Source organism: Gastrolobium bilobum, unplaced genomic scaffold (genome assembly GCF_033153095.1).
Source record: "Gastrolobium bilobum isolate Gb01-03AN ecotype WA unplaced genomic scaffold, APGP_CSIRO_Gbil_v1 utg6105, whole genome shotgun sequence".
Lineage (NCBI taxonomy): Eukaryota > Viridiplantae > Streptophyta > Magnoliopsida > Fabales > Fabaceae > Gastrolobium > Gastrolobium bilobum.
In genome coordinates this window covers 666,107-727,787 of record NW_026899702.1, presented here as the reverse complement: position 1 = coordinate 727,787, position 61,681 = coordinate 666,107, and the positions used below count along the sequence as shown (strand labels likewise).

The window sequence follows — 61,681 nt, the reverse complement described above, 5'->3', positions numbered from 1 at the left end:
CAATAAATTGGAATTCTTCGTGGATTGGAATTGGCTTGGAAGGAAGGATTTCGTAATATTGAATTGGAAAGTGATTCCTCTAGTGCAATCACTTTGCTATCCAGCTCTGGTATAACAGTCCGTGAGAGTCATCTTGTCTCCCGCATACGGACATGGTTTAAAAAAGATTGGATCATTAAGCTTTGTCATACTTACAGAGAAGGCAACATGTGTGCGGACTGATTGGCCAATTTCATTTTGGACAAAGGGGAGGAAGTGGATGCTATGCTTTTTCGTGTGCCTCCAAGTGACATTTTATTTTTGCATATGTTTCTTCTGTTGGTAGGCCTCGTACCTTGTTATTTTCTTAGTTTTTGTGTGTTTTCTGGGCTTAGGCCCTATTATGTACCATAAAAAAAATTAATTAAAGGCTAAAATGCAAGTTATTTCCTCTAACTATATATAGTATCATTAGTATGGGTCAGGTTTGAAAAACTTTCATATTTTATGACTCACCAACTCAACACTTTTTTTTCGAAGATATTCCATTCGCTTTATTATTTTGTGACTAGCTCAATTTGAAAAGAGTCTTGAAATTAAAGGTTTAAACTCAACACTTTGAATTCACCAAAAACAGAGGTTTCACCTTTTTAAAATTTGTTTTGAAAAATCATTTTTTGATTTTTGGAAAAGAAAAAATCTATTTGAAAATGTCTATTTTGTAAAATAAAATTTAAAAATATTAACTATTTTTTGAGAATCAAATTTAGAGAACATATCTTAGTTATTTTTATTTTGTATTTTGACTTTAAATTTTTAAAATTAAGAATAATATAGAAAATGCACATTTCATTAATTATTCTACAAAACAATTTTAAAATGAGAAAAAAATTAGAACAAACTCAAACATACAATCAGTAACGTGCAATCCTACAATTTTTTTCCGGCCTAATCTTACACAAAATCTTAAAATACTCATCTGAAATCGTGTTTCCAAGCGAAACTCAACCGAAAAAGGGGCGTTCGTTAATCACTCAATATTTCATACAAACCGATGCCATGTTAATCAATCTACAATTCTAGATTGTAATTCTTTTTGACATGTGACAATGAGACATGAAATTCTATATAGATAAAATTTTGTTGATGAGATGTGACTAATTTTTTTTTTTTTAGTTTAGGTAATGGGTTAATAGGTCTTGAGTTTATTGATTTGGATTGGGTCATGATTGAGGAAAGATCCAAGTAAGTAGAAGAAAATTAATATATTGGATTGGATCGATTTTCATCTACCAATTCAAAAATCGATCCCATCTAATTAAAATTTGCGATTTTTTTTTCGGTTTTCGGTTTATTTGATTATCGATTTTTCGATTCGGTCACCATGGTTTGAATAAGTTTGGATCGGTTGATGAACACATTATCCTCAAGTGTAAATTTGCGAACATAAAGCCAAACAAAGGTTCAATTAAAAAAAAAAAAAATTGTAATAATTTCAACTGTTTATTATTTAGGCACAGAGTAATAACATATACATGTATTAATTTGTACGAGCATAACCCTTCCGTACTAAAAACAACTTGGCATTACGAAGGCCAAGTGTTCATAGAAGCCCTTCCTTGAAATAAACAAAATGCAGAGGACGGAACTTCTATTTATTCAAATAGCTCCCAATTTTGAGTAATCACAGTTGACGACTGAATTGGGGTTGGTGACTTCAAGCTTCCAACTTCTGATCCAAATGCATCCCATTTGGTGATCACAGAGACTGCATTGTTAGCAGAATTGCTAAATGCATTATAATTTCTTGCCTTTAGGTTGTCAATTGTCTCTACATAACTCTGTACCCGATGAACCTGTGTACAAGGACTTGTATATGAGCTATCATTATTAATTTGGAATCTGCATTCAAGAAAGAAAAAAAATGGGAAGAAATAAGTTGAGCAATGGCATTTGAGATTTTAATTCCTTATATAATACTTTTTGAGAAATAATTATCTCATGTTGTATGAGATAATTATAATTATTTCATGCAACAGAGACAAAGTAGTGAGATCCACTATTTTTCATTTTTATTTTTTTGAAAAAGTAGTAGATCCTACTATCATGTCTCTATTGCATGATATAATTATCTCATGCAACATGAGATAAATAGATCCCATACTTTTTAGTATTTTCCTGTTTTTTTTTTGGGTTTTCGTTTTATCCTTTAACATAACACAACAAACTTTCCTACTCTCACAACATTTTGTGGGGCCCACACTTTTTAAAACAAAAAAATAAATAAAAAATTAAGGCACGCAAAACGAATCTCTATAACATTACACAATCACTTTTCCTACAACATAACTCTTATAAAACCCTTTTTTTTTTTTTTGTGAGGATGGAGGCCACATAGTTTTGTCAATACAGACTGTCTTTTGCTTATTACAATGTTTGCAATTGACTCTGTAAGAATCTGTAAGGAACTCTACATTACACCAAAATTGGGGTTTTGATTTTCAATTTTCCATATAGGCACGTACATCTCATATCACTAAATGCTGGTTACTAGTTTTTTTTTGTTAATAAGAAATTTGAGTCATTTGAGAATCATTGTCAGGAATGAGTAGTCAACCTCTTTGGACCATGACCATCTACTAACCAAAATATCACAAGTAGCTATTGCTAACCTCTACTCTTCTCTGTGCTTTGGCTTCTCCATCAGCTACAATGGAGTCCAGTTTAAGCAGTTGAACCATTAGCAATTCTGTCAAGATAACAAATTCTTTGTCTTCAACCTTAGAACCACCACTAACAATCTTCTCCAAAGCAACCACCTAACAATTTTCAAATATTAGGCAGCCTTATGTTAGATATAATACACACATATAATGCCTTCGTCCAATAACTTATAGGAGAATTGGTTAGTGATACCTTATTTTCAGAATTTCATAAAAGAGTTGCATGATAACGAATACCACCTTTTGATATAGCTTGTCAACTTCTGTTTTGACACTGGAGATTGCTTCGCAGGCCTTTAAGATATCTTCACTCCTCTGCATCTCAAGCTTCCTCTCTTTGCAGGCTGGATCCTCTAACAATATAACTTTAGACATGTCTTTCACTCCCACCATATGCAAGCATTCTTCATCCTCCTTCTCTTTTCCTCTAAATAGTAACCTTTGTTCCTTAGGCTCTAGGCCAGTCTCGGATGCAAGGACCCCTTTGAGATGCCCTTCCATTGATCCAAACAGACCAGCTAGGCATCAATTTCAGAATCTAACGGGTAATATTGGAACAGCATAACTATTCCAATGCCAATACTCAAATGCCCCAAGTAATGCAACGCATGTATGTACTAGAAAAAATAAATAAACAATGCAATATATAAAAAAATCACTCCACGCCATTAGAGCTTTACTATGCAAAAAGATCGTTTCTCGGATTCGAACCCGTGTCAGTTTAGTCAATGCCAGATAAAGATCAACAAGCAAGGAAAAGAAGGGGGATTGATAAATTATTATCAAAAGGAATGGCAATTGCAATTTTCTCGATAACAATTATTATAACCGAAGTACTCATTCCAACATTATCTAACTGTCCATAAAAGAGATTGGCCATATTGATACTTCTCATCAGATAAAACCCCAAAAAAGTGTACTTCTGATGATTTTAAAACAGACTTAGTTATAGGCGTTACCCTTTCATACAATATAGCCAAGGAGGTAAATACATGTAGAATTGTGGAAAAGGAGTAAATGAAGAAAGAAAGAAAGGAGGGAGTCCCCCAAAATGCAAATGATTCTATGCTTACCAAAAGTGGATTGTGCAGGAACAGTAACCTCATGGTGATTAGAACCATGAGAGACCTTGATTTTGATCATAGGACTAGAAGAGGACTCAAGAGGTTGTCTCTTCTGAACAAGCATACCACCAGGTCTAAGCTCCCAATCTATACTTCCCTTGTTCACATCATTAGATGCACTTTTTGAAGCTGATCTTTTCATTGTCAACAGTAAAATTGGTAAAACATAGCAATAGGATAAAGAGAAAGAAGGTGGAGCTGATTGAGAGAGATGCAAAGAGAAGTATCAGAATAACAAAAGAAAACGCTGGAGTAAGCAAACAAAAGTGGTTTCTTTCAGCCTTTCAGGACAAGGACCCCTCATCTGTCCTTTACATAAACACTGATTGCTCGGTTACAACTAAAAAAAGTAAAGTTGGTACAAAAGTATACCGTACAAAGCCTACTAGAAACACATGTTTTGAGAAATATGTGACCTTGGGCATTCTCACCTTTTGAGCTAGCTTTTGGGGTGGTAACCTCAAGGTTCTTAACAAAAGAACAGTTGTGGTACCTCAGACTTTTCACGCATTAAGTAAACCCAAGTTACACGAGTGCAATCATCAATAAAAGAAACAAACCATCTATTTTCAGAAGCATGAGGGACTTTAGAAGGACCCCAAACATTAGAATGAATAAATCAAAATGATCAACACTCTTAGTACTACTAGAAGGAAAAGACACACGATGATGCTTAGCAAACTCACAAACATCACAATGAAAAGACTCAATAGGCTTAGAAAAAAACAATGAAGGAAATAAAGACTTGAGTAAACCAAATGGAGGATGTCCCAAGCGCTTATGATGAAGCCAAATCAAAGAATCAGCAGTTGATTGACCATGAGACATCAAGATGTGATCTGTTACTTTACTTGCGGGAGATTGTGACACCAGATAGTACAGCCCACCTTGCTCTTTAGCACTACCAATCATCTTTCCCGTGGCGAGATCCTGAAAAACACAATGGGTAGGGAAGAAGGTTGCAGTACAATTCAAATCTTTTGTAATTTTATGAATAGAAAGAAGATTCGTGGAGAGTTTAGGAACATGAAGAGCATCTTTAAGATGTAAGGATTGCTGTAAGTTTATGTCACCAGAACCCGCAACTGATGTATGTGAGCCATCAGCTATGACTATTGTATGAGTTCCAATGGTAGGATGATAAGAAGTAAAGGAGTCAGCACAACAAGCCATATGATCAGTAGCACCAGAATCAACAACCCAAGAATGTTTAAAATCATTACATGAAGAAAGGAAAGAATGAGTTTTGGAGTTCATACCAGTCATAGCCAAAGCATTAGTATCAGATCGCTTACTCAAATAATGAAGGATGGTTCGGAGCCGTTCCAACTCATCTGGACGAAATGCAGGTTGGGTCTCATTAGGTGCAAGGGTTATTTCAGAGGAAGTAAAATGCGCTTGACCACGCATCCTTGCTATCTTTTCTAAGACAGTTTGCTTTCCATGGAGGCAAAAGCATAAATCCTTGATATGACCTGTTCTTTTACAATAAGAACACCATCGATCATCTCTCATAGATCGATCATCTCTCTTAGGTCTAGAAGATATACCATCATAAAACTTTGTAAAGGAACTCCTTTGAGAAGAGGCCATACTGCACAAAAAATGGTCAAAGAAAAGCTCCAAGAAGCCAAAAAATACGGAAAAAATATCAAACGATGTCCGATCTGAGAAAACAACACAGATCCAGAAAGAAGACAAGGAGACGAGAAGAACTGCACTGGTCCGCCGCCGAGACCACCCCCACGCGCCGCCACGCGCCGGTGGAGTGGTTTGCGAGTGGGCTTCACGCGCCGATGAAGGAGAGGCGCGTGTGGGCGCGTGCGGTGGTCTTCCGGGCTGAGATTTCTGGGGCGGCGTCTTCCGGCGAGCGCGGTTCTATCTGGGGCTGGTCGGAGTTGAAAAACCGCCGGGAAAAGGTCCAAACGCGATGAAACAGATTCTGTCTTGTTTGAAAAAAAAAACGCGATGAACAGTAACAGAGGTGATGAACAGTAACAGTAACAGTAACATAGCCAAAGCATTAGTATCAGATCGCTTACTCAAATAATGAAGGATGGTTCGGAGCCGTTCCAACTCATCTGGACGAAATGCAGGTTGGGTCTCATTAGGTGCAAGGGTTATTTCAGAGGAAGTAAAATGCGCTTGACCACGCATCCTTGCTATCTTTTCTAAGACAGTTTGCTTTCCATGGAGGCAAAAGCATAAATCCTTGATATGACCTGTTCTTTTACAATAAGAACACCATCGATCATCTCTCTTAGATCGATCATCTCTCTTAGGTCTAGAAGATATACCATCATAAAACTTTGTAAAGGAACTCCTTTGAGAAGAGGCCATACTGCACAAAAAATGGTCAAAGAAAAGCTCCAAGAAGCCAAAAAATACGGAAAAAATATCAAACGATGTCCGATCTGAGAAAACAACACAGATCCAGAAAGAAGACAAGGAGACGAAAAGAACTGCACTGGTCCGCCGCCGAGACCACCCCCACGCGCCGCCACGCGCCGGTGGAGTGGTTTGCGAGTGGGCTTCACGCGCCGATGAAGGAGAGGCGCGTGTGGGCGCGTGCGGTGGTCTTCCGGGCTGAGATTTCTGGGGCGGCGTCTTCCGGCGAGCGCGGTTCTATCTGGGGCTGGTCGGAGTTGAAAAACCGCCGGGAAAAGGTCCAAACGCGATGAAACAGATTCTGTCTTGTTTGAAAAAAAATGCGATGAACAGTAACAGAGGTGATGAACAGTAACATAGGTGATGAATAGTAACAACGATATGATTTTTAACGTGACTGAAGGTGTTTGATGAGGAAAAACAGAGGTCTTCTCGGTCCAAGAGGTCCCCGGAAAAAAAAATTCCGGTGGCAGCGAGAGACGAAAAGAATAAAAGGTTTTGTTCTAAAGACAATAGGTGCGGAAGCAGAGCCCTCAGGATCGAGAGCTCTGCTACCAAGTTAAAGAACCTTGGGATACACCACCCTAAAAGCTAGCTCAAAGGGTGAGAGTGCCTAAGGCCTTATAAAGGCCACATTAGTTGCTCTTCAACCAATGTGGGACTATATATCTCAACAACATGCAAGAATCATTTCAACGTAGTCCTACTTAGATTTCATACCATGTGTCCAGATTTCCCGCTGTTGAATCATACCTTAGAATAGTAGGGGTGCCCTTTTTTTTGTTTTAGTTTTTTTTTTCTTATCAGCTGGTGGTGATCGCATTGGAGCTGGGAGAGACATTTTGAAAAACTAGCACTCTTTCAAATTCAACCAAACTAGAAGGGAACTATAAAAGTCTTAGCATAACATCACTCCACAATTTTGTTACTAAGTCTATTTAAAACGAACTTTCCGTGAAAATCAATTGGCATGGCAACATTATTGTTACACGCCAATTCACCTATTCTGATGGAACCAAACTTGGGAGGAACATCATGCAGACGTGAACTTGTAAGTGTTGAGATATATAGTCCCACATTGGTTGGCAACTAAACTAATGTGGAGTTTATAAGGCCTTGGGCACTCCCACCCTTTGAGCTAGCTTTTGGGGTGGTGTATCCCAAGGGTTCTTTACTGATGGTATCAGAGCGTTCGAAATCTCACTGCCTCTCACTTTCTTTGTAGTGGAATTTCCACATGTAGGTGAGCTTATATGTTGTCCACCCTTCAAGCCCAGTGGGCTCTCGTGTAAGGGGGCGTGTTGAGATATATAGTCTCACATTAGTTGGATGATCAACTAATGTTGAGTTTATAAGGCCTTGGGCACTCCCACCCCAAAATAAACTTTGGTTACTATACCTAAAACCTGTATCGTATTCCCTTGTGGATGCAAGACCCATCACCTACTACTTTCAAGTGAGGCATTTATGCCATATCTACACAATGCCAAATTAGTTAACTAAAGTCATAGTTACATATAAGGCCACAGTAATTCTAAAAGTCAACTCGGTGGTTACTGGATAACTATCAAAAAGCAGCAGCAGTAAAGTTACTTGCTAAGGGCTCATAATCAGGTCATTCCACTTTGATCATGATATAAGTAGGCTTTATATCAACAAATTAATTTTTTCATTTACTATTTTGACTCATTCCATACAGTGGCGGACTCAGGAATTTTTTCTGTAGGGGGCTAAAAATTAAACATTTGTTCTCTCTTCAAACATAATATATGGGAGGCCAAAATACGAATAATTAAATATTTGTGCCTGTTTGAATCCTCTCTTTTTAAGCTAAAAGCTACTTGTAAGCATAAACTAGACCAAACATATTTTGAGAAAAGTTCTTATAATAAAAAACTCTTTTTTTATAATGAAGAAAAATGCTGAAAGCTAAAAGTTCCCAGGAGGAATTTTTTTTAAGCTCTTATCTGTTTTTCTTGAATTATGTGTTTTTTTTTTTTAAATAAAGAGTTATAAAGATAGATATAGAGATAATTTTCTTAAAATATGTGTTTTTAAGTAACTTTTAAACTACATTTTTTTTGTAATTACCAGACAACTTTTAACTTTTTCTAAGCTCTTTTTTTTAGCTTTAACTTATAAGTAGCTTCTAACTTAAAAATAAGAGGATCCAAACATGCTCTTAGAGTAATTTGTAAAAAAAAAATTGTAGACAGATCTTTCCTCATAATTTAATACTAATTCCATATGCCAACAAGAATTTGAAGTGCACTCTTTCTTATTGTATTTTTGTTTTGTTCATTTTGTTAACTTTCATTGAGGGAGAAAAAATGCATTCAGAGTTGGAGGAGTTTCAATAGATATTGGACCTGAGAATATAAAGAAGCTCTATAAATTCTGCGTGGAAGAAAACTACTTCACATTAGTGGAGAGGAAAAATGGAGGTTTCTGGCATTATACTTATGTTAAAAAAAATTCTTCAAATTTTGGGGGGGCGGCCGCCCACCCTAGCCTCCCTGGGTCCGCCCTTGATTCCATAGATGCAAACGCATGTTGATAACAGAATATAAATAGAACTAGCTAGATACAGAATTCAATAATTTTTTAAAGCAACCAATTAATGAAGCATTGAAGATTTCTCTATAGCATTGTTTGTAAGAAATTTCGTAAAATAGGATTATATGACATTAGAACACCAAAAAGTTTAGGCTTACTTGTTGAAGACATGATTCACATGATTCTTGATTTCTTGAAGGCTTTCTTGCTCTTGTTTGATCTGATGCTCCTGCAAGATTGGAAAGACTAGGATCTTCATCTGCAATTCACACTACTCCCTTATTACAACCGTCGATGGGGCAAGTGTGGAGTAACGGTTTTCTAACACGTTGTGAATGTAGAGGGGACCTAACCAAACTTATTAACCCTAGTCCCTTCCCATCATGGGCCTATGAGTTAGACCTACACTGTTACCCACACTAATCAATTTACAGATATCTAAGTTCAAACAAAAGGATCACTTAATTAAATGGACTTTATACTGCACCCCCATATGGATCATGACTTAGTCTGTTTTTTATAAAAACAAAAAAAAATTACAATTGATTGAAGCCCACAATTATTATAAAAATTTCTAACATTGTTTTCATGAATTGTGGAACCATAGCCTTGATTAGCGATTCTAAAACATTGATAAGGGTATTTTAAAGTAACCACATTTTCTTTAAGTGGATAAAAATATAATCACTTTTAAATTTTAGTATGTTAAACTCAAAATTTGCTTTAAATTAAATTAACAATTATTATATTTTTACCTTCTTACTTTGAAAACAAATTCACTTCAAAATTTCCTTGTTTCTGGGCATATCTTCTATATGCCGCCTGCATATTTTCCGTGCAGCACATGCATGCAATTTACAAACAAGTGATTCACTAGCAGTTATAACAAACGTGTTATGCCAAAACTTTCAAAACTCAATAAAAGAAGTGTTCATAGTTTTTTTTTTAGTACAAACGAGGGGCAAAGCCCCAAACAAAAAAACTAAGAAACTAAGGCCCTGGCATCCAGGGACAGTAAGGGCCCCAAGCCAATGGGGGCTTCCTGGAAGATAACTAGATCCTCTATGGTACCACTGTTGTAGCTCGCCAGCCAATCAGTGCACCGGTTTCGGCCACGACTTTCATGAACAAAAGTGAGATGCCACTCTTCCTCCTTCCATTCTCGAATGCTTCTAATTAGCTGAACCATGGATACAGGCTCCCTGGGGTCATTAATCGAAGCAATTGATATAGTCGAGTCGATCTCTACAATTAAACTCTTCTCACCCTCATTCCAGGCAATTTGCAAGCCTTTCCTAATGGCCCAAAGCTCAGCCATCAACGGGGAGAAACTCCCAATGTGATAAGAGAATCCTCTTATCCACCTACCATTGTCATCCCTCACTAGTCCTCCACAAGAAGCGACTCTGAGGTTGGTTTTAACAGCACCATCAACGTTCAGTTTCCATCATCCAGGAGCAGGGGGCTCCAATGGGCCTGCCCACTTAATCTAGAAGGGTCTCCACGCTGAGAAGAGGTAGTCCTCATCGAGATAAACTCGCAAATGTAACTGGAAATAATAAGGATCAGATTGCTGGGTCTTCGAAAGTTAGGGTCATGGATCTCGTTATTTCCCCAAATCCATATGTGCCAGATTGAAGAAATAAAAATATCAAGCCACCTGAACGCTTGCATGTGGCCCCACCCTTCAAACAAACTCCTTCTAATCCACTCCTTAAGATTCAACCCAAAGAACTCAGCAGGAGGATCTGTCACAAACCAAGCTTTCCACATCTGAGCAGCCATTCTACAATCCCTTAGAACATGAAGACTATCTTCAGTCTTATTAGCACAGATATGGCAGTGTTTGTCCCCTCCCCACATTGAAGTCCTTTCCTTTGTAAGGATTCTTCCATGGATGACCAGCCAAGCAAAAGACTTTAGTCTAGGAGGCCCAATCCAATTCCACACCTTATTCCACACCTGATCAATAGCTAGAAACCCAAATCCCATGATAGAATTGTAGGAATTTTCACAATCTTCCCTCTCTCAGTGTTCTTTTCCCATAGTAAAGAATCTGGGCCTCTCCTCTCCAAAGGGGGGAGAATAGCTCTAATCTTTTGAATAACTTCCTCCTGTAGATACTGCCGAAGGAGCTCCAAGTTCCAACTCCCTCTGCTACCATCCATCATTTCCAAGCAATTAAAACGTAGCAGGCTACTGTCTACTGGGTAAACTGCAAGTTCCTTCAAAGGTCCTTCGAGATCTCCCCAGTCATCATCCCAGAAAGAGACTTCAGTACCATTGCCAACATCCCATTGCAGATTCCTCAGGAAATAAGTCCAGATCTTACACAGCCCTTTCCACAGATTTGAGTCATAGCCTTTCATTATGGTTTCTCTCCTCCAATCAGCATTGCGGCCATACTTTCCTTCTAGCACTTTCACCCAAAGTTCCCCTTTATTATTCAAAATCTTCCAAGCAGTCTTGTGTAGGAAAGCCTTATTATGAGCTTGGAGATTTATAATCCCAAGACCACCTAAGTTTCTAGGCTTACAGAGACTCTCCCAAGAGACCAAGTGAGCTCTCTTATGCTGGTTGGAGTCACCCCAGATGAAAGCTCTTTGAAGCTTATCAATGTCCTTGCAAATGGTTAGCGGAAGAGTACCATGCTGCATATGGTAAGACGAAATTGAACTGAGAACAGACTTTGCTAATGTTATTCTCCCGGCGAATTTCCAACCAGCCAGGCGGTTTCTAACTCTCTGTAAAACACCTTCATAGTTACGCCTCCTCCCCCTCCCATGATAAAGGGTAGCCCCCAGATACTTACCCAAGGAATCTGTCATCTTAAAACCACTAGCTTGAAGGATGGACTGCCTTGTATTCTCGGGAGTATTCCTCAAGAAGTAAATAGAGGTTTTGTCTAAGCTTACCTCATGCCTAGACATATTACAGAATTCTTGCAAACATTCCATTACTACCTCCAGCTACTCCAAGCTACCTTCCCCAAAAAGAACTAGGTCGTCTGCAAACATAAGGTGCAAAATACCCGGCCCTTTCCTCCCTGCTTTCATAGGTTTTCATCTCCTCATCCTTATCTTTTCAGCAATTAGATGAGACAGTTTGTCCATACACAAGACAAACAGGTACGGGGATAAGGGGTCTCCCTGTCTCACTCTTCTAGTAGGGTTAAAACAACTGGACTTTCTACCATTCCAGAGAATTTGAAATTGAGAAGAGGAAATACAAGCTTGGATTAAAGAGGAAAGATTTTCTGGAATTCTTATCTCCAGCAAGGTCTTGCTAATGAAGCCCCAGTTCAGTCTGTCATAAGCCTTTGCTAAATCAATTTTGATGGACATGTAAGCCTTCCTTCCTCCTTGCCTATTCATCGATTGAGTCATCTCTTGAGCAACAATGATATTATCATGGATATTTCTTCCAGGGACAAAGCTCGACTGAAAGGGAGACACCAGCTTATCCATCAGAGAATTTAATCTGTTGACTACTACCTTAGTGATAGCCTTGTAGAAGACATTGCAAAGCGAGATAGGTCCGAGCTGCCCAAATTTATCAGGGATGTCCACCTATCAAAACCAGAAGAGTTCCATTCACGGTTCTAATGCCTTCCGGGCAGCTAGACAGATTCAAGAAGTCTTCAAAGACGCTATCCCCCATAAGATCCCAATTTCTCTGGTAAAACTCCACAGGGTAGCCATCAGGGCCAAGGGCCTTGTGACCTTTCATTTGAAAGAAAGCTATTTTCACTTCTTCCTTAGAGAAAGGCTTACACAGCCTCCTCACCTCAGAAACATCTAGGGGAGGCCACTTCACCTCTGTGGATCTCTAGTAACAATCCCTTATATCTTCAGTGAACAGCTTCCTATAAAACCTATTAGCCATGTTCATAAGAATCACATTATCTCTGACCTAAGCACCTTATTCGTTCCTCAAGGCCTCGATTCTGTTACGCTTCCTTCTGGCTATAGCAACCGTGTGGTAATACCGAGTATTGCGGTCCCCTCCCTGAATCCAATCTGAGCGCGATTTATGGAACCACAACTATTCCTCTAGATTCAAAACCTCATCTAGTCCCTTCCTAAGATCGATCTCCAGAGTCTTTAGGAATCCTGACGGTCTCTGGTCCAGACACTTTTGAATCCCATCAATTCTCCGGATAAATGTGTTCTTCTGATGGAAAATGTTGCCAAAAGCACTGGAGTTCCATTCGCGCAAAACAGGAACCATTCTATTCAGATTAGACATCTTATCCCCCTCATCCTCCAGTTTTCTGTCAAAACTTGTTTGAAGTTGGGATGATCCATCCAAGGGGAAAAGAAACAGAAAGGCCGCTCTTGCCACTCCATCTGGCCAGGGAAGAGACTGATCTAAATGGGGTTACGATCCGAATAGATACGCGGGACAATCTTGACATTTGCCTCCTCGAATCTCCTCCTTCAATCGTCGTTCGCCACAGCTCTATCTAACCGCTTAAACACTCTGTCCAAGTGCGCAAATTTGGGACCTTTCCATGTAAAGGTCGATCCTGCCCCCCCCCCCCCCCAAGTCCAACAAGCTGTAATCATCTAGTACTTCTGCAAAAGCTAAGCACTGCTAAGGTTAATATGGGCACCACCCCTTTTCTCTCTAGCTCCCAATATCTTGTTGAAATCACCTGCCAGGAGTCAAGGCAATTGATTATGGCCACTAAACTGACGAAGGTCTTCCTAAAGAGCTTTCCTCTTCTACCAGATAGGGCTAGCATACACAACTGACAGAACAAACGGGTCCTTATCAGGCCACTCACTCAATGCGCAAATGCAAACATTGGAAGCTACTATCTATTTTTTTTCACAATAAATTTGGGCTGGTCCCATAAGACCCAGATTCCCCCTGCAAAGCCTTGGGCTTCTTCAATCAGGTGGTTCTCAAAGCCCAACTTGCTAATGACTTTAGAGGCCCTAGGCCCACTGACTCTGGTCTCCAATAAAATAACCAAATCCACTTTGTGTTTTTTCACAAAAGAACTAAGAATTCCTCTGAGGCGTTTGTTCACGGCACCTCTGCAGTTCCAAGAAAGGACAATCATTGATCCCTGGTATTGTTTTGACAGACCATCAGGTCGCTGTCATTTCTTTTTGCTTCCTCCATATTGAGGCCTACCTCCTTATCCGTCGAGCCACTCCTGACTGAACACATCCCAGCTGTCCCATCTGTTCTCGACTTAGCCAAAGTGGGCTTTCGACTAACAAGAACCTTAATGTTTTACTAATTTACTAATGCCACATGCATTCGGTTTCCAGGAAACATGTTAGAATAATCAATTTCGAAATAATAACCCAAATCCCCAAATTCATATATTCAAGCTAAGCCACAAAAACACAACCCATACTCATTCGGTCATCATTCTGGTTACATGCATAAGCTTCATCACAGAAAGCAAATAATACAAAATGGTTTAATCCAAGAAAGAATGAAGATTCGTACCTGTTTGCGTCGAACAAGAAACAGAGAACAAAATTCTCAAATCATAATTCCACATCAAGAACTATAATTCTGAAATCCAAGAATATGCAAGACTCATAAAATTTTACTAATTTACTAATGCCACATGCATTCGGTTTCCAGTAAACAAGTGAGAATAAGCAATTTCGAAATAATAACCCAAATCCCCAAATCCATATATTCAAGCTAAGCCATAAAAACACAACCCATACTCATTCGGTCATCATTCTGGTTACATGCATAAGCTTCATCACAGCAAGCAATTAATACAAAATGGTTTAATCCAAGAAAGAATAAAGATTCGTACTTGTTTGCGTCGAACAAGAAACAGAGAACAAAATTCTCAAATCATAATTCCACATCAAGAACCTTAATTCTCAAATCCAAGAATATGAGAGACTCATAAAATTATACTAATTTACTAATGCCACATGCATTCGATTTCCAGGAAACAAGTGAGAATAAGCAATTCTGAAATAATAACCTAAATCTCCAAATTCATATATTCAAGCTAAGCCACAAAAACACAACCCATACTCATTCGGTCATCATTCTGGTTACATGCATAAGCTTCATCACTGCAAGCAATTAATACAAAATGGTTTAATTCAAGAAAGAATGAAGATTCGTACCTGTTTGCGTCGAACAAGAAACAGAGAACAAAATTCTCAAATCATAATTCCACAACAAGAACCTTAATTCTCAAATCCAAGAATATGCAAGACTCATAAAATTTTAATAATTTACTAATGCCACATGCATTCGGTTTCCAGGAAACAAGTGAGAATAAGCAATTTCGAAATAATAACTCAAATTCATATATTCAAGCTAAGCCACAAAAACACAACCCATACTCATTCGGTCATCATTCTGGTAAAATCACAGCAAGCAAATAATACAAAATGGTTTAATCCAAGAAAGAATGAAGATTCGTAGCTGTTTGCGTCGAACAAGAAACAGAGAACAAAATTCTCAAATCATAATTCCACATCAAAAACCTTAATTATCAAATCCAAGAATATACAAGACTCATAAAATTTTACTAATTTACTAATGCCACATGCATTCGGTTTCCAGGAAACAAGTGAGAATAAGCAATTTCGAAATAATAACCCAAATCCCCAAATTCATATATTCAAGCTAAGCCACAAAAACACAACCCATACTCATTCGGTCATCATTCTGGTTACATGCATAAGCTTCATCACCGCAAGCAATTAATACAAAATGGTTTAATCCAAGAAAGAATGAAGATTCGTACCTGTTTGCGTCGAACAAGAAACAGAGAACAAAATTCTCAAATCACAATTCCACATCAAAAACCTTAATTCTCAAATCCACGAATATGTAAAACTCATAAAATTTTACTAATTTACTAATTTCACATGCATTCGGTTTCCAGGAAACAAGTGAGAATAAGCAATTTCGAAAAAATAACCCAAATCTCCAAATTCATATATTCAAGCTAAGCCACAAAAACACAACGCGTACTCATTCGGTCATCATTCTGGTTACATGCATAAGCTTCATCACAGCAAACAAATAATACAAAATGGTTTAATTCAAGAGAGAATGAAGATTCGTACCTGTTTGCGTCGAACAAGAAACAGAGAACAAAATTCCCAAATCAAAATTCCACATCAAGAACCTTAATTCTCAAATCCAAGAATATGCAAGACTCATAAAATTTTACTAATTTACTAATGCCACATGCATTCGGTTTCCAGGAAACAAGTGAGAATAAGCAATTTCAAAATAATAACCCAAATCCCCAAATTCATATATTCAAGCTAAGCCACAAAAACACAACCCATACTCATTCGATCATCATTCTGGATACATGCATAAGCTTCGTCACAGCAACCAAATAATACAAAATGGTTTAATTCAAGAAAGAATGAAGATTCGTACCTGTTTGCGTCGAACAAGAAATAGAGAACAAAATTCCCAAATCAAAATTCCACATCAAGAACCTTAATTCTCAAATCCAAGAATATGCAAGACTCATAAAATTTTACTAATTTACTAATGTCACATGCATTCGGTTTCCAGTAAACAAGTGAGAATATGCAATTTCGAAATAATAACCCAAATCCCCAAATCCATATATTCAAGCTAAGCCACAAAAACAAAACCCATACTCATTCGGTCATCATTCTGGTTACATGCATAAGCTTCATCACAGCAAGCAATTAATACAAAATGGTTTAATTCAAGAAAGAATGAAGATTCGTACCTGTTTGGGTCGAACAAGAAACAGAGAGCAAAATTCTCAAATCATAATTCCACAACAAGAACCTTAATTCTCAAATCCAAGAATATGCAAGACTCATAAAATTTTACTAATTTACTAATGCCACATGCATTCGGTTTCCAGTAAACAAGTGAGAATAAGCAATTTCGATATAATAACCCAAATCCCCAAATTCATATATTCAAGCTAAGCCACAAAAACACAACCCATACTCATTCGATCATCATTCTGGTTACATGCAAAAGCTTCATCACAGCAAGCAAATAATACAAAATGGTTTAATTCAAGAAAGAATGAAGATTCGTACCTGTTTGCGTCGATTAAGAAACAGAGAACAAAATTCCCAAATCAAAATTCCACATCAAGAACCTTAATTCTCAAATCCAAGAATATGCAAGACTCATAAAATTTTACTAATTTACTAATGCCACATGCATTCGGTTTCCAGTAAACAAGTGAGAATAAGCAATTTCGAAATAATAACCCAAATCCCCAAATCCATATATTCAAGCTAAGCCACAAAAACACAACCCATACTCATTCGGTCATCATTCTGGTTACATGCATAAGCTTCATCACAGCAAGCAATTAATACAAAATGGTTTAATCCAAGAAAGAATGAAGATTCGTACCTGTTTGCGTCGAACAAGAAACAGAGAACAAAATTCCCAAATCATAATTCCACATCAAGAACCTTAATTCTCAAATCCAAGAATATGCAAGACTCATAAAATTTTACTAATTTACTAATTTCACATGCATTCGGTTTCCAGGAAACAAGTGAGAATAAGCAATTTCGAAATAATAACCCAAATCCCCAAATTCATATATTCAAGCTAAGCCTCAAAAACACAACCCATACTCATTCGGTCATCATTCTGGTTACATGCATAAGCTTCATCACAGCAAGCAATTAATACAAAATGGTTTAATTCAAGAAAGAATGAAGATTCGTACCTGTTTGCGTCGAACAAGAAACAGAGAGCAAAATTCTCAAATCATAATTCCACAACAAGAACCTTAATTCTCAAATCCAAGAATATGCAAGACTCATAAAATTTTACTAATTTACTAATGCCACATGCATTCGGTTTCCAGTAAACAAGTGAGAATAAGCAATTTCGATATAATAACCCAAATCCCCAAATTCATATATTCAAGCTAAGCCACAAAAACACAACCCATACTCATTCGATCATCATTCTGGTTACATGCAAAAGCTTCATCACAGCAAGCAAATAATACAAAATGGTTTAATTCAAGAAAGAATGAAGATTCGTACCTGTTTGCGTCGATTAAGAAACAGAGAACAAAATTCCCAAATCAAAATTCCACATCAAGAACCTTAATTCTCAAATCCAAGAATATGCAAGACTCATAAAATTTTACTAATTTACTAATGCCACATGCATTCGGTTTCCAGTAAACAAGTGAGAATAAGCAATTTCGAAATAATAACCCAAATCCCCAAATCCATATATTCAAGCTAAGCCACAAAAACACAGACCATACTCATTCGGTCATCATTCTGGTTACATGCATAAGCTTCATCACAGCAAGCAATTAATACAAAATGGTTTAATCCAAGAAAGAATGAAGATTCGTACCTGTTTGCGTCGAACAAGAAACAGAGAACAAAATTCCCAAATCATAATTCCACATCAAGAACCTTAATTCTCAAATCCAAGAATATGCAAGACTCATAAAATTTTACTAATTTACTAATGCCACATGCATTCGGTTTCCAGTAAACAAGTGAGAATAAGCAATTTCGAAATAATAACCCAAATCCCCAAATCCATATATTCAAGCTAAGCCACAAAAACACAACCCATACTCATTCGGTCATCATTCTGGTTACATGCATAAGCTTCATCACAGCAAGCAATTAATACAAAATGGTTTAATCCAAGAAAGAATGAAGATTCGTACCTGTTTGCGTCGAACAAGAAACAGAGAACAAAATTCTCAAATCATAATTCCACATCAAGAACCTTAATTCTCAAATCCAAGAATATGCAAGACTCATAAAATTTTACTAATTTACTAATGCCACTTGCATTCGGTTTCCAGGAAACAAGTGAGAATATGCAATTTCGAAATAATAACCCAAATTCCCAAATTCATATATTCAAGCTAAGCCACAAAAACACAACACATACTCATTCAGTCATCATTCTGGTTACATGCATAATCTTCACCACAGCAAGCAATTAATACAAAATGGTTTAATCCAAGAAAGAATGAAGATTCGTACCTGTTTGCGTCGAACAAAAAACATAGAACAAAATTCTCAAATCATAATTCCACATCAAGAACCTTAATTCTCAAATCCAAGAATATGCAAGACTCATAAAATTTTACTAATTTACTAATGCCACATGCATTCGGTTTCCAGGAAACAAGTGAGAATAAGCAATTTCGAAATAATAACCCAAATCCCCTAATTCATATATTCAAGCTAAGCCACAAAAACATAACCCATACTCATCGGTCATCATTCTGGTTACATGCATAAGCTTCATCACAGCAAGCAATTAATACAAAATGCTTTAATTCAAGAAAGAATGAAGATTCGTACCTGTTTGCGTCGAACAAGAAACCGAGAACAAAATTCTCAAATCATAATTCCACATCAAGAACATTAATTCTCAAATCCAAGAATATGCAAGACTCATAAAATTTTACTAATTTACTAATGCTACATGCATTCGGTTTCCAGGAAACAAGTGAGAATAAGCAATTTCGAAATAATAACCCAAATCCCCAAATTCATATATTCAAGCTAAGCCACAAAAACACAACCCATACTCATTCGGTCATCATTCTGGTTACATGCATAAGCTTCATCACAGCAAGCAATTAATACAAAATGCTTTAATCCAAGAAAGAATGAAGCTTTGTACCTGTTTGCGTCGAACGAGAACAAAATCTTGGAAGTGGGAGACCGTTTTTTCGTGATGGTGGTATGTTCGTGAGGGAGAAAAACATAAGGAAGTGAGGTTGCTCGGTGAAATAAGGGTAAAGAGAGCAGAGTGAATGGGGTTGTGAAAGATAAAGGAATGGGAACGCACCGCGCCATATTTGTAGTAGCCGTAGCAGCAGTTCAAAGCGCGGACACGAATTTTTTTTTTAAAATTTGCGTGCCGGACACGCTCGGACACGTGTCCGGCATGCGGTCAACATTTGGCGACACGCGGTTAACTCTTCGACACGTTCTTCCGACACGCAGACAACTTTTTCGGACACGCGGTCAACACTCGGACACGTTTTTTTTTTTAATCGTAATTTTATTTTGTTAACTAAATATAAAAGAAATAATTTATAATTTTTTTTTCTGTTATTAAATTTGACATGAAAAATTAACAAAGTACGAAAAATTATTTATATTTATATTTATATTTATGTTATGAAATTTAAATATTTGATTGATTATATGACTTATTATAGACTCGTATATGTATTAAATATAAATTATATTATACATATTAAATTTTTTATTTAATATCAAAACGTGTCCCAACGTGTCAAAATTTGACATTTTTTAGAATTAACGTGTCGGCGTGTCGTGTCCCGTGTCCGTGCATCATGAGCTTATGATTCCTGTGATGAGTAGAGGTTCCTCTGGTGAGTAGAACTGCAAAATTTTTGTAGAAAACAGGGAGAATTCTTTTCTTAATTCTCTTTATTTTACTATGTCTCTTTTTTTGTCTGTCTGGATTACTAAATCATGCTAAGTTAGAATTAGTCAGTAAAATTAATTTATGATGTGATGACTTAGATTTTTTTTTTTTTTTAGGAATATGCATTGATTGAGTTAGTCTAACAGTCAGTAATAATAATAAAATTGCAGTATGAGTGATTGAGAAAGAGCATAAATTACTGAATTGCACACATATAACCGTGAGGTTTGAGCCTAAGCAGAAAATTCTTTTCAGTGTGCATTTCACTGTTGAAAATATTACGAGAACTTGCTTTGTTTCTCCTTGAATTAATTGTTTGCATGCATGTTTGAAATGATTGAGGCATTTTATTGTTTTAACTAGTTAGCCAAAAAGCCAACCATTATGATATCCTTTGTTTAGCCCCTTGAGCCTAATCCTTTTTCTGTTCTTAATACCTGTTATCTTAATTAGCCACTCTACATACACATCTACCTTAAATAAGATTGGATTATAGAAATTTCATGGTAGGGTGTAAACATGAGTACTTTATCATGTAATTCGAAGTGGTGAAAAAGGAGGTTAGGTGAGTTGAGCAAAAGCAAAGGTTGGAAAATGGTGAAAATTAAAAATAAATATTGTTTCTATGCAAATAAAAGGTTGAAAAATGAAAATGAAAAAGAGAAAAGTATTGGAGGTTGAAAAAGAAAGGAAAAATACAGAAAAAGAAATAAAAGTGCTGAAAAAGAAAAAGGAGGAAGGAAAGGAGAAAAAAGATTATTGTTTGAGTGTTTACACTTTACCATGATCTTTCTGTATTTCATTGTTTTAGCTAGTTTTCCTTATTTATCTTACCTTCAGCCCAGCCCCATTACAACCTGAATAAGACCTCTTGATCTTTGTGCATGTGAATTAATTATGGAAAGTGAGAAATTATCAAGCTTATGAAAATATTGATACAATGAAAATTTGAGTGAAACACTTACCCTTAGACAAATGAGTGATGAGTGACTTGATATATCTGGTGAGGGATGTGTTAAAAACTCAGTTTTTATGCTTGATTGACTGAACTCATACTTTGATTTTATAACTTGCTTACTTTCAAGTCTGCTTAGTTAATTGTTTGTTCTTAAAAATTCTATTATTTTCTGTCTAAGTCTGATCATTCTTAAATTGATATATTGCCTAGTCTTATATTATACATGCTTATATTATTCCATGTTCTTAATTTAATTCATTGCTGAGGACAGCAATGAGCAAATCTGGGAATGGTTTGATAAATATCTAAGACACTATCTTTTTATGGTTTTATAGTTAAAAAGAGTTCACATAATTATTAAAATAGTTAAAAATATATTGTTAAAACAATAAAACAGTAAAACAGAATGAATTGTCAACAAATAGATAAAATTCTAAATATTTTTTGTTGTTTCAGGTTGTTGAGACTAGAATAACAAAGTACCAATATGATAAGGACGAGGCAATAGTGAAATTCGCGGAGTATCAAGGAAATCAGAAATTAAATAAATGAAAAAAAATGCAACGCTCGCTTCACTGCTCGCTAAAGCGAGCAAGTGGGCGAGCAAAGTATTTCAGCTCGCAATGCTACTCGCTAAAGCGAGTGATTGGGTGAGCAACTCGCAATGCTTCTCGCTAAAGCGAGTGAATAGGTGACCAACAAGAATTGCTCGCTGAACAGCTCGCTTCAGCGAGCTCCTCAACGAGCGGATCCAGGAATTAAAGCCCATATTTTCTCTTTAAATACGAAGCGAACGAAGCCGTGAAAATTGATTCTGGAACGCGAAGGAAAAGTGAGAGACCGAGACAAAGCGAAGGAAGGAGCGGAGGAGAAGGAAGGAAGCACTTCTGCATCATTGATCATCACTTTTAGACAAGTTTTTATTATGAACTCAATTTCTTTTACTGTTTATTTTAATTCTGCCTTTATAATTATGTCTAGCTAAATTACTTTCAGTAGTTAGGAAGATACTGAACATATGGGTTCTTAGTTGATGTTTGTTTATTTCTTATGAATTACATTCTTGTTTTTGAATTATGCAATCAATTTGATATTTATGATTAGTTTCGTTTATGACTTGATCACTCGTAGATAAACACATGAGTCATATATGACAATAGGGATGTTGGTATGTGATTCTGATTGGTTGATTGTTGGTATGTTGATATTAAAAATTTTATTTAATATCAAAACGTGTCCCAACGTGTCGAAATTTGACATTTTTTAGAATTAGCGTGTCGGCGTGTCATGTCGTGTCGTGTCGTGTCCGTGCATCATAGAGTTCTTCCTTCCCCTGCTTTAAATGCTATCCAAACTGTCTAAATCTATCAGCTTAGGGATTAATAAATGACATCACCACCTACAATACAAATACTGTATATGGCTATTATCATAATCTACAATATGGGAAAATTAGGAGACAGAAGTGTACTTCAATACATACTTGATGACTATACCTAGTACCTGTATCCTATTATCTTGTGGATGCAAGAAATGATACAACCTACAACACAAATGTTATATATAACCATTGTTATGATCAAGAATATGAGGAAATTAGGAAACTGAAGGGTACTCTGAGATACACCACCCAAAAAACTAGCTCAAATGGTGGGAGTGTCCAAGGCCTTATAAACTCCACATTAGTTGCCCATACAACTAATGTGGGACTATATATCTCAATAGTAAGGAACTTACGTGTCCAGTTTTTTGAATTATAAAAAAAAAATTGGTTGTTCATCTTTATATTTTCTATGAAAAAAGGGTTAAAATACGTAAGTAATTTCTATAGTTTATCGTAAATTTAATTTTGCACTTATAGTTAAAAATTATTTTAGAAGGTCTTTAAATTTTCCAAAAATGAGAAATAATTTTATCTTTTTTAAACTATACAAATTTATAATTGTACTCCAATGGATAACAATAACCCTATTTAATAAGGAATGTTTTGTATTATTTGAAAATTGGAAGGACTTTTTAAAAATATTTTAAACTTTTTAAGACTAAATTAAATTGAGTAAATGTTTATCAAAAAAAAAAATTGAGTAATTTTTTTTTTTTTTTTGGATAAATCACAGTTATTCTCCTCGAGAGACAATTCTATTTGGGACAGATTCATAGTTAAAACTTTAAATCCCTTCAAAAGATGATACTCGGGTGGGTTAGTAAATATAATCTTTTTAACAGCTCTAAATGTAAGGTAGGCTCTGTTTTTTTTTCTTTTTTGGAAATAAACATTGATGGAATTATTACAGCGGGTGCATTCTTTTTTTCTTTTTTTTGGTATAACCTGGAGGTATCCACATTCAACCTCCTCCGGTCACATTGCCCTCGGGGTACGACCCTATAGGCTAGCCCCTTATTGAAACATGGGGTGCATTGAGCTTCGCTACCGGAAGAAAGATGAGACTAATCCCCCAATCGAGGAGGGAGGCATATCCTCTGACCCCCAAAGATTTTTCAAGAATTTGCTTGAGGCAGAGTTTGAACTCCTGACTCAAACAAACCCTTGGAACCTCAGTTGACAAGTAGGGTGCATTCTTTTTTTGGTAACAACAGCGGGTGCATTCTCCTTAATGCCTGTCACCAATCTAGGCCTTATCAAGTGCTGCCCAAACCCAATTGCAACTCTTCCCAAGGCCACATCAGAACATTGTCCAAAATGAACAATTGGTTATACCCATCAACTTGGTCTACTCTAGCCCACCTAGATGATATTAACACTAATCCCTGCTGCTCTTTTCCCATGCCCATTAATTCGAAGATATTCAAGAAAAATTCTTATGTGCTCTATAATAATTTAATAAAAATAAAAATATACATAATTTGAATTTATGTTTCAAATTAAATTTATTTTTTGTATGATAAAATTTAATTTTGATGCATTGAGAGTGTAAAACTTATTGATATTACTTACTATCTAATCATGTATCATCAAATTATTAAAAAAAATTACTATCACAACTATCCAAAAAGTTTCGATTCTAAATGTAGTATCAATACATCATTGAATAATATTTCTAATAAACTCCACACGAACAACATCATTGAATAATGAGTTTTTGTATGATTTTTTTTTTCAATCATAATTTAATCACGCTTTAATTATAAATTTAATTAGTTGAACCGATCCGATCATTACCCAAAAATCTCGTAAGTTTAATTTTTAAAGCATTGCTTTCTCCTATGCCCGGTGATACGCCCAGTTGGTATATATAGGAATCATTCCTTACTTACAAACCAAGGTTAGCAGAGGGCACTCCACTGAATCATAAAATACCATATATAAATTTCTATTTATGCTTAAAAGTGTTTATCTCGTGGAAAGCTTATTGTTTTCCACTTTTATGGGCGTTTGTTTCCTTATTTGATGAAATAAGGCAATCCATAGTGAACGTGATTATTAGAAACCCAATATATAACTCAAAGGGGGTGTAATAGTTATTATAGACTATGAAGCACCGACACTTCAAAAACTCTAACGTGTCGTGTCTGACACTTCTCAACACTCCCCGACACTCTAATACGCATTATAGAATTCAAGAAAAGGTTTAAAGGTTGCGTTGCGTTGAGTTTTTAGTTCCAACTATTAAATTCGTTGGATTATGATTACTATTTTATTGAGTTTAATATAAATATTTGGGATATCTTATGTTTCTTTGCAAAATTGATGAATGTTATAAGTTTAGTTTCATTTTATGTTAAATTATTGAATATTAAATATATTATACACTACATAAATTAAAAATATTATTTAATATCAAAACGTGTCCTAACGTGTTGAAATCTAACATTTTTTAGAATTAACGTGTCGGAGTGTCGTGTCGTATCGTGTCACGTGTCCCGTGTCAGTATCGGTGCTACATAGATTATAAGGGTGCCTAGGGCATCAATTCAATGGTGAAAACCAACACTGTCGGAGGTGGCCCCAGTTACAAAGCGTATACAAAAAAACGGGGGAGGGATGCGATCACTATGGTGGCTTCTCAAGTTGGCAGTATAAGGCTCATAAAGATCTGATCCCTCTTGTGGTGAGGAGGGGGTATATATAGAAGTATGCAAAATAACCAAAAAACTGAATTGAACCATGAATCGAACCCGAATCGCTCTTAAAATAACTGGTTTTTAAAAACTGATTCATGAACCGAACCAGTTTTTAAAGAACCAGTTCATGAACCGAACCGGTTTTAGAACTAATTTAAGAACCGAACCATTCCGAATCGATTTTAGAACTAGTTTAAGAACCGAACCATTTCGAACCGAACCGTTTTCAAACCAAACTAAATTGATTTTATAACTTTATTTTTAAAATTTTAATTTTTTTTCTTTTCAAAAGAGGGTCGACCCGAACCGGTTCCGAACAGAACCAAACCATTTCCGAACCAAACCAAACCACTTCCGAATCGAACCATTTTTGAAATGAACCAAACCACTTCCGAACCGAACCATTTAAACCAATTCGGTTCGGTTTTTCAAAAAATCCGGTTCGGGTTGATCCATACACATCCCTAGGTATATATAGGTTCCAATATAGTGGGAGGATGTGTCAAGCCAACTATTATGAGGGGAGTTATAACTAGCCTAGCTCTGCTGAGGCAAGGCCCCTTATAGTTGTTGCTATGCTGACAACAGCTTCTATGTGAGGGAAAAGTGGAGGGAATGATTACAAGGTGGTATATTGGGTGTCTTTGGAGGCAAAAAGGAGGAGGGAGTCCTTCAACGTAAGACGTTTTGGTGTCTTATGTTGGAAAGATGGTCTATTTTGCAGGGGATGGTAATGATATCTGCAAGATAATGGGTTTAGGGCTGAAGCGAGTTAGGTCTTTAGGATTGAGCCTACCTTATTGGGTTGATGCATTGGACTGGGCAGAACAAATAGGATTTTTTTCTTACTCCTAATAATTGAAGTAAGAAATTTCTTCTTTTATGGTAAAGGAATACATTTTACATCAGTATGGAATATGGATACATTACTTTTCAAAACTTCACTTTTTTTTTAATATTTCAATCGGTTCATCGCTTCGTGACTAGTTCGATTCGGGACGGGTCTCAAGATTAAGGCTTTAAGCCCCTCGTAAAGATCATACTAGGGAGGATCGAACACATGCTCTTACCCCTACCAGCTCAATTTCCTGGCGTCAACTAAGCTACCATCATTTGATTCAAAACTTAACCTTTTAGCATCTAAAAAATAGGATTAGTGTTTCTCATGTTGTAGGATATAATTTTATCTCATACAACATATAAAAGTATATGGGATCCATATGTGCCCATATAAAGAGTAAGGAGAGAAAAAGAAAATATGAACCACACATACTTTTATATGTATGCAAGAAATAAAATTATTATCTCCTCAATATAAGGAACATTTTTCCCCTAAAAAATGCCATTTATATAACAAATAATATTTGGATATTTGGCCATATGCTTCCAACTAAGAGTTTGTTTGTTATCGAAAATTGCTTTTATGATCAACATAGTGACTCTTAGTTTGTGGTAGCGGCCATGCCCTTCGTTTGTAATTTAAGGCAATCTTATTGTTAACAATAAAAATAAAAATTAGCAGAAAGCAAAGCGTGGGTTAGTTAGTGGGGTTTAACTTTTCACCTTCGAATCTCGTGTGTACATAGAGGGTCCACCGGCCGCGACCACACAACATCTGCTGAAATATTATAATTTAAAAAATATTGCAAAGTGGAACCGGAAACCTTTGATTGGTAATGTTGTTATTAATCCGATAAGGATATTCCCCATGCCAAAAGCCTAATTAAACTGGCAACTTTCTCTCCAAACACCCCTTTCTCGCTAAATTAATCATTTAATTATTTAGTGTATTTTTTTTATATTACCATCAAAAGCATTATGATATTATTAAAATTGATTTATCAGACGTATGTGGCAATGACAAACTCTTTTATGACAATATATAATCTATCATGATATAAAAAATTTTAAATTGGAAATTAAAATTAAATTCGAAATTAATCTCATGCAGTCAACTAATTCTTGCATTTAATTATGTTTACTTTTGCAGTTTTGCTACCACATATTATGTTTGATTTGTTAACATAATTTATTAATTAATCCATGATCAGTTAATTTATAGTTATCGTTAATTATCCATTATTGGATTACTGATTTTGGAGAATATATAATAACATGCTGACTTTATATGGTACAGATGAAGTGCGGAATTGCAAATCTGCAGTGGGGACTTGTATTATTTGTACTTTTGTTTTAATCAACCAAATTAATCTACCTAACATGTACATATTCTATTCCAAAGTTCATGCACTTGATTTTGTACATAATCTCATGAATTGGCCAACGAACCAGGTAGGACAAAAACACATGTCCATAGGCGTGCACCGAAGCTTACGTGCGTGAGCCTGAGTTTAACCTAACATGGGTATATAAATTAAGATTTTATACAAAGTTCAAATTTAAATATGAGAAGTGGGCACCAAAAAGCTAGAGACAAAAAAAACACATTCTATTATTAATGTGAATTTTGTCTACTATCATATAGTATGGAAGCCTAGTTTATTGATATTCTGATAAAGAACATTCCCGCTTTCCAATCTAACTTTCTTTTTCTCTCTTTCCACCTCCTTTTTTCTATTCCCAGCATATAAAATGTTTATGATTATGAAGTTTTTGCCAAACCTTTGTTCTTGTAGTGTTTGTGTTATTACTTCTCGTTGGTTGGACTGTCTTGCCATATATGTATAGATATCTTGTATACCTTTTTTAGCTTTGAGCTTCCTTTTTTTAACTTTATTTCTTAAAGCATAACTCAAACAGCTCCTTCAACAAGATCACATTTTCTTGAATATGGCATTCAAGGAGTTTATAATCCGAAGCTATGAGAGTCAATCTGATAGAGATCAGGTGGAAAATCTTGAGAGAAGATGCAAGGTAGGGCCATCAGAAAGCGTGTTAGACACTATGGGTGACCCCATCTGTAGGATTCGTAACAGTCCCATGTACATGATGCTGGTATACTATACTATACTATACTATACTATATGCTATGGCACTATAAAAACTACTTAAATAAGTACTCTTCATGATTTCCTCTTTTCTTTTCCATGGTTCCCAATTAAATTAATCTTCATTGTCCTAGTCTTATTCTTCTTGCAATTGTTCTTTGATAATGACCAATTTGGTGTTAGGTAGCAGAGCTGGACAATGAATTGGTTGGTGTCATTCAAGGCTCAATAAAAGTGGTCACAGTTCATCCTCCAAAGGATTTGGCAAAGGTGGGCTATGTCCTAGGCCTGAGGGTTGCTCCACATATTCGACGAAAAGGCATTGGTTCAAGCCTAGTGCAAAGGCTGGAAGAATGGTTCACTTCCAATGATGTGGACTATGCATATGTGGCTACAGAGAAAGACAACCATGCCTCAGTCACTCTGTTTATGAACAAGTTTGGCTACACCAAGTTTAGGACTCCGGTTATACTTGTAAACCCTGTAAATCACCACTCATTTCGAATCTCATCCAACATTGAGATAGCTAGGCTAAAGGTTGAAAAAGCTGAATCCCTCTATAGAAGATTCATGGGCTCCACTGAGTTCTTCCCTAAAGACATAGAAAATATACTTAGGAACAAGCTAAGCTTGGGGACATGGGTGGCTTATTTCAAAGATGAGAATAATTCTTGGGGAGATTTTGGGTCCAATGGACATGTCCCGTGTAGTTGGGCTATGCTTAGTGTATGGAATAGTGGGGAAATTTTCAAGCTAAGGCTAGGGAAAGCACCTTTTTCTTGCTTGTTATTCACAAAGAGTTGGAGGTTGATTAATAAAATCTTCCCATGCTTGAAATTTCCCACCTTTCCTAATTTCTTCAATCCATTTGGGTTCTACTTCATGTATGGGGTTTACCAGGAAGGGGCATTCTCTGGGAAGCTGGTGAGCGCCCTGTGCCAGTTTGTGCACAACATGGCTGCAAAGTCTAAGGGTGATAACTGCAAGATCATTGTGACTGAAGTTGGAGAACAAGATGAGCTCAATCATCATATTCCACATTGGAAATTGCTCTCATGCCCGGACTTGTGGTGCATAAAAGCCTTGAAAAATGAAGGGACAAACACATTTTGTGAATTAACCAACACCCCTCCAAGAGCTCTCTTTGTAGACCCAAGAGAGGTCTAGAGTGCTATGAGCTCAAGAAAAAGAAAAAATAGAGTAAAGGAAGTAATAAAATGGGGACCCAAGAAAAGTTTCAAAATATCCGGACTTTAGTTTTAATTTCTTTTATTTCCTTAACTTTGCCTAAGAACCAAACCCCACTTCAGATATTGTCTGATAAGTCCATCCATCTCTTGTGGTGGGGTTTCCTCTAGTTCATTTCACATCAGTTTATGGAAATCGCAAAAAGATTTCCATAATTAGGTGCCATCCTTTGTGTCCTCGTTAGCAACTACATCCTGTGATTCATGATTCCGACTAATCAATAAGGCCGGTGGTCCAAACTTTGTCCCTTCCCCTAAGGCAAAAAATTTAGTTGGACCCTATTCCCTTTGTCGCATCACATCTAGATGATCTCCAAAACATGTCAGAAAAGAGATTTTTTTTTAGCCATTTTATGTGATCAAGAAATTAACCATTCTATTAAATTCAGAGTTAGACTACTTAATCTGTTTAAGATAAAGAAAAATTCAGCAGTTGAAGTCTCAGCTGGTTATCTCCTTCATTTGTTATGGAGCATTGTCCCTAATTTTATGAGGATTATTGCTTGTTTAAAATTTACTCTAGTTTATGGGGATTAACAATCGGATTGGATTTTCACCAGCCAATGACAATGTTAGACTTAATTGCAGATACTTAGTTAAGGGATAGCTACAACCAGAAAAAGCTAGTTGGAATGATAAAACTAAGGATTTATATGAATAAAGACACTCTGATTTTGCTAATTCTATTTGGCATGATAATACTAATGACGAAGTATAAAATAAGGATCAAGATCAGAATTAGATATTTTGATGACAAAAAATTTATTTTTGGTCTTCCCCCTGGTATATACATGGAATACTAAAGTTGACCTCCCAATACTGCATTTTTTATGGACTCAAACTACTGCATTGCTAAGCTTCTCAACCTAAATTTCCTTGCTACTTAAAACCATCATATTTTGGTTGGTGAAGATTTTTTAAAGGAAAGCCCTTAAACTGTTTTTTTTTCTAAAAAAAAGAAGAAGTTAGTATGACCTCCTTATATTTTGGCAACGAAAAGGCCTCATATTAATTAAAAGCAAATCAAGGATGATAAATATGATAGAATAGAACGGGTATGATAGTAAACCTTTTCGTATAGGGTTTATTATTTGTCATTTAAAAGGATGGTCCTTTTAGATGAATGTGATGTATTTTTTTGAATTTTAAATTACAAATTTTTTCCTCCACTCTCTCTTCTCCAAGTTTGTTCCTTTGTCTCTCTTAAAAAGATATAAAAGGATACACACTTTTCCTTTTCGTATATAGGAAAACAATTCTTCTTTGATTTCACCAATTTCTCTAACCCCTAGGCCATACATGGGCTAGGGAACAAGGCTTTTTTTTCTGTGACCCTTGATCATATGTACTATTACTATGGAACAACACTGCCAGCCCAAGGATTTATCTTGCATTATGTGAACTTCAACGGGTCTTATTTGGGCCAGACGTTGAACTGGTTGAAGCCTCCAACCCGAATATCTTTTATTTTCACTCCTGTCAGTGTAATTTTTACACAGTTAAACGTACATAACCGGTAAATACCGGTGTATAAGTTTATTGTAAGCAATCTTATTCTGAGGTGGTTTTTCAGATATCAATTTATAACCTTCCGATGACTAAGAGCAAACTTACTGTTGTTACAATACTCATCCTTAATAAAATGCACATAAACACTAAAATTTGAAGAAGTGTTTTTAAGTTATGAATTAATATAAAATCATTTTCTTTGATTATTATTATTTTATATTTATGTATACTCAATCTCTGCTATGCTGAAACTCAATAATTAAACGGTTCGGTATTGTAAATCGACCCGAACTGAATTAATAAATGTCAATTAAAGAACTGAAACTAAGGTTTTCCCTAGAGATGAATGCATATGATTAATACAATGAAATGGAGTGATGTAAGGTGAGAGTGAAAAGGTGAGATTACGAAATCCCTCTTATTAAGAGTTTTAGCATAATTTCACGGTTATGATTTTGCAGTTTTATTTTTTTATTTTATCTTATATAATGATCATACATACTATTTAAATTTCTTAACTTTAGACCGCAATCTTAATGACTTGATTATGAGAACCCACGTGGTATCAAAACATCCTACTATACAGTAAATTGAACACGGACATATTTGTCTACATTAATGCTGACTTTTGTGGGGTGAACCATATCATTTTGGCAAGTGAACTTCTGTGTTAGAAAGTTACTCAGAATACATGGTAAAGAGTGGCGTGTTCTTGATTTGTCAATTGTGACGCGCTTTGTATTTGCCCCCAATTAATGGTTTAGCTAAACCTTACACTGAATTTTTTCAAATGACCTAATTTTTTTTTCTGGGGTAAACAAAATGACCTAATTTAAACAAAAAGTAAAGATTAACAAAAATATTAAAATTTAATATTCACAAAAAAAGGAATACAACAAATATTCACTAAGCAGGTATTATTAGGAAAAGTTCTGCAAAAATAGTGAATAATAATAAGAATAAGAAAAGTAAAAATTAAAACCAAATTAAAATGAAAAAAAAATGAAACAATAATGAATATAGGCAGTGTTTGATTCAAGTTTTTGGTTGAGATTTTCATCCATCTCAGTTTGGAAATTGATGTTGTCTTTGTTTGATAAAGGGTTTATAAAAATTTATCCACCAAACTCCTTTGCCTAGCAATTCAAAATCAAATGAAAAAATGCACAAAATGGACTGTTGAAGTTTACTAACTTGAATGTAGTATTTGCATATAATTGGGTAAGTGGGAAAAGTTGACGAAAATTATGCCAATACTACCCTCTTTTAACCCAATTTTCTGGTAAAAATTTTGCCAACCAAATAATTTTTTTTAACTTTCCTACCAAACTCATTTTTCTATCATATTCCTGATAATTGCATTTATCTAATAAAAAAATATCTCCTCTACAAAACGCCTTCGTAGAGAATTTCAAAAGAAGTCATTAAAACTTTTCATCAAATAATTGTAAATATTAAATCATTGTAAGTACTAGTTCCAAAACAAAATAAAAGAAATACAACACAAACGAATAATTGGAAAATGAATGAAGGAAATTTTTATTGCAAATTCTTAACAGACTCAAACCAGAGTTTGCTCCAAGTTGTAGACGAGTGCTACTGATTGTACTTAGTTGTTCCTCTCTTCGTGCCTTTGTTTACTTCCTTGTGCCTGTCTGTCCAAATTAAATCAAATTAAAATAGATTGGAATAATTGATTTTTCTCACTCCCCCCTCCCTTGTTTCCGGCTCCAATTGAATATCTGAATCAAGGCAGTAATAAGAGAGAGAATGAATAAATAATATTTTTTCCATTTCCATATTATCATATTATGGCTGCACATGAAAACTATATTTGGCAAAAAAATATTCTATTAAGAACTCTATTCTCTCCCTTTCTTTCATCCTCAATTTTCCTTCTTCTTTTTTTGATTATTTTTCATAAATGACGATATTAATAAAAATATAATAATAATAAAATGAACCAGGTTAAAATAGAGTGTTCATTTGTGTTATGGATCTATGTAAGATCCACCATCTCAACAGTAATCACTTGACAGCTAAACAAGGAGTCAGTTGAGCCTATTCAGTAGGAGGTCCAAATTAGTCAAACTCTAAAGAAAAATTCTATAAATAAAAGATGAAGACTATATGTATGGACTAATCTCTCTATTTTATAATAACGTAATCACTGTGCACACACATCACTGCCTTTGGCTACGGCCTCTTAATTGTGTACGGTGATTCGCTACTTCAAGATATCTAAATCCATGGATACCTAGAGAGTGTTGACAATTCACACCAAACCAGAGTCACTGAAATGGAGAAATACTGGCATATATATGGAGATGACGTGATACGTTTAGATAAGCAAAGCTATAAACAGAAAGAGAAGAAACAGAATGAGAGAAATCGAGAGTGGTCTGTACTCTGTAATTGAAAGTGCTAATATGTATATATCCTCAGTTATAGTGACGACGCATCCATGTAATGCTAGACAACACATTGATCATTAAAATAGTAATAGTAATTATAATAATAATAATTTTGCATATAAAACAATAATTTTATATGAGATTTTTTTTTCTAACATTAGAAGACATCAGTTGATCTGTACACCAAAAGAAAAATTAGTTGACTAAAAATAACAAAAATAAGACTTTTAATTGTCATTCAATTTTATTTTTCAAAAAAAGAAAATCGGAAACATGCTATCGATGTGTCTATAAATATTGTACAGTTGGGATCTATAAGCTCACTATGTTTCCTTCAGAAATGAGTCACTATATGGATAATACCCTTAATTAGCACAAGTACAGATCAAGCTAAGAGGTACTTTGCCAAGTAGAAGCAAGCAATCAATAATGGATAAGTAAGTGATAATATGACTCAAAGTAAATGAGAAGAATAACGATACATAAGACCCCTTTATGGTGTGCCCATGGGGCTATTTATAAGGGAGGGTGGTGTGCACCTGGTGTGGGTTGGTGAGAAGGGAGTCAACCCTCCTTGGGATTCACTATCAGTGGCAGTGTTGGGCGTGACAGACGCTGCTGTTGTAGCAGCGCTACATCCTCTGTACCCGATGGTGTCAGCGTGGGGCAAAGAGGGCAGTTTCTCCTTATGGCATCTAGAGCAACTACCTTTGGGGGTTATGATTCCAAGGTAGGACATTTTGGTGCTTCCTCTTGGAAAAGTCGCCCTGTTAAAAGTTGGGGTATCATCCTAGCTAATAGGGCTGACGTGGATATTGAGTTGAGATTGGGCCCTGATCTTTGAGCCATAGAGTTAACGGGCCATCCGCAACAAATATTCTTATCCTATCTCTGACCAAAATATTGCCATGATGGTTTAATGTGGAAAATATTCTCCTACGTCATCAAACAATCCCAAGATTACTTTCTTAAGTACAAACAAAGATACTTCCTAACTCAAAAGCATGAGAATCGTGATCGAATCCCTCAACTTATTGAGTTTAACTTAATAAAGCTTGGACATATTCTTTGATAACTTGGTTTAATTTATTGAGATCATTTTTTACGACCGTTCAGTTCAAATTACATTACTAATTGATATTTATCAAAATAATTTTGACTTTCCAATAGCCAATAATTACGTTAAGCATTTGATTATTAACATATATCATTAAAATGATAAACTGAAGAGGTCATGTAATTGTTTGAAAAAAGATGGAGGGAAAGAAAGTATTGTTAGGGCATAAAATCTTTGGATAAACTTCTAAAAATATACGAGTGGTTAAAAATAATAATAATTCACAAGTGATGGCATTTCGTAATCTAAATCAAACTATGAGGTATTAATGACTTCTTATTTTCTAGCTTAATTACTTTTATGCTTTCACAGTGCATGAAAGGTTAAATACTTTACAAAATGCTTCACACGGTGCTGATATCTTATTTTCCGGCTAATTAAACGCGATGGTCATAATTCCAAGCTTAATCATCAAATTAAGCAGTGATATTTTTTTTGAAAAACTTATTAACTTATAATAAATAAAACTGATTTACCAAATCAGCCAATAATAGAAAATATATCGAATATGATTACCAATATATATATACATAGAGAGAGGGGTATGATCCTTTGACACCTCATTTGAGAGCTGTTAGATAAAAAAGATCAATGGTGTCACATGCTTACAAATCAGAGTCGTTAATCTTTTTTGATCTAATGACTCTCAAATGAGATGTCAAATTTCGAATTTGACACTGGTGTCAAAGAATTCAATCTCTCTCTCTCTTTATATTTATATATATATATATATATATATATGGGCTTATCATTTCTGCAGCCACCGTAGATAACACTTTGTACAGCTGACACAGATAAGTGGGTCCCACGGCGTTTTAAAAAAAAAAACAAGGATCCGGTGCGGATCCTGGCTAGTTGTAGGTGCAGCGGCTGCAGAAATCATTTTGCCAATATATATATATATATATATATATATATATATATATATATATAGACACACATTATTTTTATTTGTTAAAAATAAATAAATAAAACCAATGAAATGAAAGTTAAAATGACTAGTTTGCATCTATGTTGCACTGACATTTCAAAAAATTCGACATTCCCCGATATCCCAATACTTTGGCGCGTTCCGACATCATTAATATTTATAGTTTCATTACATATTATGAAAAAATTGATCGATATTTTACCAAACTGATATAATAAAAATTTAAAATGGATATCGAATAAATCTAATTGGAGTGAATAAGAGATTTTCAATTTGAAAATATAATAATAAATATTTACATTTTATGTTTTTTTTTTTTTATAGACACATTTTATGTTTCTTTGCAAAATTGATGATATTATAAGTTTAGTTTCATTTTTTTTATGAATTATTGAATATTAAATATAATATACGTCGCATATATTTAAAATATTATTTAATCTCAAAACGTAGTCTAATGTATCAAAATCTAATTTTTTTTTAAATTAACGTATCAAAGTGTCTTATCATATCTCATGTCTCATATCGGTGTCGATACAACATAAGTTTGCACATAAAAATAAAAATACAAATTAAAGATATGATTAACGAGTGCCATTAAACAAAAGTTATTCTACGCTTCAAGTTATTTTATGCTCTGAGTATCATGTATGATTCGTGTTTATTGTAATTTTATTTTTAAAATTATGCTTAAAATTGTAGAGATTTACCACATACCTTAAATTTTGTGTTTATTATTGTTTTTAATTTTGGTTTATCATTGATTTGAGGATTTTGTTGATATGTTCTTTTAGAATATAAGTTAAGGAAAAATAATATTTATTACTTTTTTTTTTTGGAAATATTCCAATTTGTAAGTTTATCATTGATTTGGAAATATTTATTACTTTTCATTCAACCATTTTAATTACTTACAAATATTTATTTAAAAAAAATACATATTTGTACTTTTTTTTTAACATTTTTTTTAAAACTTTAACCTGTGTCCTAATGACTAGGGATGTAATAGAACATACCGAACTTTGACCTAAATAAAACAGACTGGACATCTATTTTTAAAAAGTAAAAAGTATTATTCGGCTGATTGTCTTATTTAAGCCTTAACATAAGTTCTAAGAAACCTTAAAACTTCTAAGCCTATTTAGCATTTTAGGTCTTCTAGACCAATCATTCCAAACATATTAGACTATTAAAAGGCAAAGAAAATGATTAAAGCACATCATTGGAAAAATAATAATAAAATTGAAATAATATTTTTGACAGATAAAAAAAAGTTTAAGTATGTAAACTTTTTATTATTTTTCCTTTTTTAATTTTAATTTTCAACTCAAATATATTAATTTTGATTGAGTTGGTTTGGTTTTAAATACCCTCACGAAAATCATTTGACCAAATGACAGATAGATCTTATTAACGAGTGCCGTAGAGTTACTATCCACTTTTCTCCACCACCAAAATCCTTAACACTTCTCTCTTTCTCTCTCTTTCTCTCTCTCTCTCTCTCTCTCTCTCCTCATACCAATACTATACACCGTAGATGGCGACGGCGTGCACGACCGACTTGGCTCGAGCGGCGGCGTGCAGGGACGGCGCGGCGGCGGCGCACCTAAAAGTAATATCGATCTTCGTCATCTTCTTCACAAGCATGGTGGGCATGTCGTCGCCGGTGTTGATGGCACGTATTTTCCGGGGAAAACCGCTCTACGACAGGGCCGTGGTAGTGATCAAATGCTTCGCCGCCGGCGTCATCTTGTCAACCTCCCTCGTCCACGTGCTCCCTGACGCGTTCGCCGCACTCGCCGACTGCCACGTGGCGTCACGCCACCCCTGGAAGGACTTCCCCTTCGCGGGGCTCGTGACCCTGATTGGAGCCCTGCTGGCACTGCTGGTGGACCTCGCCGCCAGCTCCCACGTGGAGCACGCGCAGTACGCGCCGGTGGTGACTCAGGAAAAGGAGAGTGTGGCTGAGTCGAGAATCGAGCTCGGAGGTGGTGGTGGTTGCCACGGTGGCGGCGGTGGAGAAGGAGGAAGAGGAAGCAGTGGTGAAGGTGAAAGGGTTGAAGAGTTGATAAGGTTGAAGCAGAGGCTGGTTTCTCAGGTGCTAGAGATTGGGATAATATTTCATTCAGTGATCATTGGGGTTACGATGGGAATGTCTCAGAACGTTTGCACCATTAGGCCTCTCGTTGCTGCTTTGGCATTTCATCAAATATTTGAAGGGATGGGTCTCGGTGGCTGCGTCGCTCAGGTCATTTCTTTCTTCTCTTTTCTTTCCTTCATGCTCCTCCTCCTCCTCCTCGTTTATCATTTGATCCTAATTAACACTTGGTAAAAACAATATTAAAAAATTAAGTTGAATTTAAACTGAAACTATCCGGGATAAGATTTTTTAATTGGGTTTCAGAAATTGAAGTGAATTTTGCTTTGTTCTTTTTTCCAAGGTAAGCTTAACTTATCTTAGGATAACTAGTTGAAATATATTATCAAAATTATTAGTGCTCATTTGTCTTTAATATTCTTCTTGTTTTCTAAATTATACCTATTATTTTTGTTAATAAGGGCTAGTTTGGGGAGTTTTTCTTTTTTTTTTTTTCTTTTTAATCTCTAACCTTCTGTTTTTGGGTTGTGCTTCATGCATGAGCACAACAAAATGCTCTGTTTTTAACGTATTTTTTATGACCTTTTATTGTCTCAAATCAGACGAAGATAATAAGAAAGGGTAATAAACAGATATTTTCGTTTGTTGTTCATTGGTTATTGCTTCGGTAAGCTTGAGTGAATATATTAGGAGAGAAAAAAAGAGGTTAGAGTGCTTAAGGTTATAATTGTAAATGTCACTCTAAATTCTCCAATTTGAGGAGTATTAAAATTGGGGAATTAGTGGTTTAGGTCTCCACTATAAATCACTTTACTCCGTTATTTTATTTTATTTTTAAAAATCTCAAACAATAATACAATAAAAAGTGGTAAATATAATTTGTCAAAAAAGAAGTTATAAAATAAAAGATGCAATCAAGAAGAGCCACAGGAGAACAGTGTAATTACTCAACATTTTTGTCATACTTGTCTTTGAGTGCGGTTGTATAGTCATGAAGAAAAGAACGATTGCCAATTGGAAAATGTGAATGTGTTGATTGAGATACATACTTGACCTTAGACCATGTGCCTGGCCAATCTGAATTTTATCTATAAATCAGCAGCGAAAGATGTGGTTGACATGTTGACCATAGTCTTCTAATAGCTTTTTATTTGGGCAAAAATTAATAATAAAAAGGAAAAACCGTTTAAATAATAAATATTATATGGATTCTTCACCTTTCATTACTAAATAATAACAATGCTTCAAGCGTTCACAAAGCCATTCTAAACTGAATAAATTAGTACTTGATTTGTAACGAATTGGGTTACACTCTACCTCTCAGTTATATATCTCATTTTACATTATGATAAATTAATTGTTGTGGTATCTTATGACCCATGAGCACGTTACATATATATATGTAGACACAGAAGTAAAATCCTCAAAAAAAAAAAAAACTGTTAACGGTTTTACCATAAACCATAATTAAGGAGCCTTAATATTTTTACCACAAGTAGCCAATTTTTTTTTAGTATATAAATAGGAACATGATATACTTATCACAAAAAATATTTACTATCTTTACAACTAATTTAATCACGTCAATCTAACTGTTATAATTTACTAAGAATTAATAATTATTTAATAAGTACAACCCAATAATTTCTAATAAAGTATAACCGTTATATTGACGGAAATTAATGGTGATTAAGTTAGTTGTAAGATTGGTAAACTTTTTTGGTGATAAATATATCTTTCCCCATATAAATAAGCTTAATTTTTTTTTTCTCAAACTGATTTAGTAAATAAATATAAGAATTCAAAACTGCGGGGATTCTGCCTAGGAAACATAGTTCAGTATCAAATCTATTTGGAGATCACTTGCTCTGAACCGTTTTGTTTACGCTCAAAATTATTCTTCCCACGTCATGCTTAGGTATGTCATATCTCCTATGTAAACCAAAAAGTACACATGCATGAATTCTTGAAAGATTTTATTGTGGAGAAAAATACACTTGTTTATGTTTTTCCCTAGAAAATGCCAATTCATACCCATATATGGTTGATAATGACAGGCGGGATTTAGCTTTGGAACAATGGCATACATGTGCTTCATGTTCGCAGTGACAACACCAATGGGGATAATATTGGGGATGGCATTATTTTCACTGACAGGTTTCGATGATAGTAGCCCAAATGCTTTAATCATGGAAGGGTTACTAGGTTCAATTTCTTCAGGAATACTGATTTACATGGCTCTTGTTGACCTTATAGCTCTTGATTTCTTTCACAACAAGCTTATGAATTCCAATCCACAGTTGAAAAAGACATCTTTTGTTGCCTTAACCCTTGGTTCTGCTGCAATGTCTATTCTCGCCCTTTGGGCCTGAAAATTTTTGTACCTTGCGCTCAATTATGTTAGCCATAAAAAGTTAATTTTCAATAATGTAAGATGTAAATACCGAACTTGTTAGCAAAAGAATTGAAGGGAGTATTACACCTTTGAGCTTTGTTGATTATATAAATATAGGAAAAAATGTTTCTGCGGTTAATACAGGTAAGTTATTTGGATTTATTTTCAAAACGACGTCGTTTTAGTATTGAAATCTTAAAAAATTATAAATATAAAGACTATTATAATTCTGAAATAAATTAAAATTACAAAAACACCATGATTTTTGCTTCAAAACGATGTCGTATTAGATTTATTGCAGATAACTTATCTGCATTAATCGCAAAAAAAAACGATATTGGCCTAAATATTCAATTTTAGATTCAAACTATAATAACTCGGGGGTTTATAGAGAAGCAAATAGTTCAATTGATTTTTTAACTAAAGAGGGAGCTTTTGGGAAATTATTTACTTTGTTTAATTAAGAGTTGCGGTTAGTGTTAAATTTATTGTTATTGTGTGCTCCACTACGTTTGAAAATCAAATTTAATTTAATTTTACATAATAAACTAGAGATATACAATAACTTTATATAACCTTCGTTCGCGATGTCGTTAGAAAACAAAGAAAAAGAAAAAGAAAACGGACTAATACATGAATGAAAGCAAAACTAAAAGCTCGACTAGTGGGCGGGCGTTCTGCTTTTCCTCACCATTTAACGTTATCTTCATTTCTCACTTTGGTAAAATAAAAATGCGCAAAGCTTAAAGTGATTGAACATTAATTAGCGCAAAATGTAATTGAAAGAAAGCCTAGTAGAGAATGGACTAATGCCGGAGCCACTATTTGCCAATGCAATTTAAAGTACCACTTTATTGTCTTAAAACCTATTATTTCCAATATTTGCTTCTTTGGAACTTTTGTTGAAAGTATGTACGCAGACTCCACTAAGCGTTTTTTAATTTTGGTGGAATTTGGGATTGTAGGATTATGATTCCTAGTGGTTCATGTCTTTATCTTCCATAAAGTTAATTGTATTCGTTCTTATTTTTCTTTTCCTTTTAATGATCCATCTTCTTCCAAATTGGGGGACTGTTGAATGACGCTTTAATAAAAAGAAAACGCAGATTTCGGTTCAATAAAGAATATGATGACTTTACTGAAGGAAAAAATTGTATGGAAGATAATACAAAAATAAAATAAAATAAAATTCCATGCACGTCTCTTTGTTAAACCCACCACCACCTTCTAATTAATGTGGTTTAAGACAAGTTACATTGGACAATCAATAAAGATAGTAGGATCGTGAATCAGTTGCTGAAAAAAGAAATAGATTAAAAATACAAACAAAGACTGAGATTCATCAGTGGGTGCGTAGAGAGATAATCATTTTATGATATAGAGACAAGCATTATAAGGGTCTACTTAAGAAAAAAAAAAAAAAGTAACTATAATCAACGATGAGATAATTAAGGGTTTAATACATGGGAAAAATTATTCTTATGTTGCATAAGATATATTTTCTCTCCTACACACCCTTCAATAACTGTGTCACTTTTTTTTTCTTTTTTTTTTTTTTTTTTCAGGTGGTGGAGCCTACAAATTTATCTCTATGACATGAGATAACTATCTTTTTTAACATGAGATTAATAAAACCCTTAATATATATATATATATATATATATATATATATATTTATATATATAGGGAAAAGTATTTCTACAACCACTTTAGATAAGGTTATCTACAGCCACCATTTTTAACTATGTTCTCCCGAGAGAACATAGTTATAACATTAAAGTTGTTTTTTTTCTCTCTCCACGTCAGCAAAGAGGTTCTGAAAAGTAACTGGGGAGAGAGAAAAAAAAAGCAACTTTACTGTTATAACTATGTTCTCCCGGGAGAACATAGTTACAAAATGATGGTTGTAGATAACCTTATCTAAAGTGGCTGCAGAAATGTTTACCCCATATATATATGGGTCAAAATCAATTTACATCAGTGTAAGTTACACTCTTAATTTTGTCCGTTGATCACATTTATATCTAAGGGATCAATTTTTTTAGTAATATGAGTCATTGGATATAAGTGGATCAATGGTCAAACTTTTACATCGGCGTAAGAATATCCTGCTCATATATATATATATATATATATATATATATATATATATATATATATATATATGGTGAATGTTATATTTACAAAAATTTTGTTTACAAATTATACTATGTCTGACCGGTCATTCTTTAATTAAGAGTGTATGACTGACTGGTCATACTTAGTGTAATTTATAATTGATTGCTGCACATACAACAACTACAGAAATATAAATCCCATATATATATATATATATATATATATATATATATATATATATATATATATATGGGATTGGATCAACTTACACCGGTGTAAGAATAATAAATCTTACACCAAATCTTAACCGTTGATTTCCGTGCATCTAATGGTTAAGATTTATTGGGAATTAAAAAGTAATTAATGAGTGAGACCTAATAAATCTTAACCGTTAGATGTAGAAAATCAATGATTAAGATTTGGTGTAAGATTTATTATTCTTACATAAGATGATCCTGCCCCTATATATATATATATATATATATATATATATATATATATATATATATATATATATGAGGTTTATATTTCTGTAGTTGCTGTATGTGCAGCAATCAAATACTTGTCATATATATATTTGAAAATATTAAATGCGGGGAATCATAATCATACAAATGATGAAAGCATTAAATGTGAGAAATCGTAACCATACACCTGTCGTTGTTGTACGTAAAGCGGCTGCAGAAATGATTTTACCTATATATATATATAGAGGTGGGATCCTTTGACACCAGTGTCAAAATTCAAATTTGACACCTCATCTGAGAGCCATTAGATCAAAAAAGATCAATGGTGTCACATGCTTACAGATCAGAGCCGTTGATCTTTTTTAATCTAACTGCTCTCAGATGAGGTGTCAAACTTCAAATTTGACACCGGTGTCAAAGGATCTTGCCTCATATATATATATATATGAGTCAGGATCATTTTACACCAGTGTAAGTTACACTCTTAATCTTGTCCGTTAATCCCATTTATATCTAAAAAGGCTTAAATTTTTTAGTAATGTGAGTAATTGGATACAAGTGGATCAATGGTCAAGATTGAGTGTAAGACTTCTATATATATATACATACATGGGGTGAAAGTGGGTTGGGCTGAGCCAAGCTTTGCCCCGAAAAGCTCAAGCCTAAGCCAAAAAAATTTAATTTGGCCTGACCCAAGCCTAGTACGAGTCTAACTATTAGCATGACTTGGCCCGTTTATAAAAAAACAAATGGTCTGGCCTAGCCCGTTAGCCTGTTAATTTTTAACCTCCAAGCAGAACCATAAATCAACTTCACAAAATATTCAACTTCGGTTGCTAAACCAAAAATCACAATTTCAACGTCCAAACAGAATCATGAATTACAACAAAACTCGTCACAATCTGCATTTATGTCACTTTCAAAGGCAAAACATTCAAATTAAATAACATATATTTCACCATATCCAACAAATAAATCATACTATGTAAATTAAAATAACTACATGAATCCAACAAAAACATCACAATACTTGTAGTAAGTATAACCTCTTCCAAAAATCTTTTAATATATTTATATACACAATCTAACATGTTGAGATGTTGATTCCTCATATATAATTATATACCTCATATATATATATATATATATATATATATATATATAAACATTTATAAAGTGTCAAGTTGATATTATGTAGGCTTAATCTGATTACATGTAAATTGTAATAAAAATTCTTTCTGATATAAAACCATCACGATCAACCATCAAACACTGAATAGTGAGAGCGTGACCGGACTGTTGTAACAAAAGACATTCATTTTTAACAAAGGCCGCGCGTTATTTAATAAATGAGGATCCTAACGCTCTAGACACAAACAAATATCACAGGATTATTTATAATCATTAAATTTGATTTTGTATGCGAACCGAAAAGAAGAATTGAATCGTGTTGTGTTGAATCAGAGCAATGAGCACTTTCTTATTCATATTGATAAAATATCTGTTTTTGAGTTTCTTTTAAGATATTTTTTTGGTCGATAGCCAAATACTAATATTTTTGAGATGTAGAGATTACTGAAGTAGATTTTGCCTCTGTCAACAAATATATGTTTTTCCTTAACTCTTCGAGAACCAACGCAGTAAAAGCCAAAAAAAAAGCTTTGAATTAATGAGTGTCAACCAATGAGTTACTAACCCCTTCATTTCACAAATCAACCGCAAAGGATCTGGATTTCAAACTAGTACTAACAAATTAAAACCTCTATATATCATTTTGTCAACAGGGACAATTTGTTTTCCTGCCCATAAAACTTTCTGAATACTATTTTGGAAATTTTAAACTATCTCGAAAATTTGCTGGAATACAAGCATCTTTAATAACAATGTCCTCGTGGATATAGCTTGAGTACCCTATTCGAATAATTTATGGGAAGATTGTGTATCATTTTAAAGGATGTAAAATTGTGTCATTTTAAGAAAAGAAAAAAAAAAAGATAGATAAAGGAGGAGAGAGAGTTGACAAAAAAAAATAAAGATGTGAATCTCATCTCTTTGTGAGAGTGAAATGATATAAATTATCTCATTTAAAAGATAATCATTTTTTCCATCATTTATAGCTTGAATTTACTCTGAACTATTTCAAAAACAGTAATAGGGATAATGTCATAATGATTTGATGAGGTGTGCCACTTCCAGTATAAGCTTTACTTGCTACTTTCGAGGGGCGACATAGTCAAAAGGGAGAAGCATAGGAAGCGGGAAACAGATGTTGCAATTGCAAAATGCATCTACAATTCTACATATAGAGATACATGTGGTACGTATATAATTGACAACAGAAAGGAATGGTTGAAAACGAAAAAGAAAAATCCAATTGTGAATTTGCATAGAGAAATTAACTATCTTTCAATTTGATTAAATTAATCAGTCATTTATAATTAATCACATGTTAATATAATAAAAATAATTAATTTAGTCACTTTTTTTATATGATTAGGAAATAGAAAAATACAAAACTAACAGAATAACCAAACTATAAACCGTGCTAGATACAACACATACATGTGTGTCCAATTCTAGATGTGGCAATATGAGTTGAATTTGACAGGTTAACTCGTCAATCCGTCAACATGGAATGAGTTGGATTGCACATTTCAACCCGCCAACCTGCCTCGGTGGGTTGCGGGTCAAAATGGGTTGGGGACGGGTTAGCTCGCCGAGTCATTTTATGTTTACTATTAGATAACATTTTATTTGTCATTAAACTTTTGTGATATATATTTTTTTATCTTAGCATGCCCCTGAAAAAAATAAATTTTTTTATTTATTTATGACAAAGGTTTACAAACAAACGAAGAAAAAGGAAGACAAACTCTTATAGATAAAAAGAAATAGGAATACATCATCATAAAATGCCTGGTTGATCCCTCTGCCAGCGAAGAACAAACGCGCTCATTCTTTGGGACGACATCAACTACCCACTGATCGTCAAAAGCTTTATCGGGGGTGAGGTGGATAGCAGCTGATACTTCCGCTAGCTCTCCTGGAGAACAAAACACGGACTCGGTATCCAATACCGTATCTGTTACCCAACCTAGGGATTCCTCATCCCGCAAGTTCTGCTTGGCAGGAGATTCGTCGTCAGGATCAAATTGAATAACTTTCTTCTTAGACCCGAGATTCAGCTTTTGTTTCTTCTTTTCAGTAGCGCCACGCTTCTCGCTAGCACCGCGTTTGGCCATTATTTCCTTGATCTGGGGATACATGAAATCTGATTCAGAAGAGGAAGAATCAGTAGATGAAGACGAATCAGACGAAGCAGAGACAACAAATGCAAACTTATAATTATCAAAATTCCTTTTCTTAAAAGGATACCCTGCCGGATATATTACATTCAACGGTAAGGGACTTGGACTTTTTCGACCGCGATACTCTTGCACGATAGAAGGCGAAGTATCGCGCAAAATATTTGGAGAAGATGGTTTAGGGTCCACTGTATTATCAGACATACTACTACCCCCACTACATTCAGAACTTGAGGAGGAATCACTCGAAATTATAATAGGCCTAAACATTCTAAAGGAAACCTGGGGAAACAAAGAGGAACTTTGTTGAGAAAATGTCTTTCCGCGACTTGGTTGTCGCGAAGATGATCCTAATTCGAACCTGCGAATAGTAGGGACACGGCTATCATTTACACATACTTTGGGACAGGGGGCAACACACTCTTCAGTAGGCCGCTCTTCCCTAGTTCCCAACGACCTTGACCTAGGTAACAATCTCGAAGGAGGACTGACGAGCCAGATCGTTCGAAAAATCTGATAAAGTCTGCACATTTGTGATTATTAGACATGCCTCAAGCACGAAGAAGGCAGACGAAAAAACAAAGCTGATTAAAACAGACAAGATAAATAAAGGAAGAAGAAGAACACACCTAAAATTTATACTTCGGATTAAGCAGCCACGAATAGGACGTGTCAACACCGGAAATGCAGAAAACAAGCTCTAAGGAGCAAAGAATCTCTCACAATATCAACGAAGTCTTTTCCCTCCAAACTAATAAGCTCAGTACAAATACGAAAGGTTTTCTCAAACGGATAGTCCAAAAGACACCAAAAACGTGTTGAGTAAAACGATTTTACAGGGACACGTGGCGAGAAGAGGAAGCATTTTTACTTCAAAAACCATCCACGCCTACCCTTAAACACCCACGTAACGACCCCGGCATTTAATGCTCCTGACAGTTAAACGTCTAATCCACCGTTCTCAAGCGGCTAACATTTATGATGACACTTTAAGATGATTACCGCGGCAAACAGAAAGGACATATGGGATGCAACTACCGTGCTTAAACAACATATAGCTCACAGCTTTGCTGCATGGCAAAACCGCAAGCTAGGGGGCAACTGATCCGGATAAAATATAGGCCCATGAGAGGCCCGGTGAGATACGGAGAAGCCCAAACCCATTAAGGATCCAGAGCAAGCGCAATGAACAAACATAGCGCATAAGACGCGTTGCACTCATCGCGCTGGACAAGACACGATGCCCATATCGCGGATAAAACCCCCTTAAGGAAGTAACTTAAGGCTCAAGGCAATCCCACCGCGCCTTTATTCCAATAAAAGATAGGCAGCTCCAGCTGCCGCGACTCTACGACTGGAGATAAGGCTACTCAAATCCTAGCACTGACCTACAACCCAAGCCTAGCCACTTAGAGGCCAAGCCGCCTTGCTAAGGCGGCATCATAACCACTATATAAACAAATGGTACAACACCAAGGTACGATCATTCTTTACAATAATAACATAAAAACTCCTGCCTCTGATACTGACTTAAGCATCGGAGTGTCTTCGCAGGTACCCTCCCTATTTGGATCCAACGCGCTACTACAAAGGACAGAGACAATCCAACTTCAACTTCAGGCCCAAGACCAAGAACAACAATCCACATCTCAACCGTGTGTGATTAGACTCGATACATATTAGCCAGTCCATATTGTATTTGGTCTGATCAGTTCAATAGCGTGGAGACATATTGTCAGAGAGAGTCGGACAAGAAGGCGAAGAGCATGGAGATGCATCATATCGAAGTGCATCTAAAGTGCACCCAAGTGAAATTAATATTAATTATGTGTATAGGATACCTAAATTAGTGAAAATAATTTATTTTCTTATTTTATGATCCCTATACTCAATTCAGTATTAGAAATACTTATTTTATCTCTTGTATCAGGTCTTAATACATCAATTTATATACTCCCTCGTACCCAAATTCTTTGTTGTAATTTCTAGCATGATATCGTAAGAGATCTTGTATTATACCATAATTATGTGACCTTTTCAAAATAATTGTTTTCTTAAAATTCAAACTTATATTTTCGTGTCATGTCATTGAGATCGATGACCATTTTTTCCCAATTAATCGTTAGGTTCTGTGCACAAAATTTCGGGCAACTATAATTTTTAATGGTGAATCTATCTACTAATCTACATACTAGTAATTATTGATGTTTTGTAGTCTCTGTAACATTAACTAAGCTAGGGTAGGGCCAAAGTATGCCTTAAATATTGCAAAGCAAACGTCACTGTTTATGGCCTCACTTGCAGCAGTTTGTTTGACCGGCCCATTTACAGAACTGGCATGCAGAGGAGCTAATTAACATTGACCAGAAATTATGGAAAATTGTACAGAGACTTTTGTCCTTCTTCAATGCCATCCCATTCGTTTCCTGCTACCCACAGACAGATTTTTTTGACTACTTGATCATGATTGAAACAACACAAATTTGGAGTTCAAATTTTCAGAACAATCAATTGCTGTTAAGAGTCATGAGCCATGACAGATGTGCAAATAAGGACATCCATTTGTCTTTTCTTTTGGCTTGCGGAAGCTACTATTTCTATTAGCACTTATTAATTCTTTCTTTTGGCTAATGCAAGGCTTACCAAACAGTAAGAACATAGCTTGTATCCAGAAATTTTTTTTACGCGTGCTGAAATTCAATTCCTAAAAAAAATCAGTTAGTACAATTATTTCCATAATTACATAAACAGAAACCAACCATTTTTAAAAGGGTTACATGTGAAACTCATTTTTAATTATGTACTTTTAAAAATACGTAATTGTAATATTAAAATTATTTTTTTTAACGATATACTACCCAGAAAGTAGATAAATAAAAAATGACCATGGTTCTTATATTTTTGTTTTTAAAATCAGTCAATGTCAAGTCAGTTACTGGTTTCAATGTGTACGTTGCTTGTATGAGAATCATTTAAATTTTTTAAGAGACTTATGAATTTTGTTTTTGGCTCTTGCATATGTTTGTGTGCATGTGGGTGGATGATAGGAACACTAACCAAAATATTACTCTTCACTAAGTTTTTTATCTAAATGTTACGTGAATAGTATTATTTTTCCAATCTGTCACGGGGACAAGTTCGTTACCCGATGTAGCAAATTCGGTTTGCTGACGTGTCACATTTCTAATAGACATCAAGTTCGCTACACTGGGTAACAAATTTGATTTTAACCAAGTTCGTTATCCAATGTAACGAACTCCGTACTTATTTTTTTTTTTTTTTTTAACTTAGTACTTGTTATCCACTAGAAATGTGACACGTCAGCAAATCGAGTTCGCTACAACGGATAGCGAACTTGCCCCCGTGGCGGATTGAAAAATAACACTGTTTACATGACATTTAGGTAAAAAACTTGGTGAATAGCTACATTTTGATTGACTTCCTGATTTAATACTCCTAGCTAATTGAGAAAAATATAATAAGAGAGAAAATTGACAAACCAAACAATTTAACAAAAAATGCATAACCAAGCCAACAAAATAATCTGTATAGAAATGACTAATCACAGTGATTGCTCAATTTCATTTCATGGTTGTGTATGTGGACATTGACAAGAATTCATCTCATTCTGAACCATCTAATTCATTTACATTGAAAGACAGAAAAACTTTGTACTCAGCATTCTCTTCAAAGAGTAACCCAACAGAGATGATGAAGTTTCTGATACAGAACCATTCACCCCAACACCTCCATAATTATCATTCCCACGATCATTCTCGCTAATCTCATAATTTGGAGTACCAATCACAATCTCAAGCACAGTGTCATCATCACCACCATCATCCTCATCAAAGGAACCCAATTGAGAATTGTTGTGAACAACACCACCCATCACAATAGGAGCTCTACAAATTGGACAATTGCAATGCGAACTCAACCACATGTCAATGCACTCCACGTGAAAAGCATGGCCACACTTGGGTAAGCTCCTTCCAATCTCGCCCTCCTCAATAGCGCTCAAACAAATCACGCATTCCAATTCCTCTGCTTCTGCTTCTGTTGTTTCATATACAAACATGGGAATCGCCGAAACTATCGCCGAGTCGAGTCCTTTGGTCGAAATGGGTGAGTTTTCTATGTTGATGTTGTGGAAGTTGGAAGGCCCGAGGAAGCCTGATATGCTCACCGGAGTTCGCCGGTGGCGAGCCTGTGACTGTGACTGGACCTGAGCTAAGAACCACTTGGCATACACGTGGAGTAGAAGGACGAAGAGGATGACTAGGATCAGGGAAACGATGGCTGCAAGCATGATGTTGCCGTTGTCGGAGAACATGTTCTCAGCGAGTTGACTCAGTGGGTTAGTGGACTCGTTGGGTGAATCGGATTGGCTTAGCATTGTGAGGGAAGTGTAATTTGCTTGAATTGGGGAAAATGGGTAGAATCTATTTGCAGAAAAGGTTTGAACTTGGAAGGGTTTTAGGAAGATGATTCAGATACCCAAGAACACCCATTTTGTGCAATGGAGAATCTTGTTTTCTTCTGCTTGTTTCGGTTACTTTTGCTACTTCTTGTTGTGTGTGTGTGAAAACGTTAACGTGGAAATGAAGGGAATGTAAAATTGGGGGGTGTTGCTGGCTCTTGCATATAATGTGTATTTGCATGTGATGGTTGGCAAACACTAAGATTTTGTCATGGATTCTATAGTGTAAAGGACCTGAGGGTGATAGGTACTATTGAAGTCAGAGGAGAATCCCTGTATCCAAGGGGTTTATGGGAACTCATGCATGGGGATAAAGGGAAGAGGGGGGCAGAAATGAAGCACTCGTGAAGGCAACGGCAGTGGAGTGAAGGGTAGGTGAGTTTTATTGGATTCATGTGAAGGGTTTTCATTTGTTTATAAATGGTTTTTAATTAGTTAAATATGGTGCAGTTGGGGAAAAGGATCCTAAGGCAAAAGACTTGTGACTCGTGACCGAGAAATAAGAAATTCTCGGTCTTGCAAATTACACCAACAAAGGCAAAGTCAATCATGAAAAGGGTGGCACCCCTCCATAATTTCTACACTTTCACATTACTCATCATCTTTTTCTGGGACTTTCATGCATTTATTTAAACTTTGTCAATATTAGAGTGGGTGTTCTAATTTATTTTGCTAGGTGGGGTAGAGGAGGATGGGTCCCCCAATTCCTGTTTTAATGGGGTTCAGGGGTCCCATATGAATGGAACCAGACAATATAAGGGTTTTTTTTTTTTTTATTTGACCACCCTACTACAGCCACCCTGATAGCAGTAATTGATTTTTGCATAGATTCCACCATATTTTGCTGCATGTTTCCGGCCATGGATTCGCTTTTCAGTGTTTAGAGTGGGCATAGCGTATAGTATAGGCTCGTGCACCCTGACGTACCCAGAATGGTGTCAAAAGGGCCTGTTCCATACGCTCATCATAATTCATACAGTTTTTTTCTTTTTTTGGAGTTGGAAATCATTACGCATGTTTTCTTTTTTCCTAAAAAGAATACTTTGGTTTTCCTTTATTGGATCACTCCACAACAAATCAATTGATTTGACATTTCGTACAATTAATGATCCTCATATATACTATAAATGCCTATCTTTTTTCTATGAGAAGTGTCACTAATATAGAAATTTGCATTAAAAAAGGAAACTTTATTTTGAGTTTTTTTTCTTTGATTTTTTAATGGTCCGCAAATGCGGATACCCGTCAGGATCATCTTTCAACTTTGCAATGGATTTGCGAAATTGAATCACACAACACCTAGGATATGTTTGAGTGGAAAATGGAAAGAGAGGGAAGTAAAGAGGATGGGAAGTTGTGTAATAAGTTGCATTATTTTATTTTGATGTTTCAAATTCTTCATATTGGAAACTAAAGAATGCTCATGAAAATGAATAAAGTAACTTTTAGAGGATACCAATTTACATGATATTTCATCACTTTTTTTTCCTCATTGTAAAAAAATTAATCTAAACAATGATAAAGTTCAGTTAAAAATATCTCCTTCCCCTCTCTTTTCTCTCCTCTTCACCTTTTCATTTCAGTCCATTAGTTTGTATCTTTTCTCTTGGACACCTGTAACTCCCAAGTGTATCTCTATTATCGTATGCAGGGGCACCTGTAAATAAACAAAGCTCACATTAGAAATCTTGTGCAAATTCATGATTCATTAAAACGTTTCTCAAAATGCTATGGTGATTCTATAAATTTTGTTAACACCAAAATAGCTATATTTCAGTTTAGTCTTAATTCTTAAATATTTGTGCCGTGAAACTGGATCAGACTTTTGCATCAACTCTATCTTCCATATTAGAGTAAGAATTCAGCTAAAATATGAATCTACATAATACCTCCATATGTGGAATTTCTTTCAAAGGTCTGTCAGTAAAATAAGCATATAATGCCCTCAAAACTGCCTGCAATGAGAAAAGCATTGAAGAAACTCAAGGATTAAGACCAGTCAACCATAGGGCCTACATAAGCGCAAGTTTACATTAAAAGTCATATGTAAAACCTGGTGAGATATCACAACAACAGGTGCTCGTTGTCGCTCAAGCTCAATAATTACAGGCTCTAACCTGCATCATTTAATAAAACTGAAGTTATTTATATCAATCAAGGAGTAGTTAGGAGCTCAATAATGTTAAAATATGCAATGCATCAACCTTTGAATAACATCCAAGTAAGACTCTCCACGTGGATAACGATACCTAAGCTTGTCCTTTTTGCGGGATCTGCAATAAAAGAAAAGCAAAAATAAAATAAAATAACTGCAGGTAGTTAAACTTTTTTAAACAGCATTGTGCTCCCATCATGCACTTGCTTTTTATGACCAGTTGCATTCAACTTGCAAATGAAAGAGATTACAAGTTTGCGACATACTCATACTCCTCTGGCATGTTGTTCTTGATTTCTTCATATGTCATCCCATCACAAACCCCAGCATTTATCTCATCAAGTGCGCGCCATTGTATCTAACATATACAGATAGCAAGTACACAAACACCATTAATGTGTAATTTTGTCAACCCAAATCTCCTGACTTAAGGATGACACTAACCTTAGGAAATCCAACAATTGGACCTGCTGTCAGAATTGTTCGCTGCAGTGTACTAGTCCATATCTAGATACCCATTACAAACATCACAAGCCATTCATTATTTCAGAAGTCGCACATATTATTATACACGCACAGATCCACTTAGCTGATGTGAGAACTCATTCACCATTAAATTGATATAACTTCAACAAAAGCCTACACATAAAATGAATGCGTTTTTTCTTTTGGTAGTGTCAGATATACAAACTCAAGAAAAGCCAGAATGTTACTTTGTAAATCATGTTTTATTTCTTGCCCAAGAGGCTTAACTTGCTTGGCAGGACATCTGCTCAACAACGTATAACTATTGCCTTCCCTTCAACTTCAATGCTAAAACTACACAGTTCAGAATCCCCCACCCCCACCTTCCTCCACAACACAAATACTTAACCAGACCAACTAAAAGTTACTTACATAACAATGTCAATGACTGACTAACATATAACTACCAGTTTTTCATCATGATTAAAAAATCACTCCTCGTTTAACCCGATTAGCGAGTGTAGGGTAGAGGAAATCCTTGTACGCAGCTTTACCCTTGCATAATTGCAGAGAGGCTATTTCCTGAATTTGAACCCATGACCTTTCAGTCATGAAGGAACAGTTTTACCACTGCTCTGGTTCGCCCCTTTTTAGTTTTTCATCATGATTAAGTGATATAAGATCTTTATTATTGATACTAGATCACAGTTCAACATAAATATTATATGTAGCTATAGCAAACTAGGCAATATCTGTAGAAGGAATATGGCATTCAAGCATCAACTTCTCATAAGCATTGGGTTCCAAGGGAAAAAACAAAAATTGAATATAGACATTTGGAAAAGCTTACACAAGCAGCTCGTTCTGATTTGAGACGTTTTTCTACAAATTTGGCAAGCTTCTTTTTATAAAGTTCTCCAGTCTCACTGTTGAAACAAATTGCATTGTGGCCTGGTTAGTCAGCTAAAATTTCATAGCAATTCTTGTTAAGAAACCATATCTCACTCAAAAGAAGAGAGTAAGGCTGAGATTTGAGAACATGAATTGTCTCCTCACCCCTACCCTCGCTAGTCGGGGTTTAATGGGGAATGTTTTTCAATTGTTCGTCTTTTAAGCAAAACAGCAACAGAATTCTGATTTTCATTCATAGAACTACCTTTTTGTCAGCCTAAGTCCTTATCAATTTTAACATTACTACATCGAATAGTGACAGAAGCCATTTATGACAATATACCTTAATGGAGGATCTCCTCCAATTCTTCCTCTAACATTATCCTGACTTTCTCCATGCCGCGTAAGTAATATTGGGCGTGGTGTAAGATGTGTATTAAGCTGCAAGAAAATAATAAGTTGTTCTTCAGAAACTTACAACCGATATGAAGTAGCATTGCTGGATGTGCACCATTAATCTTCTAGCAAAAGCCATTATCTCAGGAAGTCAAACAAAAAAAAAACTTTTGTACCTTAACTTATTTTCATATTTTGTTTTTGTTGTTTAAGTTTTCCTTTTTTTAAATTCATCCTTTATGTTTTGAAATATCATCAATGTTTCTCTGTCAGACTCCATAAAATCCACTAACTGAACTTATGTGGTTTAAAGTCGAAAACTTGATTAAAATCACCAAGTCTAAAGCATACTTTTTGCCCCTTAACTTATTCTTGAATTTCATTTTTTTCATATAAGTTTTATTTGTTCTAAAATCATCATAGATTTTTTGAATGTTGTTAATTTCTTTCTGTTATAACTCCGTCAAATTTACTACAAGAACATGCTTAAGTAAGCATCAGACATGGAAAGCTTAGCTAACTTAACCATCGGAGAGAAAAAAAGAATTTTTGGATCACTATGAAAAGCTTATCGCTACACGAAATAATGTAAAGAACCAATTCAACCTAAAAGCTTAAGCTGTTAGGTGAAGCTACATTAATGATTTTTATATAACTCTAACACGCCCCCTCACACGAGAGCCCATTGGGCTTGAAAGGTGGATGATGCATCAAGCCCAGCTTACCCGTACTAAGAAACTCCACAAGAGATATTAATTAAATGAGGAATGGTGAGGATCGATCTCGTGACACCGAGGCTCTGATATCATGTAAAAAACCAATTCAACCCAAAAGCTTAAGCTGTTGGGTGAGGTTACATTAATGGTTTTTATATAACTCTAACAAATAATGACCAAAATATCAACTGAATCATTAGACTTGCAAAGGTTCCCACAGTTTCTGCTTGCCAGAAGTTCTAAGGGACATGCCTTTTCCACAAAAACGTAAGTTTAATTATGCATTTCATTGTATGAAGCCAGCCATACCAATTATATGATGCAATATGTGAGTTACTAGGGAACTTGTTGAGATATATAAAATCATTAATGTAACCTCACCTAATAGCTTAAGCTTTTGGGTTGAATTAGGTCTTTACATGGTATCAGAGCCTCGGTATCCCGGGTTCGATCCTTACCACCCCCCATTTTCTTTCTAGTGGAAATTCTTTCTTCGCACAGGTAGGTGGGTCTGTGCATTATCCACCTTTCAAGTCCAGTGGGCTCTCGTGTGAGGGGGCGTGTTGAGATATATAAAATCATTAATGTAACCTCACCCAATAGCTTAAGCTTTTGGGTTGAATTGGTTCTTTACAGAACTTCTCTATCTCCAAAGGATAAAAGATCACAGTGACAGCTAATTTAAACTAATTTTCTTGTTAGAGATATAAAACCATTCATATGCTTTCACCCAACATCAATATTGGAAAGGAGGGAGAGGTTGATGAGAATACAAACCATTGAATCACAGCAATTTGGATGAAATGACGCAATACATCCGGATTTTTGTGTGATCAAAAAATCTCTATGAGACTAAAGGAAATTTTTTAAAGAATAATAGTAAAGCGAGCAATGTCGGAGTGGAATGTTGACCAGCACATAAACAACATGAGCATAAAATTTGGAGTAACGAGTAGTAGTAAAATTAGACTTAATAGAGTAGGAAGTAGATTGACATACAATTTGTCTTAGGATGGACTGGAGGAAAGCTATTAGCATTGTGAAGGCATAGACTCGTTATTTTTTATGTGCCAGACGACCGTTTTAGTCCTTTTTCCCTACATTTATTTATTTATTTAATTTCTTCCTCTTTTTTATTTTTCTTTTCCTTCAATCTTTTCTTACTTTTTATTTGGGTTCATCGACCTCCAACCCCAATTAGTTTTGGATAAGTGTGATGTGGATGTTGATGTTGATGTTGATGCTTTCATCCAACAACTTAAGCTTTTAGGATAGTTGGTTTATGACAAAAGTCATTCATGTACCTTGACTTAATAGCTTAAGCATTTGGTAGGTGGTACATGACATGGTACTACAGGGCTCTTATCTTTCCCGCCTCATATTTTTCAAAAAAAAGAAAAAAGAAAAAAGAAAAAAAGAAAAAGTTGAATGCTAGCACAAGTCATGAGGTAATTGGGCTTATACCTTATTAATACTTCAAGCCCAAAAGGCTTTTGCTTTAGGGGTGTGTTAGAGATATGAAACCATTCATGTGTTTTCACTTAATAGTTAAACTTTTTGAATAATTGGTCTATGACATTTCTCAATAGTGGCAAATTGGGTCACATTTTATTAATTAACGAAATCAAATGTTTTGCTTGCCTCTGTGTGTGAAGCTTTGACTGTAATTAAGTGATTAACCACATTCTTCAAAGATACTTACCAAGAAAAAGACAATTCGGCCAGGTAGGTAGCCACTGATATTTTTCACCTAAACGAAAAGATAGAGGCTGTGAATAATTGACAAATTAAAGTCACACCATAGACCATATTTCTAAATGGCTAGAGAAAAACTAATGGAGATGCACACATATTTGCAACAAGAAATACCATAGTATCAAAGCAGCCTCCCATAAAAATTTTCAAACAACAGAATTATTTTAACATCACCTTGCTTAAACATGGTCAGACAGATTATTATCATAAAGTATACAGGTGTGGAACATTTTGGTCGTCCTTTAAAGTTCCAACCAAGCAATACCAACACATAGTATAATTTTATTCACTATACAGTTTATAACTCAACCAAGAGGGTAAGGGTTCAATTCTTGTCTTAGTTCCTAACTCTGTCTGATTCTGATCATGAATTTGTTACCTACCAACAAAATTTAGAGCTGACTTAAGAGTTTTTCTAACTTATCTGTTTCATAGTATGCAGTATATAATTCTGATACTGGTAAGTGATCTGTATAAACATAATGCTTTCATATAGTAGTAATATGCTTTCTAATACTGATTCTTTGTAGAACAAAAACACCTTGAATTTTATACTTTCAGTGAACCATGCAACAAATGATTAAGCCAGGTACAAAAGTGGAGTCAAGAACACAATAGTTATAAGTTATTTAAAGTTAGAGATTAAAGTAAAACAATGCTATTTAAGTTCCCTACACCCATCTAGTTTAACTAATAGAATATATTAAAAATTTTACTAACCCAAACTACAGCTACCATATGGACAACGCACAACAGACATGCATATCAAATTTGTGATACTAGCTAGCCAAAGAATGAGCTAAGTAAAAAGGCTATACTCAACACATAAAGATGACATAAATAAATGTAAAACTTACTTGTATTTGGCCACCATTTCCACTGGCCATATCAATCATTTTTATGTAAGATCCTTCTTCTACTGTCTCATAAACCTGGTAATATGAAACCAACATTATTTAAAGCAAAAGCTCACCTAGAACAGTCAGTAGAAGTACATATAAAGACTTGCCTTCTCATAATTGGCTACACGATTTTTAAAGTCTCGCAACCCAGCCTCAAAATCTGGCCTGCAAAAGAAAGCTAATTGCATATATATCCACGCAGTCAACAAGATAAGATGTCACTGGTTTTAAAGGAAACATTACACTTCTGCATAGTCTGGACTTTGCTGAATCTTAAAACGTATATTTCTTTCAATTATTTCTACATCATTGCATATTGTTTCCAGAAAGATAATCTGTAATAAAAACGCAAAGATGCATCAGAAGAGTTCAAAATCAAAAATAAAATTTTCATATCATATACATAACAGTGCCAAATTGCCAATCTGTGACTACAGTACCTTGCATCTTCCTTCAGCCAATTTCATCAGCATGTTTCTTCTCTGCTTGCTACTGTTTGTGGCATCAAATATCCCAACCTAAATCCAAATTAAAACTTATGCAAAAGAACTTGAAAGAAGGCGGCATTAAAGTAACAGAGTTATTCAACGAGGATGAATTTACCTGGCCACCTTTTTGCATCCAAGATATCATATCTTCAAATGTCAGCCTTGCTACCTAATGGTACATATACATTATATATTAAAACAATGTAAGCAGAGAAGGTCAACATGATGTTAACATTACCAGAATCGACCATGACAGCAAAATATTATAATTTAGAAGCAGCATCATATTGAAGGGTAACGTAGCCTTAACTGGTATCTATGTCTGTAATTGGAAGCCACCTATTCCTAGGGTGTAAGCTAGGTGGGGCTGTAGAGAATTAGGCCCTAAGCAAGCCAAGGTAATGTGAATCACACTTGGCGGGAAACCTTTTACAACTTCGGGGGAGAAGAGATATAAGAGAGGAGATAGGGCCAGATTGCATCTGGGACAACTGTCAACAAGTTACTTGGACAAAATTTGACTAGGACATTCAGCATCTGGGACAAAGATTAATGGGGCTGCATTTGGGACAAGGACAAACGGGGCCAGACTACAACTTCCAAATCCCCCCCCCCCCCCCCCCCCCCCACCCTTTCTCTTTCAATGATTATATGGCATTGGAAACGAGACAACGATAACAACAATGTGGATAGGAGTTGGCACCAAAAGAAACAACAACAAACAAGAGGAAGCAAGGGGCTACATTCAAGATTGAACACCCAAAGCACACTCTGCACGAAGCTTATTTTGCTAGATAACAAGAAAGATCCTTGGATGCGAATGTGCTTTTAATTGTTGGATCCACCATTTGTTCCAAACTCTCACAATCATGAAGCTTGGATGAAAATCAAGTTTTGGCTTTATTGTTCATCAGTGGTCTCAAAAGAGCCAAGCCACAGTCAGTCAGTCACAAACACAAGGCATCAGATTTTCATCCAATGGAATATTGGCAGCCTTCAAGTTATCGTGGGAAACAGGAGGGGAGAACAGGGAATGCAAATAATCTAGAACCTGAGCAATACCTAGAGCAATCTGGAGATGGATGGCCCACGATAAAAGTTTGTATGCTTCACTATGAAGAACTTAGTCTAGAGTAAGATTTCTGACATAATTGTAGACAAGATGTTATCTGTGCTCCAAACAGTAACCTTTAAGTGCAAAAATACTGGGGTGCTTCAGACAGGAGGCAATACAAACGTCATCTAAGAACTTTTCCTCTTCAGTGAAAGACAAGCTCGCCATGTTGATATTTTTCACAGCCAAAATAGGAAATTCAGCTCTGTAAACAAGGCCAAGAGATCAGTCTCCAAGAAGGTTGTCTTCATTGAAGCTATTTGCAACCAACTGAACCTCAGGTGCTGAATAAACCTTCATCCCTTTAATGAATTTGTCTTTTTCGGAAAAACTTCTTGACATTTCCCGTTCTTTTATGGTTCTGGGAAGGTAACCGCCTTGGACCCAAAAGGGATGCAACATTGAAAGGTGGGATCTGCAATCTCTCATCTAGTGTTGTAGTAGAGACCTGTTCTGCTGCACTATTGGAAAAACCTCTCAAGTTGAAATTTTGCTAAAAAGATACAAGAGAACACAAAACTTTATAGACATCAGAGGATGTGGCAAACGTTGAAAATGCACAGCTACCAAATGGAGTTGAACTGTGCCAGTGAGAATAGATCTGAGAACAGAAACACATGGCGAACACCATAAGACTCGCGATGGCCAAAAAGTAGAGGGGTCACACAGCCATCTGTGGCTAAAAGTTGGAATGAGAGAACCGGAAGAGGGGCTGACAACAAACAGATCCACAGATGACGAGTTCAGCGGTGTAGATAGTGGCAGAATGTACTCAAAAGATCAAGAGTTGAAGTGGAATATTGAGCCATGGTATCCACCACTTTTGAACTTAGTTGACTAAAACAACTACATAATTCGGAAAGATCATGCAAATGACACTTGTTTATGATAACCGAATTGCATTGCATCTTGCTTCCAATCATGATTTCCATCAGATGTCCAAACACATTTAGGTGGATTGTCATTTTGTCAAAGAAAAAATATAATCCGGAGACAATGACACCTAATTGTCAATTCAAATGATCAATTGGCGAATGTTTTCACCAAATCTTTGAGAGGTCCTCAGATAAGTTATCTTTGTAACAAAATTGAAGTTTGACACATATGACCTATATGCCCCAATTTGAGAGTTTAGGTTTTAGTACAAGTGTCTAGATTCAATACTTCTTTGTATAAGCAACCAATAAACTTTACTCAACATATTGCCTATTTATATCTGTAGAAAATTAGAATTCAAACATGTTTCCGTTTTTATTTCCTATTAATTAGGATTGATTATGATTGATTAGGATTGATTATGATTAATTGTGATTGATTAGAATTGATTGTGATTAGGATTGTGATAGGATTGATTAGTCATCACTTAGTCATTCTTAGCGATTCTTTCTTGTATAAATACTCACTCATGTAATTTATTCAATATCAATATACAAAAACTTCTTTTCAATATGGTATCAGAGCGGGTTCGTTCCTACCCTAATTCAAATCTGAAATAACCATCCAAACACTTCCATCACCGTCAAACACCTCCTAAACACCGCCTTGAATCTGTCCAACACAGAAACCTAGTTTACTGACCTCCGATCAAAAAAGTGAGGTGACCATTCGACTCAGAAGGATCCGACGAGTCGACCACCGCTGGACCCATCGCCGTCAGCCGCTGCACGCGCCACCACGCGCCGCCTTCCAGACGTTTTTTTTCCGTCGCGACTTGCACAGACCTTCTCGCCGGCTTCTCCCCTTCCTGTTCCAGAGGTCAGATCAAAAGTTTACAAAACTTGATTTTTCATCAACGGTCAACCCTTCTCTTTTTATTCATGGCTTCCTCAAAACACTTTTTTTATTACCACGAGCAACCTCCTAAGGCCACTAGTCATGTGGTCCAGCAAGGTACAACTTTCCATGTTGATAGTCAAAATCATTGGATCCTTGATTCTGGAGCCTCTGATCATATGACAGGTAATCTTGGCTTGTTTTGTTCATACACTCCATATTCTGAACCTTCTCGGGTCAAGATCGCCGATGGCAGTTTTTCCCAGATTGCGGGACACGGAACCATTAAACTTTCTGAGCTGATTACTTTGACATCGGTTCTTTATGTTCCTTCTCTGACTTGTAATCTCATTTCCATTAGCAAGCTCACCTCTGAGTTGCATTGCTTTGCTAAATTCTTTCCACATGGTTGTGTTTTTCAGGAACAGGACTCGGAGAGGATGATTGGCAGTGCTAGAGAGGATGGTGGACTTTACTACTTTGAGGAGGATGTGACTCATGAAGCTGTTTTCGTAGAAAAAAACTCTATGTTTCCTTTTGATTCATGTAATGATGTTATGCTGTGGCATCGTAGGCTAGGCCATCCAAATTTTATTTATCTTCAGAAGTTGTTGCCAAACTTATTTATTAATAAAAGTCCAAGTTTGTTTTCTTGTGATATTTGTCAACTTGCCAAGCATACTCGTGCTCATTATCCTTCTAAAGTTCACCATGACTCTTCCCCATTTTCCTTAATTCATAGCGACATATGGGGTCCAGCCC

General features: G+C 35.4%; 5 protein-coding genes across 6 annotated transcripts in view; 2 read left to right on the top strand and 3 right to left on the bottom strand.

Moving 5' to 3' along the window:
• Window positions 1-1,627: 1,627 nt before the first annotated feature.
• Window positions 1,628-3,996, bottom strand: LOC133292780 (BAG family molecular chaperone regulator 4-like). Its single transcript, XM_061491238.1, has 4 exons — window positions 3,776-3,996; window positions 2,943-3,196; window positions 2,652-2,798; window positions 1,628-1,835 (listed from the first exon to the last, which is right to left on the bottom strand). The coding sequence occupies exons 1-4, from the start codon at window positions 3,966-3,968 to the stop codon at window positions 1,635-1,637; spliced, it is 795 nt and encodes a 264-aa protein (XP_061347222.1). The 5' UTR covers window positions 3,969-3,996; the 3' UTR covers window positions 1,628-1,634.
• Window positions 3,997-28,025: 24,029 nt separating this feature from the next.
• Window positions 28,026-29,350, top strand: LOC133292784 (probable N-acetyltransferase HLS1). The gene is made up of 2 exons (XM_061491242.1): window positions 28,026-28,190; window positions 28,367-29,350. Exons 1-2 carry the CDS (start codon window positions 28,026-28,028, stop codon window positions 29,348-29,350), a joined length of 1,149 nt encoding a protein of 382 aa, XP_061347226.1.
• Window positions 29,351-36,833: 7,483 nt separating this feature from the next.
• LOC133292751 (zinc transporter 6, chloroplastic-like) lies at window positions 36,834-40,005 on the top strand. 2 transcript variants are annotated; one of them, XM_061491202.1, is made up of 3 exons: window positions 36,834-37,327; window positions 37,376-37,649; window positions 39,557-40,005. In XM_061491202.1, the coding sequence occupies exons 1-3, from the start codon at window positions 36,939-36,941 to the stop codon at window positions 39,869-39,871; spliced, it is 978 nt and encodes a 325-aa protein (XP_061347186.1). In that variant the 5' UTR covers window positions 36,834-36,938; the 3' UTR covers window positions 39,872-40,005. The 2 variants fall into 2 exon arrangements, with proteins under 2 accessions (XP_061347186.1, XP_061347185.1); XM_061491201.1 differs by having other exon boundaries at window positions 36,834-37,649; window positions 39,557-40,004.
• Window positions 40,006-49,406: 9,401 nt separating this feature from the next.
• Window positions 49,407-50,237, bottom strand: LOC133292781 (RING-H2 finger protein ATL63-like). Its single transcript, XM_061491239.1, has one exon. It carries the CDS (start codon window positions 50,178-50,180, stop codon window positions 49,431-49,433), a length of 750 nt encoding a protein of 249 aa, XP_061347223.1. The 5' UTR covers window positions 50,181-50,237; the 3' UTR covers window positions 49,407-49,430.
• Window positions 50,238-51,674: 1,437 nt separating this feature from the next.
• The window catches only part of LOC133292740 (6-phosphofructo-2-kinase/fructose-2,6-bisphosphatase-like), a 17,959-nt gene continuing 7,952 nt past the window's right edge, over window positions 51,675-61,681 (bottom strand). The window contains exons 10-23 of the mRNA XM_061491184.1: window positions 58,148-58,201; window positions 57,985-58,062; window positions 57,788-57,879; window positions 57,652-57,709; window positions 57,500-57,574; window positions 56,590-56,637; window positions 54,119-54,216; window positions 53,735-53,810; window positions 52,864-52,926; window positions 52,686-52,777; window positions 52,469-52,537; window positions 52,318-52,381; window positions 52,154-52,219; window positions 51,675-51,921 (exon numbers count right to left, since the gene is read on the bottom strand). Coding sequence (XP_061347168.1) covers window positions 51,844-51,921; window positions 52,154-52,219; window positions 52,318-52,381; window positions 52,469-52,537; window positions 52,686-52,777; window positions 52,864-52,926; window positions 53,735-53,810; window positions 54,119-54,216; window positions 56,590-56,637; window positions 57,500-57,574; window positions 57,652-57,709; window positions 57,788-57,879; window positions 57,985-58,062; window positions 58,148-58,201 — 1,011 coding nt within the window. The 3' untranslated portion in view covers window positions 51,675-51,843. The remainder of the gene's footprint in view (window positions 51,922-52,153; window positions 52,220-52,317; window positions 52,382-52,468; window positions 52,538-52,685; window positions 52,778-52,863; window positions 52,927-53,734; window positions 53,811-54,118; window positions 54,217-56,589; window positions 56,638-57,499; window positions 57,575-57,651; window positions 57,710-57,787; window positions 57,880-57,984; window positions 58,063-58,147; window positions 58,202-61,681) is intronic.

What these genes read in the sequence shown, in the direction of transcription:
- LOC133292780 (XM_061491238.1), bottom strand. Translation starts at nt 3,968, where the DNA reads ATGAAAAGATCAGCTTCAAAAAGTGCATCTAATGATGTGAACAAGGGA. An exon ending in TCCTGCACAATCCACTTTTG is followed by an intron (nt 3,197 to 3,775) that starts GTAAGCATAGAA and finishes GATCAATGGAAG; the next exon opens with GGCATCTCAAAGGGGTCCTT. An exon ending in AAGCACAGAGAAGAGTAGAG is followed by an intron (nt 1,836 to 2,651) that starts GTTAGCAATAGC and finishes CCTTGTACACAG; the next exon opens with GTTCATCGGGTACAGAGTTA.
- LOC133292784 (XM_061491242.1), top strand. Translation starts at nt 28,026, where the DNA reads ATGGCATTCAAGGAGTTTATAATCCGAAGCTATGAGAGTCAATCTGAT. An exon ending in GTCCCATGTACATGATGCTG is followed by an intron (nt 28,191 to 28,366) that starts GTATACTATACT and finishes ATTTGGTGTTAG; the next exon opens with GTAGCAGAGCTGGACAATGA.
- LOC133292751 (XM_061491201.1), top strand. Translation starts at nt 36,939, where the DNA reads ATGGCGACGGCGTGCACGACCGACTTGGCTCGAGCGGCGGCGTGCAGG. An exon ending in TCGGTGGCTGCGTCGCTCAG is followed by an intron (nt 37,650 to 39,556) that starts GTCATTTCTTTC and finishes TGATAATGACAG; the next exon opens with GCGGGATTTAGCTTTGGAAC.
- LOC133292781 (XM_061491239.1), bottom strand. Translation starts at nt 50,180, where the DNA reads ATGCTAAGCCAATCCGATTCACCCAACGAGTCCACTAACCCACTGAGT.